This window comes from Nelumbo lutea, chromosome 2, assembly GCF_056320005.1.
Source record: "Nelumbo lutea isolate HS-2025 chromosome 2, American lotus-T2T, whole genome shotgun sequence".
Classification (NCBI taxonomy): Eukaryota; Viridiplantae; Streptophyta; class Magnoliopsida; order Proteales; family Nelumbonaceae; genus Nelumbo; species Nelumbo lutea.
In genome coordinates, this window is record NC_142685.1 from 85336426 (window position 1) to 85408514 (window position 72089).

Sequence of the window (72089 nt, forward strand, 5' to 3'; positions counted from 1 at the left end):
GCTTTGGATGAGTCTGCTCATAGAAGGTGGTGTTTCTAGACTACAAACAGTAAACTAACAAAGGCGACCAGGGATGAAACATAGAAGGGTGAAAAGGATAGGTCGGGAACATTGAAGGATGAGGTGTTTTGTGTTGTCTCAAGTGTACCAAAAGTCCTATTTGCAGGGAAGGTTGATGACTGGAGGAATAGAAAAGTGGTAATAGCAAACAAGGTGGAAGATTGGAAAGGATTGTTGGTTGATATTTTAGAGGCTCTCTTAGGTTCTACCATAACCAAATTGATTCCTTTTGACAATAAAAAAGCATTATTGGAGTTGGGTAAACTAAAAACTAAAATAGTTAGACTGAACACTAGATGAGTCTTCATGTTGATCAAGAGCTGGAGTCCTTGTAATGAGAAAGAGATGAAGGAAGGGGGTGTTGAATTGAGAGTATTTTGTCTTTTGTTCAATTTGTGGAAGAACTAGGTGTTGGAAAAAAAAATAGATGTAGTTTGTAGAGGAGTGTTAGAAGCAGTTAACATTTATGTTCTTCATGCCATGAGGATGATGATTATTGGAACGAAATTGGAGGCCATTCCACGAGCACTTGAGTTATTCTCTGATGGTCGGTAGAGGAAACTATGGATTGTTTCAGGAGCCAAAGGGTTGCTGTGGGGAATAGGGAGGGAGGTTGAAGATGAATTTAACGTGGCAAGTTAGAGGCTACGTGACAGTAAAGGAGTTGAGGACGATACGAAGCATGTTGAGTATTCGACAAGTTTGCCTGTTATGGAAAGGGAACAGATAGAAGGAATGACCAAGATTAATAACTATTTATTGGGATGGAAAGAAAATTAAAAAAAAATTGAAAAAGAGGAGAGAAGTCTTGATAGACCCTCTTATGCTAAGGTTCTAATATCAAGCACTATGCCAAACATGATTAAATGTTGTGTTAAAACAATAAAATGTTGTGGGTCGGGTAACAGGGGTGGGTACTTTGAACTAGGTGAGATTCATAGTGCATTTATCAACTTGCTGCATAATCCCAACGGGCCTCTAATGTCTTTATTCAAGAATCCTTTGGCCCCCAACTAAAAATTTCTAAATCGGGTTTGATGGTAAACCAACCGTGTGGTCTATCATCGTCCTAAACCATTGGAAATGGTGTGTCACAGCAGAACAGGGGTCAGGACTTTGATTTCCAATGGCATCCCGGATAGGTGTCATAGGGGACCTGGACACAATTGATTATCGAGTGTCATAATCCAAGATATTCAAGAAGGAACTCTAATGATGAGGAGTCTGTAGATGACAGATGGGAGGATTGTGAGTAGACAGATGATGAGTTAGGCGATTCAGAGTCAAAGGAAAACTTATTAGAAGGATTTGAAATTGGAAAAAAAAATGATGGAAGAGTTGAAGGATTCCCTACAGATAAACATTCTATTCATTAATGAAGAAAAAAGTTGAAATGAAATTTCTTCTTTAGAATCAATGGTGATCTGCATGAGTGAAAATGTGGTAGAGTACAATAAGGATGTTGAGGTGGGAAATCAAAGATCAACAAAGAGGGGATTGGACCCAAATTTAATTTTTAAGCAATACGGTTGTAAAGGGTTAGACGAGGATCATTAGAAATTTGGCAAGGAAAGCCCATGAAAGGATAGGAGAAAGAGTCTTTGTGGTAAACAGAGAAGTATTTCCTTGACAAATGATCTCCCATCTCAAACCTCAACTAGGGAAGAGGATGAACACCAACTTTGTGATATTGGAACCTATCATGTGCTTGTGCCCCCAATATCCAGAATCCAGGTATTGGTGTTAGTTCAGTTTTGAATACAAACCTGAGCTCTTTTCTTATGTCTAATGTTCTAGATCAAAAGTCCTATCCATTTCCGCAACAAAAGAGTAGGGTTAGAGAAGAAGGGTCAAATAATAAGAGAGGGGAGGATGAGGTGAGGGGTAGGAAAATTTCAGAGATGATTGAGGAATTTTTTACAGAGAGAGAATAGGAGACCAATTTAGGAGGTGAGAAGGAAATGAGGGGGACACAAGAAAAAGGAGAAGGGGACAAGTAGAATCGATCCAATGGCAAAATTTGTGGAAAAGTTGGGGTGTAAGGTGCAAAACTCTAATGACATGAAGGTGTATTTAAAGAAAACTAAGGAGCTAAGGCAAATTCCTAGATTGGGGTTTGAAGAGGTTAGGAATGATGATAGTAAGATGGAATGTTAGAGATTTAGGGGAGCAAGGAAAAGATATATAATAAAAGAAGTTTCGAGGAAGGAAAAGCCAGATATTATCCTAATTCAAGAATCTAAGGTGACAAATTTTGATAAAAAATGGGATAGGAGTATCTAGAAAGCTAGGGGTTGGAGTTAGGACATCTATCCCACATGGGGAGCCTCTAGTAGCATTGTAACTTTGTGAAGACTACCATCGGACTGGAGGAGCTGGTTAGGATTATTTTTGTATCAATTAAGTTTTATCAAATCTCAAATGGAATCCATGGGTGTTGACAAATGATTTTAGACCAACTGGGTATAGGGAAAGAAATAATTTTTGGGAAGAGTTGGAAGATATTAGGGGACTATAGGATGGATCGTGGTGTCTAGGAAGGGGACTTCGATGTGATATGATTCCTAGAAGAGACTAACAATTAGAGTCAAATGATCAATTTAAGCATGAGGGGGTTTAATCAGGTTATTGATGCTTTTGAGCTGAAAGAGCTTCATTTGGCTCATACTAACTTTACTTAGTCTCACCTATAACCCAATCCAATTTTCTCTAAACTAGACAAATTTTTATTCACATTTGATTGGGCAGAGCATTGGAGAGGTCTAGTTTCTAGAGCCTTGCCAAGAGTAACCTTGGATCCTTAACCAATATCCATTCCTGAGGAAAATTTGGAGGGTAGAGGTCTAGGCCCATTCAGATTTAAGAATATGTGGTCACGAGTTAATGGTTTCAGGAAGAGAGTTAAAGTATGGTAGGAGGAAAGTAATCCAAGTGTATAGTGGGAAGGCATAAGGTTTCAAAAGAAGTTAAAAGAGCTTAGAGGCAAAATTAAGGAGTGGAACTTACAATAATTTGGTAGGATTGAAGAGCATAAGCAAGCTTTGGTTTCCCTATTCGAAGCAATAGATGGAAAGGAAGTGGCTGGTTTGCTAAAGTAAAGTGATTGAAATGAAATATGGAGGATGAAGAAGGAGATGGAGGAGTTATTATTCAAGGAGGAGATCAGTTGGAGACAAAGTTCAATAAGCAATGGTAAGGAAGGGGATAGAAACACTAAATTCTTTCACGCATTAGCAAACAAAGGAAAATGAAGAATTTAGTGTCAAAGTTGGAGGTTAATGGAGTGAGCATTAACCAACAGAATGAGATTTTTGAATCTTTGTGGAATATTTCAGATCAATCTTTAGGAAGCCTTTGGATGACAGAATTTGGATAAATGGATTAGAGTGGCCTAACCTTCTAGAGGAAACTAAAAAATGGTTGAAAAGAAAATTTGATAGTGAAAAAATAATGGATGCAATTTTTTCTATGAATAGGAATAAAGCATAGGTCTTGATGGATTCACTATGGCTTTTTACCAAGATTGTTGGAAGGTATTAAAAGATGATATTCCAAAGGTATTTGAATAATTCTTTGATAGGGGTGTGATTAATTTGGGGTTAAACTCAGCCTTTATTGCTTTCATACCAAAGAAGTACGAGGCATTGCATCCTAAGGATTTTAAACCAATTAGCTTGGTACATGGCCTCTACAAGATCATTGCTAAGGTGCTATTTTGAAGGATTATAGTTGTTCTCTATTTAATTATCTCACAAAATCAAGGGGCTTTTGTAAGGGAGAGTCAAATAATTGATCAAATCTTGATTGCTAATGAAAGTGTGAAGGATTTGAAGAGAAATGGAAATGAAGGGTTTGTTTGTAAATTGAATCTGGAGAAGGCATCTAATTTAGTAGATTGGGGTTTTGTGAAAGATGTTATGGTGAGCTTTGGTTTTGATGATAGATGGTGTAGATGGATTTTGGGTTGTGTTAAGATCTGCCATTACTTAATATTAATTAACGGTGGAGATGGACCCACTCTCCCCCTTCTTCTTTACGTTGATTGTTGATGTGCTAGGGAGACTTATAAAGAGGGAAAATTCAAGAAGTTTAATTAAGGGTTGGAGAGTGGGTATAGAATAGGTTTTAATTACTCACATATAGTTTGTTGATGATACTATTCTATTTTGTGCAAATGATGAAAATAACCGAGTGAGGAACTTAAGATTGGTGGTGGAAACATTTAAAAGAATGTCCAATTTAAAGATTAACTTGGAAAAAAGTTGTTTGGTGGGAGTGAATATGGAGGAAAGGGAGATTTTAGATAGTACACAAATTTTAGGGTGTATTGTCTCCCAATGGTCTGTCACTTATTTGGGTTTACCTTTAGGGGATAATCCAAAAAGAAAGGGGTTTTGGGATCTTGTGGTAGAGAGGATTACTAAATTGTTGGCTGTGTGGAAGTGCAATTATTTATCCATTGGAGGAAGAATCACACTAATCAAATATATTTTGGCCAATTTACCGATGTACTGCCTTTCACTATTTAGAATTCCGAGTGAGGTAAGTAGAATTTTAGAGAAGTTGATGATGTATTTTTTATGGAAACCAGGGAAGGAAAAGAAAGATCACAAAGTAAACTAGGAGTTAATCTGCAGAAGCAAGAAATATGGTGAATTAGGGCTAGGGAACTGACAAAAAGGATCTTGGTTTTCCTAGGGAAATGGTTATGTTGGGCAAGGGTAATAGTTAGCATTCATGGTCTTGCAGTGGATGGTTGGGATTCTAGAAGGGCTATAAGGGCTTCACCCTAGAAGTCCATTTATGATATCCTACCCCTTTTTCTACGGCATATTAGGTATAGTCTAGGAATTAGAAGCCTTGATAAATTTTGGGAGTATGCTTGGGTGGGAAGTGAATCACTAAGAACACAGTTTCCTTCACACTATACCATTTATAACCATAGGGAGGAACCTATTTCTTGCTTTTTGCCCTTGATTAATTCAAATGGTGAATGCAATTGGGACTTGGGTTTTAGAAAAAGATTATATGATCATGAAACGAACGTTGTTATTGACCTTTAGAACTTGAAAGGGGTGTGTTTGGAAGATATTAAGAGGGATAGGAGAATTTGGATCCCTTCACCCTCGGGTTCCTTTTCTTGTGGTTCCTTTTTCTCAACCCTTATTTAACCAAGTGAAAGCTAAGTGCCTTCCTTTCCTTTAAAAGTGATTTGGTGTAAACCTGTTCCTCTTAGGGTGGGTGGTTTGTTTTGGAAAACATATTTGGAAAGAATTAATGCTTGTGAGTTACTACAAAGAAAAAGACCCAATTGGTTTCTTTCCCTTCACTAGTGCTCCCTTCGCAAAGTTAATGGTGGGAATTGCTATCACTTATTAATTTCCTGCACATTTTTTCCTCAATTTGGGAATGGTCCTTTTCTTTGTTTGGGTGCAAGTGGAACCCTCCTCTTAGTGTACAAAGCTTATTTACTTCCAATTTCCTAAGATGGTCAAAGAAGAGGGGAAGAATATTATGGCGATGTACAAGAGCTATGGTGTGTTGGACAATTTGGGAGGAGAGGAATCAAAGACTCTTCCATGAAAAAATAAGAAGTAAAGAAGTTATCATCAAAGCTATCACTACAGGTCGAATTCAAATCGGATAAGGCAATATCCGAATTCAAATCCGATTAAAAAATTCGATATCTAAATTTGACCTCGATATTTGACGAATATTGAAAATTAATATTCGAATTCAAATCCGGTTAAATATTTGAATATTCAATTCGATTCGAATACGACTAATTAATTATTTTAGGTAATTAATAAATATATAAAATAAATATTTTATTTATATAATGTATATAAATATATAATTTTTTTATATAATTTAATTATTATATATGTATAAATTATAAAACATTTTAAAATTTTATATATTATATATAAGAATTAAATAATCAGTCGAATTCAGATATTTATCGAATCGAATCAAGTCATATCCGAATTCAACTGATTAGATATTTGAATTATCCGAATTCGATTCGATAATGTTGAATCTCAAATTCGAAATCAGATTTTCGAATACCATTGACACCCCTACCTATCACTATAAAGGTAGTCCATTGGGTAAAGTCATTAGAGATTTTTAGAGATGTTTTCGACATTAAGGTGATGAGAAAGTGGAGGGTGGTGGCTGATTCTACTCAAGTTAAGGAGGTGGTTAGGCCTTTGTAGTCCCCACTTTCTAGTGATTTCATTAAACTTAATTTTGATGGTAGCAGGGAAGGTAATCCAGACCCTTTTGGTATAAGAGGAGTTTTTAGGAATGAAGAAGGAAACAACATTGCACTATTCTCAGGCCTAATTGGTGATGGGGATCCCTTAAGAGTTGAAATTATGGTTATTATGGAAGGGATTCATAAGGCTAATGAGCTGAATATTAGGAAGCTAGTAATAGAAGGTGATTTTTTAGATTGTAATTAGATGGCTCCAAAAAATGGAGGAAGAGGAAAGATGTTAAATTGTTGCAAGGGGTAGAGGTGTTTTGTAATTGGGTCAAAAGAGAAGCAAATTCTGTAGCTTATACACTTGCTAAACAAGGGTGGGAAGGAATGCTTTATTTTGGTCTATACTGTAGTCTTTCTCTTGGGGAGGGCTAGGAGTGTTTATCCCTTCCCCTTCTTCGTACTAAATTTTTTATTTTAATACATTTAGTTCTGTTATTGATAAAAAAGAGACATCTGCCCCACATTGTTAGAAGTAGTAGGCTATCAAACAACAAAAAAAAAAAAAAACAAAAATACATAGAGATTTTTGCAAGGGATAAGAAGATTGAAAATGAATTTTGGTATTAGAATTTTAGTTAAGACCAAGATTGATGTAGTGTAATCCCTTTGCTTGGAATGTGAAGTAGAATCCCAAAGGGAAATGCAACCTATTAAGCAAACATATGAAAAGCATAGAGGTGCCATTGTCCTAGAAATAACTCTAGTATTAACTAAGTTTTGTTATTATTATTGTTTTGATTGATGTTTGCATTGTAGATTGATGTGTTGATTTGATGCTTTTGGATGCTCTAATTAGGTAAAAAAATTGTCATTTGATGAAGCTTGATGGGTTTTCATGGATTTTTATTTTGATAGAAGTTGATGTTGAATAAATTTTTATGGGTTTTTGGTTTGAAAGAATTTTAGAAAACCATTTTGAAAATTTGATAGAGGTCCTATGATTGATATAGTGCCTACTGTCATCTTGATACGTAAATAGAGCCCTTTAAATGGGAGCAACTTGTGCATTGAAACCTCGATAATTTGGACTCTAATAAATTGGCAAACTCAAGTTTTAAAAGTGTTAACCAGGTGGTTGGGCCATTTATCTTAGGATTTATCACCCAATCTGATTTATACCCAAAAAAATGTTGATTTGGATAGAAAACCATTGACCCAAATGGTTGAACTACTAAATGATTTAACCTAAACAATGGTTCATGGGTTCACAACAATGAAACAATTTATATTTTTAACATTTCATCATTTTGAAAAATTTAAACTCTCTCTCTCTCTCCATAACTGGTACTATTGTCTTTTCACTTTTCAAGATGTCTCTCTTTCTTTCTTTTGTAGGCTTAGTCCCTATTATATTTATTTCATAAATTCATAGCATACAAATTCTCAAGATTGTAGGATCCAATACCATTAAAATGAATACAAATTTGGAAGGGGTGGTTTGTGGTTAAAATCAAATGCTATACATTATTTTTAGGTATATTTTTAAACAAATATATTTATTAGATAAATTACAGATAGGTACCCTGTACTTTGGGGGTAGTGATAGATAGGTACTATGAACTTTCAATTGCAACACTTGAGTACCCTAAACTCTCAAAAATAGAAAGTTGGATCCATCTGTTAGTATTCCATTAGTTAAAACATTACATAATTTCAAAAGTACTCTTCCATCAATTAAATTTATATGGTCTGATTATACCATTCAAGTTGTTAAGTTAGTCAATGAACCAACCACTTCTCCCATGATGACGTTGCCAGAAAAAGTAGTGTTGAAACACCAACATAGTCCCTTTTATCCGTCCATGTGAGAACGTCATCCTAGAAGAAGTGGCTAGTCCCTTGACTGACTTAATAACTTGATGAAATGGTAGTTTTGGCATTACATAATGTTTAACTGAAAGAATGCTAATGGATGGATCCAATTATCTATTTTGGAGAGTTTAGGGTACGAAGTGTTGCAATTGAAAGTTCAGGGTACCTATCTGTCACTACCCCCAAAATGTTCTATTTTAGGTCTATTTTTTAAATATTGGGTAGGGTGGAAATGGACCAGATCATGATTGATTCGATTTGAAGTCCAATCCTATTTTGTTGGATTCGGATATCCTTATTTTTGAATCTTCAAATCGGATCGGATCAAATAATAGGATCCAATTAAAAATCAAATTGAATTCAGATCACCCTTTATCTGACCCGAGAGGGTCCAATCCAATATATATATATATATATGTTTTTAATTTATATATATATGATGAGAATAGTTGAAATTTCTTTATTTAATTTGTTATATTTTAAATTTCTTTTAAAAAATTAAATAAGATCAGATCCGAATATCAAATTAATGTTTGCGAGATGAGATCCGATCGAAACAACTGTTGATAGTATCGGATGGGATTCGAATATACCCTCATTCGAATCCGATCCGATACGTTTGCATCCCTATTATGGGCAAATTTACTAGCAAGCATTGGCCTTAGATGCTGGATTTTCTCTCTTCCTAGGATTGAAAGATGCATACGGGTTGCCTATGTTAGTGTTATTTCAATTGCGTTTAAAAAAAAAAAAAAAGAAAAACCTAGCCACAATCTGAACCCATTTTAAGACTCATTTAAGGGTGACCCGAACCAAACCCGATAACATTAGGTCAATGCGGGTTTATTACGTAACCCGACCCATTGGTTAGCACAAGTTCTATGTTTATTATTGTTTATTACGTAACCCGACCCATTGACGAAATCCGACAGTTCGACTATAATACCGCAAATGCATAATATTGACAAAGCTTACCGCCAATCAGTTGTTATCATAAAAAAACGACAAATCAGGTGGTATTAATCATAATTCATGGAGTGCTTTGATTCGCCAAAGCTCTTCCGGTACCATGTCTTGGCTGTATTATAGATTTTCCTATTTTTTTATTTATTTTCTCATTGCGCAATTTCTCTTAGCTATATATCAGGGTAATTTGGGGATGTCGTTTGTTTCGATTGTTTTTTAGGATGAAAAATGGCTGGGCCGAGAATTAGATGATACCCTTTTGAGAGTTTTCGCCCATATAAAAAGCCTGATAGTCCGGAGGAGAGACGGACGAGCCAACGATTTGGTCTTCCCTCGTTTTGGTTTTCTAGATCTCTCTTCTATCTCTTGCTCTGTTTGATCTACTGTCTCTCGGTTCTGGAAAGAGAATCATGGCTGATCAGCTCACCGACGATCAGATCTCCGAGTTCAAGGAGGCTTTTAGCTTGTTCGACAAGGATGGAGATGGTTTGATTCATTTGATCTTTGCTGTTTATTCTTTTCCATGTTTCGTTTCCCTTGTCTTGATTCCTATGTGGGTATTCTTTGTCGTGGTTCTAGATTTTCTCGTATGATTTGAATTGCTGATTGGTTTCGTCAGATCTGGTTGTCGATTTGAATTCCGTTAACAGGTTCACGGTTCCTTTGCTGTTCGTGACATCGGAAGCCTGGATTTCTAAGGGTTTCAAGGCTTATCTTGATTGTTTTCTTTTGTTGTATTCTATTTGGAATTGCACCTGTCTTCTCTGTGTGAACTGTGAAATGCTTTTTTTTTGAAAAAATTCCAGCTTATTCCGGGTCATTCCGACATATATCTACGATGTGTTGGAATCACGTTGGAATCTGGATCGCGATCCGATATATCATTGATTTTGATTGATTGTGATAGTTCTGTCTGCTTTATCTGTTGGTGCACTAGGTTCCAAATAATTTGATTGTTAACGAAGTGGTTTCTAGGTTTCTTTTTCCTTTTTTTTTTCGTGATTTCATGTGAATTTTGATGTTTCAACCTCTGCTGGAAGTATAATAATTATTTCAAGTCTGTTCATGCTTTTCTTCGGTCCATGAGACACGAGTCGATTCTGGATTTGCCGATTAGGTTAACTTGAAACTATGTAGAAACATGTTAAAAATGTATGTAGATTTCGGTTGGGCATTTACTTCCTTCAAAAGCATACTGCATTGGTCACCGAGCTTCTGTAAGGATATTATTAAATATGTAATGGTTGGGACGCATTTTTTTGTATGGAAACATTTTGCCCAGAATGGTTGCCTCGCCAGTGATCCAGAACTCACTCTAAATAACGCCGGAACCACCTCTTACTGTGTGGATTCAAGATGCGTTGCATATTCTTCAAGATTGTTTTGAAGTGGTTGTCACTTTTCAGGGTTTGCATATTCTTCAAGTGGAATATTTTTTTGATAGTCAAAGAAACAAAATTATTTTCTACATGTCAAACTATCCAAATGGCAGATTCCAGCCAGAATGGATAAGCTAAGACACATAAACAGTTAGATTGAGCTTCCTTCATTTTCTGAGAAAACTTCGTGAGCTTCTTTGTTAACAAAACCAAATCTAATGGAGAAGTGGACAGCCTTCTATGGAGGGAGAAAAGCTTGCCACCATCTTCCCAATTTGTCCTTGTTTCGTTTTGTATCATCTTTGTTACACATGGGTAAAAAATGGCACATGGTAGGGTGGCATCATTTATGTTTTTTTTTTCCATTTCTGGTTACTATTGGTTCTTTTTTTTTTTTTTTTCAATTTGGCATCATTCATTCTATTTCTCAGTGTGCTGGGATTTTATGCAGATACCTACATGAATCTGGGGGATTATTTTTGAGCATAATATGGTCCCAAGGGAATTAGAGTGGTAGAACAGGGCTTATTTTTAAAATTTCAAATAATTTAAGGGTCAAAGGACCTGCATTATGTATCGTCAATATTTTCTTCCACATGCAAGGATATGGTTGAAAATTATGGCCATCCATATTGGCAGACAGTCATGTGGTTTGGTAATGTATTTGATGCCCAATTTTCAGCACTTTTGGCATTAAGGTGTAAACTAAATTCTTCCTCTAGTAGTAGGCTAGTAACTGCTGTTGTAGTTTTTGCTTTTCCCCTTGGATAAAATGGCTAGGAAATAGGAACTTTTGCCTTGTAGTGGCCTGTCTGCATGGATAACCTTGCAGTTGTCTCATTGAGGAAGGTTTTGTTTTTGTTTAGTGATAAACTATCATAAACTATGAAATGCAATATTAATTTTGTTTTTTAATACTTCACTTTTGAAGGTGTTGTTTTCTTTAAAAGCATAAAGAAACAATACTTATGAACTTTTGAGCAATACAGATCTTTTTCTTATTTTGTAGTAAAGACTAGATACAGAGATGCAATTACTTGATGTGCTTGTGGCATTTCCATGAAAGGAACAAAGAACAAAGTAATGATTTAAAAGGCGGGCCTCAGGCCTGCCTAGGTGCATAGGCGAGGCTCATTTCAAGGTATGTGCCTTGCCTAGGCCCTAGCACAGCCCCTTTATAAAGGTGTGCACTTGGTGTGTGCCTAGGCATGTGCTTGGTGTGCCTTGTGCCTCAACCTACGCTTGCACCTTTCTTAAACTTTGCACTTTTTGTAATTTTTTAAGCATGGTGGCTGGGGCGGGTCCTCAAAGAACTCCCTTCTTGCTAATATTGTTCATTCATTCTTCCTAATACAAGATATTTATTAAAAGATATGAATTAAAATTAATTCATAAAACTAATTTCTTAAGTACCAATTAAGAATCTAAGACCCTAGCATGTACTTATTTGAGCTTACCTCAAGGGGTTTGGTATAAAGTGGCTTGTACTTATTTAAGACCCTAGTATGTACTTATTTAAGAGTGTGATTGAAAGTTTCGCATGGTTAAATTGTTGACTGCTTGAATATGTTTTATATGGTATGTTTAATTTTGTTTTTACATTTTCACTTTGCATGTGTTTTATATGTTATGTTTATGTATTTTAATGAGCTAATAGGCTTTTTAAAATACTTAGTTTAAAATTTTAGTATGCATTTTTAATTGATATTTGAGTAATGCAATTAGGAAAATAATAAAGTGATTGAAAGTTTCGCATGGTTAAATTGTTGACTGCTTGAATATGTTTTATATGGTATGTTTAATTTTGTTTTTACATTTTCACTTTGCATGTGTTTTATATGTTATGTTTATGTATTTTAATGAGCTAATAGGCTTTTTAAAATACCTAGTTTAAAATTTTAGTATGCATTTTTAATTGATATTATTTTTAATAATATTTCAATTTTTTATTTTTTTCATGTTTATGCATTTTTTGAAAATTTTAAAAAAATTGTGTCTCACTTCAAAAAGGTGCTTGCCTTACCTTGCAGTCTTGCACCTTGCGCCTCGGGCACAAAATGCCCCTTGCGCTTTTGTTGCGCTTTGCACTTTTAAGGTATTGGAACAATATGGTTCATTTTTCGATGATATAAGGTGGCTATTAAAGATATGTTTATCCCAATTTTGTATCTTTTTTGTTGTTTTCTCTTAATGTGGCTGTCAGTTATGCACAAATTTCACATGTTAAATTTGTTGGTACCCAAAATAGAAAATTCTGTGTTCATGTTAGGCTGGATTAAGGTTTTTCTTTGGTTGTCAAATGATGCAGGACAGCAAGCACTTTGAAGGAGAAAGAAAATTAGGAATCACTCCCAAATAGTTTAGGCCTCATACCCAAACCTTAGAAGTATCTCACATCTTCATAAAGAAAACAAACTTCTGTTTTTGATTCAATCTATTGCTGGAAAACAATCGATACACCCACATTTATAGCCTATGATAGTGGCAGTTTTGTTTCTAATTTGGATTCCTATTCCTTCATGGCTTAGGAATAGTAATTTGAACTAAAAGAATGACTTCTAATAAACTGTACAACCAAAATAACCTTGCTGTAAAACACTCTCCCATGGATTTATAAGCATGTCCTTAGGGAAGTAGGAAACCTGTCAAAAGATTTGAATGATACTTTTGTTTGGGTAAGAAGGGCTGCAAATTGATTGGTTGACACATTAGCAAAGCAAGAGGTCTATAGGCAGCACAGATATTTTGGGCATTATTGTAATCCTCTCCGACCTGGGCTTTGAATCATTTTTCACTGTCTATGGGTGGTTGGATACTCTGCTTTAATTTCTGTTTCACATAATAATACAATTTATAAAATTTTCTTGCTGATTAAAAAAAACTCTTAAAAAACACTCAAAATTTATTATCCTAGTTCCCAGCTAGAGTCTGAACCATCATTTGTGCCAAATAAGAACCAAAGCCTTGGAATTGCTGGGCACTTTTCCTCTCCTCTCCTCTCCTCTCTTATAAGTCTTTGAAGCTTGCTGTATGATCCCTATCACAAAATGCTGGGATTTTTGACAGTAGTATTTGATATCACATTCCAGGTTGCATTACAACCAAGGAATTGGGGACGGTTATGCGATCACTTGGGCAGAATCCAACAGAGGCAGAACTCCAGGACATGATCAACGAAGTTGATGCTGATGGAAATGGAACCATTGACTTCCCAGAGTTCCTGAACCTTATGGCCCGGAAGATGAAGGACACCGATTCTGAAGAGGAGCTCAAGGAGGCTTTCAGGGTGTTTGACAAAGATCAGAATGGCTTCATTTCCGCAGCTGAGCTGCGCCATGTTATGACTAACCTCGGTGAGAAGCTGACAGATGAGGAAGTTGATGAGATGATTCGTGAGGCTGATGTTGATGGTGATGGACAGATCAACTACGAGGAGTTTGTGAAGGTCATGATGGCCAAGTAAGGACCAACCCTACCATAACCTTAAGATCAAAAGGTGGGAAAAGAAAAAGAAATTTGAAAGAGGTAACCGGGTAGATAATTATAATTCCATTTCTATCTTCCCTAAGGCATTTCTTTTAAAGTTCAGAAAGGAAAAGAGTTCCAAAAGGGGTAGTGTGTCTATGGTACATGGGTTGGTTGTCTTTCACATCCTATCTCCCCGATTATATTTTGGTTGTGTAGTGTTTTCTCATGTCTGCCTGTTTTTGCATGTCGTAGTGATTTGGATTCTTAGTCCTTCTGAACTTTTGCTTTTGCGAATCATGAACAACAGTCGGAGTGTCCATTCTCTTTTTGTTTGACTCAATTTTATTACATCCTTAATTTTCTTTTTAAGTAATTACATTGGTCCATCTCTCTGTCTCTTATTGGTATTCCTCTAGCTTGTAACCGAGGGCATTCCCTCGATTGGTATGGGTTGGGTATGGGGCATATTTTCTCATATAGTGTTTGAGAATGCGGTGTTTTCTTGGTTTATGTTATGGTCCACAATCCTTGTGATAATTAAGTAGAAATAGTGCTGTCAATAGGTCGGGTCTTGTCTGGTTAGGGTACACCCGGGCCCAACCGTATCAAGGAAATGTGCAGAACCAGTTCAATACAAGGTTTGACCCGATGCCACCAGATTATAATTGACAAGCTATACTTTGAATTTTTAACCTGTAATTTGATGATAAAGCTAATTATTTTATTTGTTGACAACTTGGGCTTTTGGGTCAGGCCCATTCAAAATTTAACAAAATTTCAACCCGAGCCCGCCCAAGTTGCTGCAGTGAGTCTTGGCGCTGGCTTTGGATGCAAATACCAAATTGTTTGATTGCATACTTCGCAGTTTGTCATGATATTCTCGAGAGGCAAATATTTACACCCTCTCATATCTCTGAATCTCCTACACTTTGTGCCTTACACTAAAGGCCTGTGGTGTACTAACTAATGAAAAGAAAAAAACGTTTTGTCACTTGAACTGCAACTCTCAAAGAAAGGGCAAAAGTCCTCTGTTTCTCGGAGAGCAGTTTAATTGAACTTGATAGCTGTTTTATGGATGGGTCGTGCTGTCACATTTTGCTCTACATCTGACATTTTGGGTGCTGAACCGAATCGAGAAAATCGAATTGGAAAATGTGGTTAACTGAATTTATTAGTTCGGTTTCGGCGAGAAAATCGAATTGGAAAATGTGGTTAACTGAATTGATTAGTGGTATTTTTGAAAAACTGAAAAGACTGGTTTGGTTTTTGGTTAACTTACAAAAAAATTGGCGGTTATCACATATTATATATATATCTTATATATATATATATATATATATATATATAAATATATATATTTATTATATATAAATGTATATATATATTATATATTTTTATAATATATTATATAAAAAATCGAACAGGTCAAAAACCAAAACCAACAGACTGGCTGGTTAATTAGTAGAATCGGTTCGGTTTTGATTTGAAGAAATGGAAAAGCTGATGGTATTGGTTTAATTTGCAAAAAATTGTCCATGATTCAATTAACCGAACCGTGGACACCCCAACATATAAGCATATGGCCCACAATCACTTAATCTCTAACAATGTGCTAGTGGGGAGCAAAATGGTTGGTCACAGCCTGGAAAACAGCTATAGAGTTCAGCTGTTCCTTTTCTTTATCGCTGAATAACTGGTCAAATCACCAGCAATAATTTTCTTCTATTTTTGACCATGATGAGGGCCAGGGGTGAAAGAGTATTTGCAATTGCAATCACTATTCTTTAAGCCTAAAAGACAAGCAAGGAACTGAGTGAATAACGTGTCATGCGCAGGAAATTCTCAACAACCAGCTCACGCTATTTTTACAAAACAGCCAAGCGATTATCCTCGGTGAAAAATAAAGGTTCGCACCCCCCAGGTGTTACGGGTTCCTTTTCTGCCTGGTTTCATCGTAGCTTTGGTTCTTGCTTCAAATGTGTGGGCTAGATTGTACTCATGCTCTCTGCAAAAAGTCACTGGAGTTGAATCTGCAACTTGTTATCTTCTCCACATTTTGAATCTTCTGCAATCTGGTAAACGAAGACAACAGAAAAAATAGAAAAGGAAAAGAGCATTACATCGAAGGATGTAGAAGAGAAAAAAAAGTCAGAATGTAGAATCTTTTCTACAATCTGGTGGATTCAACGTCTTGTTCAGCTCTGGGCACGGCTGTGAGAGAAAGAGAATATCTAGCTAGTGAGGAGTGATATGGCTTTATATATAGGGGTATTATCCTTTTTTTTGTCTTTTTTTTTTTTGTTTAATTCAATATTTTTCAGTTTAAAGTAAAAGTAAAAGAATAAGGGTAAATTACAGAAAACCACCCTGTACCTAGGGGGTAGTAGTGCTCCCCCCCTCAGAACATTAACTCCATGAAATATCCCATTAAACATTTATAAATTCGCAAATTACCCTAACTCGTCTTTTTAAATCCGAACTCTTACATGTTTCTCTTAACTTTTCTTTCAAATAAAGTTCATCTTGAGAGCACCTTGAGAATAATCAATTCTTCAATGACTTGAAAATGATTTGTTATTTAGAATGGTTATTTTCATCATTTTGATCTTTTTTGCTGTCATCCTTAGAAACTTGAATGGGCAATTTAGTAATTTTATTTTCACACTCATCTTGTTAATGGGTCAAGGGGCAAAGTACTAGAATCTAGAAGTTCAAGCCTTTAAGGGGATCTTTGTCACAAAATATCATCCGCTCTCATATTTGACATTTTGAAATTTAAGAGGGTGTAATACAAAACAGGGATGCTTTTGTTTTCATTTGTTTTTGAAATTTCCACATCAACAAAAAGAGACAAAAGCATGTCCTTGAATTGTGTTGTTGTTTAATTGGTTTTGTTTCAAAAAACAATTCATGTTTGTTTTTTAAGCCATCAAAATGATAGTTTTCTAAAACAAAAGAAATATATATATATATATATATATATATATATATATATATATATATATGGAATATACTTATTGTATGATTTATAAAAGATGATGAGAGATGATTAGATGAAAGCATGTTTCTTACCAGAAATTTAAGAGAATGTTTCTTGTTTCAATTCTGAAAACAAAAAACTCATACAATGAATAACATATTTTCATGTTTTTGTTTTTAAGAAACAATTTATCAAACCAGATGATTTTAACTTGTTTTCTAAACTCACAAACATGAAAAACAATTCATTTTCAAGAAGATCCCTAAGCAACTAAATGAATCTTCTTTTCATTTGTTAGTGCATGCCTTAGTGTATGCAAAGTTCAAAACATCGATATGATATGTCCAATACGGGACATATTAGATCAGTTTTTAGGGTCAATGATACACTTAATATTAACATTTGAGTGATTTGGTGGTTTCACCTTATGACCTATCATGTCAATTAACAATAGGTCAGAACAAAAGAATAATAAAATGAATGAGTTTCGTCTATCAATACTTTGAACCACGAGTGTAAGGCATAAGAGTAGGTGATCCAAACTGCCATGTAGAGACTACTAATTCACCAAATTTTTTGAAAAGAATCTCTCCTTTTCTCGCACAATTCTTCATCCATTCAGTTTTTTTTTTCCACTCTTTTTTAATCCTTAAAATCATATTTCTCTGTTTCTTGCGAAGAGCCATAAATTTGAATTGTTGCTTAATTAGCCTAACCTAAGAAGGGTGGGGGGGGGGGGTGAATTGAGTATAAACTATTTCCCCCAAATAAAGCCTTTTAAGATGATTAATATAAGAATGGTGCAGTGGAAGGCTATCCGTGTGTTATGCTAATGCAATGGAAAGTAAAATAATCAGATTAACGCAGATAAAAGGTAAAGTAAAAGATCGCAAGAATGTAAAGCATACGAAGATGTTTATAAAGGTTTGGCAATACCTAGGCCAAGGTTCAAAGTATTAGAGTCAAGTATATCACAATGACAATTTTAAGAGACAGATCAAAATACACATTGGATATACATGCATATGAGAATTATGCATGGAAATACTATAAATACTTTAATAAAACATAAAAATACATTAATAACACTAAATATAAGTTTTCAATGAGGTATACATACATTAAATTAATATATTTTAATAACAATGTCTATTAGGGTTATAGCCATAAAATATCAATGCCTAATAATTTAATTCAACACATGTATCACTAAAATGATGAATGATGAATTAAGGATGACTACGCATCTAGCATTACATATTCGTAATTAAAAAAAGCATCTAGCAATTGAAGTATAGAATATACCTTGATGAACAATGATCTTCATTAATAACTTATATGATACTCAATTCAAATTTCAAAAATGATTAATAAATACACAATAAAAATTATACAAAAATATCAATCTATCTTTAGTTGGTAAGTTACATATTTATATACATGGAGTCAAAAGTTATGGCAGTCAATAGTTCAATACCATAAGGAGTTTTGTACAAGTTCAAAATTGTTTATGTCTACATTGTGTTGGTCTCTAATCAAAAAATAACATTCACCCCAAGCCATCTTATTGGAATATGACATTAATACAAATGTTTTCTTGAAATACTTAAATTGCTCCCTAGTACATGGAGTTGTACCATCCAACAAAAAACAAGGTTGAGGCTAATAATTTGATCCATACCTTTCACTAGAATCACCATTGAAATTCTAAAAACTCATTGCAGATCTAGGAATAATAGATATAACACCCGTATCATACCCATATTGAGAAGAGTTGTAGCTATAATTAAAACCTGAGCTTAAAATATTGCCACTTATGTCATGCATCATTTAATTATCATGCCTAGATCTATCATAAGTTTGTTCCACTCATCTTGTCTTCTATAAGAACCATAACTATAATTGTCCATTAATTACATATCCCTACAACTAGGATGATATTGCTCTTGACTAGGTGACATCGAATCATCTATGGGTGATATATATCTAACAAAAGCATCACCAACATCACTTTGATTGCAACCACCTTCTCTATCATAACCACCTCTATCATGATTATTACCAACATCAAAATCTACACCACCACCATTACCACCACCTTCACCACTTCCACCATCATCTCTATAATCATCATCCTCATTATCATTAAATTTATTTGAAGAATGGATTGTTCTTAGCCCAAAAAGGTCAAATCTTTTTAAGTGGAAAGGTGTGATTTTTAAAACTTGAATTATCCCAATAATATAGAAATCAAATTTTCATGAGAGAATAGCTTTTTCTCTTATGATTGGAGTAAGATAATCATCATATTTTAATTCAAAGATTGGATAGAACGTTATTTGATTTAGATGCCACAAATGTAGCTTCCAAGGTGGTGTAGCACACCTAATAATTTGGCCAAGATTGAACTGCAAGCTTAAGATGGCATAGCCCAAATTACAAGAATTCAATTTAGTCTATATGTACGAATCGATGTGCACTTCAATTCTTCTGTTGGATATAACTGTTAATCACTTAAGAAATCTATTTTTTGTTGGAATAACTTAGAGATAAAAGAGAGAAAAAGGTCTTCTTTCAGATTTGGTCCAACTAGGGTTTAGAGGAACAAATCTTAATGAGAAATTTGTTTCACATTTCTCCTACATTTAGAGCTAGACTCCTACAATCCTAGAAGGAGTTTCCTAATTAGATTTTCTAATCGGATTAGAAGTTTCTAATTAGGGGATAATCACATTTACATTAGAATTAAAAGAGAGCAAAAGTCTTTCCCAATTTGACATTTATTTTCCAATTATCCAACTTCCTAGCCAAATTAGATAAATAATTGGTCAAACTAGTCTTGTTGGAAACAAATCAAAACTCTTAAGTTAACCTTTTATTTCACACCTTTGAATTGTCAATTTGACCTAAACCTTGGTGTAGGACCCACTAATCTCTATATTCATGGTTTGATCAACACTTTCAGTCTTAGGGTAACGGAGAGAGAACTAGAAGAGAAACCCATCAGTTTATCTAGAGAGAATTCAAATCTCTCCTTAGGTAATCAAACATTGACCTTACAACTTTTATTCCCATAAAATACCTCGGTTTACTAAGATCTTTTGTTTGGAAGTGGTCATGTAGAAAGACTCTCAATCTGTCAATTTCCACACGTCATTGATAGTTATAACAATCTCATCTACCTATACCACCAACATAATCTTTCTAATTTTAGAGCCAACAGAATACTGAATGATCAATTTTATAATGCCTTATGCCAAAATCTTTTACCACCTCAATGAATCAACCAAACCAATAACACAAAGACTGTTTCATCTCATAAATTGCCTTCTTGAGTATGTACACCTTACCATCATCTCCCTGAGAAGCAAAACTTGGTCGTTGCTCCATATAAATATCTTTAAGAACATTACCATGTAAGAAGGCATTTTTATGTCAAATTAAAATAGAGGCCAATTATACATAGTTGCTAAAGATATCGAAACATGAATCGAACCAATCTTTGCCATAGGAGAGATTGCCTATGTATAATCTACTCCAATGAATTATGAGCAACCCTTGAAAACTAATCGAGCCTTTAACAACTCTACCTTGCCATTTGGTAAGTGTTTGATAGTGTACAACCACTTACAACCTATAACATGCTTACTAAGAGGGAAAAAGTGAGCTCTTACGTGTGGTTATAAGCAAGAGTAGAAAGTTCTTCCATTGCTTGACACTACCTTGGGGAGGTAAGAGATTTTTGGACATTCTTAGGAATAGATATAGAGAACAAAAGAGAGATAAATTGGTGATTAGTAGTAGAGAAATGAGAAATAGAAATATAATTAAAAATAGAATGATGAGTGCAACTACATTTACCTTTTCACAAAGCAATGAGAAGGTCAAGATCAGAAGGAGGAGGCAATACCGTTATAAAAACGACTACTAGATCTATCGATAGAGAATAAATCTAAGGAGGTAAGGAGGTGAGGTGGAAAAGTTTAGACCCTAAAAAGAAAGGATCATATTCAAAGAAAGTGACATTAGGACAAACAAATGAACACTAGGAAATGAGATTATAGCACTCATACCCTTTTAGTGTCCTAAAATAACAAAGAAAAATACACTTTGTAGAGAATGCATCCAACTTGTCCATTCTAGGCCCTAGATTATGAATAAAGCACACATAACCAAAAACTATAGGAGTAAAAGGAAATGAGAATAAAGTGAAAAACAAAATGAGAAGGGAGAATGACTTTCAATGATAGACATAGGCATTTGATTAATAAGAGAACTAGTTGTAATTACAAAATTACTCAAATATTGTTTAGGAACATTCATATGATGTAAAAGTGACAGAGCAGTATTAAGGAGATGGTAACTAGTCAACACTTGATTTTTACTTAGTTTCTTCTCCTATCCACTTTTTGCACTCTGAATGCCTAGTCAGACCCCACCATTTCCTTTAGAACATGTCAAACCCCTGGGAAACCAAATTTCAACCCAAATACCCTTATATGTATAGTTAAATTTTCAAGATTCCTTTCTGATAGTCACAATCATGCCATATCACAACACCACCATCATATGAAATAAAACCTTTGAACAACCAACCACCCCAAATCTTAGGCTTAAATTTCTTGATTTCACTATCCATCCAACAAAGATTTTATTTTGACAAACCATATATAATGACTAAAAACCATGATCCAAATATCCTTGAGATGATCAAAACCTCCATCAACCTCCTGATCGACCATCTATAAAATTTTAGATCTCAAAATAACCATTTTGCCCTTTATTTAAAAATATTCCAAATATACCATCATTTTTGGCTATCATTCTCCAAATTCAAGATTCTTGTTGTAATGCATCATCTAAAACTTACAAATCATATCATCAGTACCTCCAAAGCCATTAAAATCTCCATCAACCCCTAGACTGATGATCTATAAAATTTCAAACCTTAAAATAACCATTTTACCCTTTGTTTTATAAGATTCTGAATCAAACCATCCTTATTGAATATCCCTTTCTTATTTCAAGATCTTCATCGTGGCACACCATTCAAAACCTCTAAACATTACCAATACCCTCCTAAACCTCCCAACAACCCATTAAATATTAGCCTCCAAAATATCTGTTTTACCTCTCCATTAAACTAAGATTTCATTTCAAGCTTTCCCATTGGTTGGACTACCCGTACCCCAAATTCCCTTAATCTAAACATATTTGAATCAATCAAACCTTGCCAATTTGTCTATGCTCCTTAGAAACACCACCTTGTTAAGTTGTAACTGAAAATTCCTCCATTTGTTCATCTATCGGATGAAGATTCAATTTCAAGCTTTTTCATTGGTCGAATTGCTCGTACCCTTGACTTCCCCAATCAAAACACATATGAATTGATCAAGCCCTGCCAAATCATCTAGGACATTTAGAAATTCAATCCTATAAAATTTTAACTCAAAATTCCTCTATATATCCATCCATCAGACGAAGATTTTATTTTGGGCTTTATCGCATGTCGGATTGCTCATATATCAAATTCCCTCAATCTGAACACATTTGAAACAATCAAATCTCGCCAATTCACCCAGGACATTCAGAAATCCAATCCTACAAAATTTCAATTCAAAATTTCTTAACCTGCCCATTCATCGAATGAAGATTCCATTTTAGGCTTTCTCATGTGTCGGATTGCTCATACCACAAATTCCCTTGACCCAAACGCATTTGTACTAATCAAACCCCGTGAATTCGTCCAAACCCCTTAGAAATCCTATCATGTTAAATTTTAACTCAAAATTCCTTTGCTCATCCATTGGAAGAAAATTCTATTTGAGGCTTTTTTTGAGTCAGAATGATCATACCTCAAATTCCCTTAATCTAAGTAGTGTTGGACTAATCTAGCACCACCAATCGAGTTCCATTTGAAAAGCCTTACCTTATCAAGTTCCACCCAAAAACACCCCTATTTGGCCGTTCAATTTGAAAGATTCCATTTTTGCCAATCGTACTAACCTACACACACTTTAATCCAAACCCCCACCATTAAATCCGAATATTGGTTTTACCCCTCTCAACCCAGAATTACGAAAATTCCCCTGAATATCTTCTCATTCTGAAGATACAGAATGTTCACCTTCTTGTTCTCTCATTTCTCCTCCTCCTCCTCCTCTCTCTCTCTCTCTTATTTTCTCTCTTTCCTATTCTTCTTTTTCATTTTCTTATTTTCTTCTTCTCCTATGGTCTATCTCTGCTGAACAACTAAACTCGAGGCCACCCAGCACTTCAATGAACCACCCCTAAACGGAGGAATCAAAATTCCAATTATTGCATAATCCCTCCTCCATTCTTTCTCGTATCATCCTTTTCCCTTGGCTTATCTGTCTTTTCTATATATCTCAACCTCATCACGAGTTTCCTGATTTGGTTTGGAGTTCAAGAAACTACAACTACTCATTTAATCGATAGGCAACATAATAGTGGCTGTGTACAACCTCATTCTTCCTTTATCCTATCTATTAGTTGCTTCTTTTTATTTTTTTCTCTATCGTTTTCTTCACCCACGGCTGTAATGAGTGAAGAAACAGAGCATCACCGCATCCCCTATTCGTCCTTCTGTTGAACATTAATGGCCGCTATCGTATGATGCAGCACTCAATACGGAACCTCATCGCTTCAGTTAAAGAAAACTAAACGAAGCATCTGCATTGGCACGTTAGAGGAAGCTATACTCTGGGGTGAGATTCACTTCTTAATCGTGACTTGTTGCGGTACTCCTGGTCAGTTTCCAACCTCTTCTCCTCATTTCATATTTCTTGCATAACATTTGTATTGATTAAATGATATTTTTATTTGTTTTCACTCTCTCTCTCTCTGCTTCGGTTCATTTTTGTTTCTTTAATGATTCAATTAAGTACTGCTTATTTGTTAGGGTTGAAGGATTTGAACCTCTCAAGTAGTTTGATGGGTGTAACAAATTGGTTACCACAGTTATTGTTGGCATTAAGTTTTAAGCTTGGGTTATGCATAGTAGCTGGGTCATATAGTGGACTGCTCATATGAGAAAACCAAGACCAAGGAGCCTGTTTGAGTCCATAGAGAGCCTTGTGAAGTTTGCAGACATGATGGGGATGATTTCTATCCTTAAAACCTTTTGGTTGGCGCATAAAAATAGTTTCAGTGATGAACCTATTAAGAAAAGCATTATGGACGTCCAATTGTTGAATGTCCCATTAATGAGAAATGGAAAGCGAAATAACATGCGCAAAGTAGCAGGTTTGACCATAGGACTGAACGTCTCAGTGAAGTCAACCCTTAGAACTTGAGTGAAGCCTTGTGCGACAAGACGAGCTTTGTAACAATCAATTGAACCATCAGAGTGCTATTTGATTTTGAAAACCCACTTGGAGCCAACTACATTCGTAGAAGCATCATAGGAAACCAACTCCCAAGTACCATTCTAAATCAAGGCATGAAATTCGACAGCCATGGAACACCAATGAGGAAACTTGGAAGCCTGCCCATAAGAAGAAGGCTCTTCTTCATGAAGTAGCAACATCATGAAGTAAAGCAGATGGAAGAGGATGGCGTGTAAAAGTTACCCCTGGCTCGGGGAGTGGGGTTCAATTGATGACGGGTGATTTGGCCCGACCTAGTAAAGAGGGGACACGTGGACACGACCTGACCAAGAGATAATAGCTCAGCTTATCATGACCAGTCCGCAGCAGATCAAGCTTGGGTACCCAACCACCCCGGGCTAAAGTGACCTCGGGATAAGGCTACCTCGGAACGAGATCGCTTCGGTACTAGATCGCAACAAGAACACCTCGATGCCAAGGTACATCGACACTCAACCCAGTTTGGGACATAAAAACATCAGCTCGGGATACCAACATGCCACTACGTGGTGATCCCGAAAACCCCTCCAACGGATCTCGGGCCTCATAGGATCACTGTTAGACAGTTTTGTGTGCCCTTAGCTCCAATCAGTTTGATGTACTTTTGACATATATTGTAAATGAATAAAGTGCATATTTGATTCATGTTATGTGGTGTGTTTCTATGTAATACCCTTAAAATCGGACATTTATGAGACTTGTGTTGGTTTAGAATGTTCACAACCAGTGGGTCGGTCTGGGAAGACCTATCCTGATAAGTTTGACACTGATGACACTGATGTGCCGCCAAGTCGGTTGGGGTGGCCTGTCTCTGCCACCAGGGTGAGACCCGAGGTACATGCAGTGTGAGATCAGCTTGAGACCTTGAACCGGACCAGAATTCCAGTATTGCCTTGGACCTTGGCGATTAGTGGGCAAAACTGAAATGTTACACCTGACCCCTAGACTCAATTATGGTACCGCACTAGGTGGCGGATTAGGCCATCTTTGATATGCCAATCAGTGAGACCCTTAGAGGGGGTCAAAACCTGGGTATGTTGAGATGGTTCATGAACCCATCTGAGTGGGTAATCATAGTGACAGGATCAGCCCATTTGTCGGACAAAGGTAATGATCGGGGAAATGCACTCTCTGATGGAAACCAAAACTGCCGGCAATTGATTTCAATCGTTGAAATTTTGTTTTGCAAAATATATTTATGCGATATATATATATAGGTTTCCAAAATTGTTTGCAAAAGGTTTTAATCCCCGGGGTCCATGTAAGAGGAGAGTGCAGCACTATACCTTGTAGTCAGGGGAGAGGTCCTCCCTTGTCGGGTAGTGTTTGATCATTATGGGCGAAAGGTTAAGTGTAAAGCCATTGAGGGTTAAATCTGATGGGCTAATCTTGCATCTGCCCACAATCCTTTGGTGTTACAAGGTGGCTTGGCCCAAGGACCACTTAGTGTAAGTGTTGGGCCCATAGAGTCTATATGATGGGCTCAAGGGGTTCACTAGGCTTTCTAGTGAATTCGGCTAAGCCTTGTGATAGATGCTGGGCTGAACCCTTGTGGCTGATGTGTAGATCAACGTTTGAGTCCTATGCCATACAGAAAAAGCCCAACTAGGCAGCAATTTGGAAGGCTTAAGTGAACACATACATTTAATGGGCCAAAAGCCCAATATGATCTGGGCTAATTAGATTAGCTTAAATGGGGCAGATCTAAGACGTGGACCAGCCTTAAAGGATAAGGGAAAGTCCCTATCCACTCAGTAAGAGTCCATATTTAAATTGATTCAAAACTAGAAACTCTTAATCAGATTAGGAGGGCTGATCATGATCTGCAGATTAGATAAGGACTCTACCTTATCACTTAAGGGGATCAACATCTCCTAATAGGATTAGGAGCTTATCCCTTTAGGATTATAAAAGGAGGAGGGGGCGGCAGCCTCTAAATACACTCGTCTGAGATGGAGATACAACATAGAAGAGAGAAATCAACATATAGTGAGACTGTGCCAATTTCTCTCTGCCGCCATTAGCAATTCATCTCCACTCACGTGGGAGTCATCAAGAAGCGTTATTGATTTCAGTTCCTTGTGAAAGAACTGAAAAGAAGTTGTGCTCACTTGCCGTCCAGTGGGTTCTTGTGAAGGATTAAGTTCTTGTGAAGAACGTTGCTGATTCTATTCCGTCCTACACTGCGCCATCTTCAGTTGGAGTAGTCTTTGGTGACTTTTCTGGGCGTGAACACCTTCGTTGGGGGATACTAATTCTCCGTATCGGGTATTTCCCTCTCCTACTGTTTTGTTTCAGATCTGGTTTGCTTCTTGATTCAAGATTGATCATTGAAAATTAGTTTTGTAAAATAGGGAATGTGATTCCCAGTTGTAGGAAGGAAAGAAATTTTTAAAATTCGCCCATTCTATTATGCTTTATCCAGGCGTCCATACGATGGATCTTTCCATTCCTTCAATCACGTCGTGTAACAGCTAGCATTATCTCCTCGATCGATTTGGGCAGAAGTGATGAACATTATCGGTTGGTAGCACTATCTTCCAATTAACGCGGAAACGAATCCTATCGTGACGAAGATTCCGGAACCGATCTGCGAAACCCGCAAGGACTCGACTATATAAAGGCTCCACCCCTAGAGGTTCAAGGTATGCGTGATTATTTTGCTCTCTAGCTCTCTACACACAAAAACTTTCTAGCTCACAATAGTCTACTAACTTAAGCATCGGAGCGACCTCGTTGGGCTAGCAACCCCGGGTTCTCTGATCCTTCTCTTACAAATCAACTTTGTTCGACATCCACCTGTAAGCCAGATCACCTCTAGTAGGGAGCAGGAAGATCACACCACATCAAATAAAATAAGAGATCCATACTCACTTCCCAAACCAAATAAAATGATCTGGCACAATCAATACTCACTTCCCAAACCAAATAAAATATATAAAACCAGATCTTCTTTTGCTACTGGTTCTGAAACTATAGAAAGATTATATGCAATTATTTTGGCCTTTTGAACATAATCACTGATGGACATATTCCCTTTCTTGAGGTTCTGAAGTTGCCACCTAAGTTGTAGTACCCTGGATTGAGAATGCAAAGAGAATGATCTCTCCAGAGCACTCCAGACTTTGGCAGCTATAGAGAGTCCAACAACTTGTGCCAGAACTCCCTCAGCTAGAGAGGCTATAGGCTAGCTTGGGACCAGTTGATCCAATTGTACCCAAGTAGAAAACTCTGGATTCGGAATTCTCTTACTATTATCATTGGGGTCTGGAATCTCTTATGAAGGAGGCTTGGCCGATCCATCAATTAGCTCCATCAACTTGTGAGCTCGAAGTACTGGTAGTAGTTGAGCTTTCCAGAGAATAAAGTTGTCACCATTGAGATTGATTGTCAGATAATGAGAGATATTGGGAATTGAATTGATGCTCATTGGTAGAAAAGAAATTTGGGAAGAGGTCGAGCTTGAGCTCATTGCTTCAAATGCAATGGAGGTGTACCAAGTTAGAAAAAATGAAGACAATAGTCTTACAAGAATGGGTCGAATTTCATTAACAATTAAGTGTTTGTACAAGACTAATCATATACAAAAACAATAATGAATAAATTGAAAAATAATTACACGTATAGAAACAATAAATTAAGGAAATTGTTGTAGTAAGGAAACTTCCTACGAGGAGAGTTTCCTTTTTGCTCTGATTGGCCTCTCTATGGTAAGTACTCTTTGTATAGTAGCTATCCATCTTTTGTAGGAAGATTATAGCTCTCTTTGGTAAGGGATCTAGAGCTCTCTTTGGTAAGAAGACTAGGGCTGGTCGACTCCTCAATAGATTTGAAGGAATGGAAAGGTAGGGAAAGGAAGGGAAAGATAGGAAAACCAATACAAGGGTTGTAAAAGTTTCTCTATCTTTCCCTTCCTTTCCCTACGTTTTTCTTCAAACCAAACATAGCCTTAGTGTTTTTCTTTTTTGTTCTGTGTCATATTTAGCCTTTTTTTTTTACTGCAATAGTCTTGGGTGTTAGGCATTCATAGTAGTCATTATCTTTCCCCATCATTTCTTTTCTATTTAATTGGTAATTGGCTAATGTTACTACCCATATTGGAAGCATCTCCTTGGGTTCTTATCCTTTCTTTTAGGAGAATAAATTCTAATATAACTCAACATACATTGCTATATCAAAAAAAGATTTTCATTCCAGCTCTGCATGCATCTCTCTCATTTTAATATTCGAGGCATGTCTCTTCCCATATTAGTTTCATTAGATTCTTATAAGTTCTTCATCATTTTGAGCAATGTTAAATGATCTCCATTCTTAAGTCATTGAATTTTACGATAACATGTAGTAGTTCTCTTTTAGTAAGATTACTTTTACTTATGTCATTATGTAGTTTTCCACTCAATTGAATAACTCTTCTACATATAAATTATGATATTTGTTAAATCTTTTTGTGGATAAAATCTCCCCATGTAGGTCCCACCTACATAAACAGGAGAGGGGTGTCTAACCCTTCCCTCTTCCAGTCCAAACATATCCCTTACCGGTTGGACCATTACCTTAGGTTTGGAGTCATTACTTGGACCGATAATTTCTTCATGTAATGAATAACATGGGAAATTGTTTGAGGAGTTTTGAAATCATATGCACACACTCTACTTCAATGGGTTTCTGATGGATCATTTCATGTGAGGAGCATGGTCTTTACTTGGGAAAGCTTGGATTTCTTTTCTTAATGCTCATGGCTAATGTTTGAGACTTCCAATGTGGTAATTTCCACTCTCTTGATCATCTTATTTCTCTCTTTCTTGAACCTCATAGGCTGTCAATAATATTGAATCCTAGTCCAAAGTTGGTTTTGGCATAGATTGGGATGAGATTTCAATATGACATTTGCCTTTTGAAGCATGCCACACTAGCAAAACATGGGATTTGTTGTTTATTTGATGCTTCTACACGTGAGTATGATGTTGAAATGCGTTATTTTTGAAGATCAATGTATGTTGGAAATGATGATTTTGAATCCACGGTAGTGCTAAAACGTTAAAATCTAGGACAACATGTAATGACATGATGATTTAAGTCTAACTTATATGCTGAAATTATTGTCTCCATGGAAATCTAGGACCTAACATGTGAAAGGAAATAATGTTTTGAGATTTGGTTTGCTTGCTGAAATGGACATGTGAATTTTTGTTTGGATCATGAATTGCTTTCAATTCTTATGGAGGTTAAATCATTCATGTCATTAGGTTGAAATGGTATCCAATTGAAGAACTTGATCTTTGACAATAAGGTTGAAATGAATAAGATGAATGGATTAGAACATGGAGGAAATAGTGAATGAAGGAAGAGAGATGCAAAGAAAAATAACAAAAGGTGAAAACAAAGCAAAAATCAGAAAAAGAGAAAAGAAGCAACACATAAAAAAAATGGAAGAAAGAACATGTGTGTCCTTATGGGTTGGTAGTTAGGATTGGTAATTGGGTTTTTGTAATGCGATATTGGGTAGGATTAGTTAACCTAAGAGTAACACCATCTTAGTGAATGACATCTCAGTCATTAGGTTATTTGGTAAAATTTATTCAAACTAGGATTATTAGTTTTAACTTGCTTTCTTCTTGTTAAGAATAATGGATAATAATAAAAATTAATTTAGCTTAGGATAGTTAATCCCCTTACATTGGAACGTAGAGCTTAACTCCTTTTGATTTGAGAGGATATTAGGAGAATTTCAACACTTCTTTCTTTGGGGTTTGAAAGGAATTTAAGCTCTTTAATGAGGGTTTTGATTTTGGGAAGTCATGGGGAAATATTTCAACACTTCTTTCTTGAAGTTGGGTGATTTAAAATACTGAAATGAGAGGATTATTGAGGACTTCTAGTGGGTCAATCATTTAAGTGAGCATGAGAAGACCTTAGGGGTTTAAAATGATCAAGCATATAAGGTCTTGTTTGGGGGATAGAATAATGAAACATAAGTAGAAAGTATTTCAAGTCTTAACGTAACAAAGCAAAAAAAAAAAAAAAAGAAAAGAGAAAATTAAGGTGAAAATAAGAGGGAATTTACAAAAGCTTATTAGGATAATACATAGGTTGGGGCCTTGATTGGCCCATTTTGGGAAAGGTTAAGATTCAGCATTCCATGAATAATTTACCTTCAAAAGTAAAAAAGAAAAGAAAAATAAAAGATAACTCGGTTGATATCTTTTAGGTAGCTTTTACAATGCAAGGTTTGTTTGATTTCACCTGTATGAATGTTGTTTGAGTTAATATTTATGTAGTTAGCTTCTAACTTGGTTGATATTTTGCATGTTCTTGTTCACAATATGATTCATGCGTAGCATACTAGATTATTTAGTTACCTTTTGTCTTATAGGTGGGGGCCGGTACAAAAAGGCCATTAGAACTTGACACCTAGTGGCTCTTGTTAAAAGCTTCCAACCAATCACCAACTTAACAAGCCCATTTGTTTAATGGGTGGAGGTTTAAAGATTGACAATCTTGTTGGAACCTTCAGTCTAAGTGTTAAACCTAATCTCATGTATTGCATACTATGTGCCAGCTTAATCTTTTTTGATTGCTTATTTGAATGTCTTTTCTTTTTATAGGGGCCCAAATCAAAATAAAAGTTTAAAATAAAGAAAAAATAAAAAATATTGAAAATAAAGTTTCATCTTCTAGTCTCTCATGCACCCAACCTTAGTTGGCCTTAGGAACCACTAACAATCCATAACCTAACCTAGATCCATGATCTGAATATAGACATAAACTCAAACCCAGTCTTAGATCCAAATCCTAGATCCATGACCTAGGTATAGATGCAATCCCAAACCCAAACTTAGATCCATAACTCGAATCCTAATCCTAGGTCCATAGCCCATATCCTAGATCCATGACCTAGGTATAGACATAAACCCAAACCCAGCCCTAGATCCGTAGCCCAGATCATAGATTCATGGCCCAAGTATAGACACAAACCAAACCTAAATCCTAGATCCATGACCCAAGTATAGATGTAAACCCATACCTAAACCCAAATCAAGGCCAAGATCTAGATCCTCTAATGCCTATACAAACCCAAACCCAAACCAGATCCAAGCCTAAGCCTAGACCTAAATATAGTGCTTAGATATAGACACAAATCCAAGCCTAGTTCCATATCTAGATCCAAACCTAGATATAGATAAAAGCCCAAATCCAGATCATAGACCCAGACCCCAAATCCATAACCTATATATAGTCATAAATCCAAACTCAGACTTGGATGTAGATTTATCTTAGACCTAGACCCAAATCAAGATCCTAGATCCATCACCTAGATTCTACACCCATATCCTAGATCCATGATGTAGATATAGACATAGATCGAAACCTAAATCTAATTTTGGATCCTAGATATAGATCTAGATCCTAGATACAAACCCAAATACATCCCATGATCCAGATCCCAATCCATAACCCATCATGATTGGGCCATCCCCCTTTCACCTAATTTGAGTAGCTCAACACCTCATTAAAAACTTGCCTAGTTGTGTTACTTGGAAACATAATCAAAGCTGGCTTGTCAACATCACCAGTAGCCTCAAACTTAACTTGTCCTTCTTCATTCTTTAGAATTCAATCCAACTTAAACCACCCACATCCCCATAATCGAATATGACCCTGTGTAGGTAGGTCCAATAGAGCCTGAAACAGTCTGACCCAATTAGACCTATTGAAACCTAACATATTCAACCCTACTAAGCCCATTAGAATTCAACTGAACCAACCCAGTCCAACCAGATAGAACCCAAAACCAAGTTCATCCAATCTACTTGAACCCTTCAAAACAAACCACATTACGCCTATTCAACCCACTTAAAAAAAGCCCAATCTACTTACTCATAAACAACCCATTTAGGCATACCGTTTTAAATTAAGCCTAACTTGCCTAGACTAATTAAAACCAACTCCATATGAGTTTAACCTACTCTACCATACCTTACAGCCCAAATCAGCTAGAACCAAAATATTAGGTTCATCTTATCCACCTGAACCCTTTAGGACAAACTAGACCAACCCAAACTAGACTCTTTGACCCACTTACTCAACAACAACCCATTCGGAACCATCATTCTAAGCCAAGCCTAACTTGGCTAAACCAATTAAAACCAACTCCACATACGTTCAACCCACCCTCGCATACCTTAGAGCTCACCAATTAGGCCCATTCCATCTAAACTTTAAGTAGCTCAATTCACCCTCAACCTAAAGCCTACCTTCTAACCACCTTATCACACCTAGAGTTAAAATAAATGCAAGACCCATTTAAAAAATGTAAACAAAAATAAAAAAACAAAAAATCAAAAATAAAAGAAAGAAAGATGTTCGGGTCATGGCTAAACTGGTCCTGAGAGACACATGGCTGCCCAGTCATCGCCTAGCCACATCGACATAGCTCGGCCACGTCAACATAGCTCGGTTGAGCTACGCTATTATCGTGGCCCCCCATCTTATCCTTTCAGCCATGTCAACTACACAACACATGGATGAGCACAACTATGAATAAAGAGGAGTAAGGAAGATGACTCCGCTAGGGAATGGGACTATCCCGAATACCTCGGCGGCTAACCTCATCCCGACAACCTCGGAAGCCCAATCTGACCAGGACATGGATATTTGGCTATAAAAGGTACTTCATGCTCAAGGTAAGGGATCCAACTTCTAACACCCATACTGTTACTCTGCTTGGACCAGAACCTACGTAGCTCGGCCTAACCATTCACTACCTTCTATTGACTTAAGTGTCGGAGTACCTACCCGGGGATAACTGCTCGGGCATCTGACTTCTCCTTTCTTGATCACAGGTCTTGAAGTGCGGCCTCGTCCTTGTAGCTTGGCCCCGCCTTGTCAGCAAGGACTATTTGGCATCGTTCGTGCACCACCTCAGATTGAGTAGCATCAGATTGGCACCGTCTGTGGGATACACACAAAAATCTTTTCTTGAAAATCCTTCATTCCTCACCGCACAATCAAGAAAGTGATAAAGATGCCCAAGAACCAACCCGAACGATCAATAGGCCGACCCCCATCTCGGGAGTCTCAACATTGTAGCCCTCCACATCAAGAAATTCCACAACATCAAGCCGTGGTTGATCATATGCAGTTCCGAAAAATGCAAGAGAATGTCAACAGGATCTTCGAAATGATGCAGAACCTAGGATCTGTGGCACCGCCCAACAAGACCTTCCCCACTCATGCCCCGACGCATAAGAAGGATGATCCTCACCTTGAGGACCCCAAAACGCACCGAGCGGACAAGGGTGTAGTGTGATCCAACCAAGAAAAGCAAGATACAACAAGAAGGTCGGCCCCTTTTGTCCGCTCTCACAACAAGACGCACCAAACCATACAGATCCCCACCAAAGAAAGGCTCGGTAGAAGAACGCTGCCTTACATGGTCTCTGTTGACGAGTCCAGCTCCGTGAAAGACCGCACTACGCACCCTAAGAAGGAAAGGGTAATGCATACTGCGGCCTCGAGCCATAGGGATAATGAGATTCGGGAACTCCGGCGGTGCTTGGAAGAGCTGGAGCACAACCAAGGCCAGAGAAGCACGACGCTGGTTGTAGATCAGTCCATGCAACCAGTTGTGCCAACTTCCAAGGAACCACCTTTCACTCAAGAGATTGTGGACGAGGTACCTCCTACAGGATGACGGGCACTAAGGGCATACACTGTCTTACAATGCCAAGCACCGGAGTTGGGGTCCGAGCTTCAAAGTTGAGGCTGCTATGAGGCTCGACCATGATGTGTCGAGGAAAAGGCTTTTTGCTACCAATGGGAGGCCAAACTTCATAGTTGAGGTCATTGTGATGCTCGGCCATGGTGCATCGAGCTATGAAGTCAAAGACCTAAGAGATGCCGAGCTATGGAGTTGGGGCCATTATGAAGCTCGGCCATGGTATACCCAGTTCGATCTCCACTTGTGGGAGTGATCAAGAATTGTTCTTGATATTGCTTCTTGGTAGAAGAAGCAATCTAAAGTCATGCTCACTAGTCCTCTACTCCATTCTTGCTAAAGAATTCAGTTCTTGTTGAGAGCCGTCCTGTTGATCCTGTTTCACCACACACTGTGTCATCTTCAGTGGAAGCAGGTTTTGGCTTTCTCCTTGGGCGTGAACACCTTCATTGGGAGTTACTGCTACTTCATATCAGGTATATCCCTATCCTCCCTCTTGGTTTCATATCTGGTCCAGTTTGGTTCAAGATTGATCCTTGAAAATGCAATATTCTAAAATAGGGAATGCGATTCCAAGACGGGAGAGAGAGAAATTTTTGAAATTTCACCCTACCTTCCTGTAGGGTTCGACCATCCGTATGATGGATCTCTCATCCCTTCAGTGGTATCAGAGCCAGATCTAATCTAATTTGGTTTAAGACTTGAACCTGGCTCTGATACCATTGAAGGAATGAGAGATCCATCATACGGATGGCCGAACCCTGTAAGAAGGTAGGGTGAAATTTCAAAAATTTCTCTCTCTTCCATCTAGGAATCGCATTCTCTATTTTAGAAAAGTGCATTTTCAGGTTCAAATCTTGAACCAAACTGGACCAGATCTGAAACCAAGAGGGATGATAGGGATATACCTGATATGAAGTAGCAGTGACTCCCAATGAAGGTGTTCACACTCAAGGAGAAAACCAAAACCCACTTCCATTGAAGATGACACAGTGTGTGGTGTTCACGCCCAAGGGGTTCAAATCTTGAACCCAGTTTTGGGCGATTGATATGAAATTAAATGTATTATTTTCTATAATATATTTAGAACTATTCTATTTATATTTCTTGAAATTTAGGCTATTCATATGGTGGAGATCGAGTTCTTTTATTGGCGTAAGAAATCTACGCACCTACTGATTTATTCTATTCATTCTTGGTCTGTAAATAATTTTTTTTTATTTTTTAAACGGGATGTATAGGATTAGATTCAGATGTAATATTAATAGAAAAATTAGGTTTTTTCTATTTTATCTGATGGAAGACAAAGCTGGTTCGCGTGGAAGAGAATGAGCAGATAAGAAATTTGTGATCTGTGAATTGCAGTATTGGAAACTGCAATCTGCGAACTAATTTCTATTTTACAAGGTTGCAGCCTTTTGAATAGCCCCCTTTTTGTTTTATTGTTGATTCTTGAATGTCATCAATCAGTTGTTTAATTTTAGATCATCTTTTTGAATTGAATCTTGAATTAAACATCAAACCTTAGACCCATTCAAACCAGATTGGACCAAACTGGTTGGACCAAATCTGTGGCTCGATGGGGGCTGTTCTCAGCCCTAAAATTTCCGTCATGGGTCGAGGGATTGATGGTTTATTGCAAGATGCAATTCGGCCCGCATCTGTAAAATTCAGTTTTAATCTGTTAAAACTGCTTTAGCCCAACTCAACATAAATGCTATATGGGCTGAATTGAACTGCCTTTTGCAGTTCAACCCATATACCTAGATAATATTAATTGGTAATATTAAGGAATTAAATGGGCTCTATTTATGGGTTTTACAGTTATTTAATTGATTGGATCCATTATGAATTTCATGCATGTGATGTACGGATGTGTGATGTGCTATGAACATGGGCCATAAGCACTTGGCCCATGCTGATTCAATAGTGGGTCTTTTGAAGACTATGGCTGAATGCACATCATTGCCATGGTGCACTTAAGATCATTGGATGATCTCCCTTTCTCAGTGGGACCCACTTCAGTTTCTCCACAAGAGGAATAACCCAAAATCCTAGCTATTTAGGGCCCACTTTGAATCTGGCTTTACGAAAGCCAGTGGGAGCCACTTTGGTTTGACCTAAATCAGATCTAGGGGGTTTTCATTCCCTCCATTAAATATAAGTGCAAGTGATAGGGAATTTCATATGATGAATTCTCTAAAGGTCTTCCATCATTAGTATGAAGGTTGGTTGTATTGGTGGGTGGAGATGCACCATAAAATTGAGCTATCCATCTGTTAATGTAGTTGGCTGGATTGCTTTATGAGATGATAGGGGTGTCAAAGACCGATGTGGGAGGGGCCTATCCTAAAGTGGAAGACTCCCTATAGTACTTTGGCGTTAAAGAACATGATGGGTGAGCACTTACTGGACAAAAAGGTTTAACCTAAAATGGCTATGAACCTTATCTAACAGAGGCCAAAGGAAAAGTTCATAAGATGAGTGGATGAGATCCTTCATAGAAGGTGGTGGATTTTTGTAGCTGAAACAGTTGGCTCCATGCACCCCATGTGGTTTCCCACATTTTCAGAGATACAACTATCTCCGTCACTAAGATTGGAGGGAATCTCAAAGATGCCCAAAATAGAAATGGAACATAGATTAAAAGCCCTTTCTATGTGATGACACGAATCAATTAGGATGTGGACTTATAATTCTGCCTTGCCTTTACCAGAAATGTTAAATAAAAACTTCACCAAATTGTTGGATGGTAACAAACTCAAGGGTCCAAATTATGCTAACTGGTTCCGAAACCTTATGTGAGTTCTATCATTCAAGAAATTGGACAAAATTGCTAAGAATCCTACTTCGGATCGTCCGGGTGACAGGGATTCTTGGGCCCGAAGAAGAGAGTATCATGAATGGGAAGAAAAAAACTCTCTTTCCTAGTGTTATATTATAGCCTCTTTAGACAATCTGATACAGCGACAATTCGATATGATCAAAGTGTCCAAGGATATAGTGGATAGTCTGAAAACTATGTATGAAGAGTAGCACCGTTCTACTCGACAAAAGGTCTTAAAATTGTTTATGACTGCACAGATGACTGAGAACCAACAGGTTCATGACCATTGCCTAAAGATGATGGGTTATGTCGATGAATTGTAGGCTCTCGGGTCAGGGATAGATCATGACACCAAAATTGATGTTGTCAATTCCTTACCTCCATCATTTAATCAGTTTATCATGAATTACAACATGAATAAGCTAAACGTTAGTCTTTAGGAACTCAACAATATGTTGCAGAGGAGTGAAGAACTAATTAAGAAGGATAAGCGGATAGCCAAGCTTGTTGTCAAAGAATGGTATGATCCATCTTATGGATGCCAAAAAGGTTGTGAAATGGGTGGGCGAATTTCAAAAATTTTCTACCTTCTTTCAATTGGGAATCATATTCCCTAAATTTACAATACAATATTCAAGGATCCTACTTGAACCATAATCGAACCAAATCTGAACTAAAAGACACCAAGATTCACTCCCAAAGAGGACACCAAGATTCATTCCTGTTGAAGATGACACAGCAATATGTGGAACAAAACCAACAGAGTGCGTCCTACACACTGAATCCTTTGCAAGAATCCACTGGAAACTCTGAGCACCAAATCTTTTCAGTTCTTTCTGCAAAACTGATATCAAGAACTGATTTCTTGATTTCTTTTCTTCAAAGATCCAAACTTTTCAGAGAATGACAACGGTTGGAGGAGAACTCCTAAGATGAAGATGGCGAATATTGCTTCTCTTCTCTCTAGAGAGTTATGAGATCCTATCTCAATTCGCAGCAAACTGTCTTGCTAAAAACCCTAGGTTCGAATTCTATTGTATCTCTCTTAGGGTTTCTCCTCTTTTCTTCTTGATTAAGAAACCTCCTAATTAGGAGTTATCCCAATCCAAATCAGCATCTGGATAGGGGATAATCTTAATCCTATCTCAGATTAGATTAGATGACTCCTGATCTTATCAGGAGATTACCACATTTAAATCTGATTTGAATTTGGTCTTCTAGAGTGGATTAGGTTAAAGGCCCAATCATTTTTCTAACCTTAATCTCAGATCCGCCCCTTAAGTGAGTGATCATATCAGCTCAGTTCGAAATGGGCTTTTGGCCCATTAAATAATCAGTGCTCAATTAGTTCCCAATTTGCTGCCCAGTTGGACTTCTTTGTATGACGTGGGACCTAAGCATTGATTTACACACAAGCCACATGGGTTCAGTCCAGCCTTTATTACAAGGCCTAGCCGAATTCACTGAGAAGCCCAGTGAACCCCTAAGCCCATCACATGGACCTTATGGGCCAAACACTTACATTAAGTGGTCCCTGGGCCAAGCCATCTTATAAAAACCTAGGGACTATGGGCAGGTGCAAGATTAGCCCATCAGGTGATATCCTATATGACCTTACACTTAACCTCTCAGCCCATAATGATCAAGCACTGCCCGACAAGAGAGGACCTCTCACTCGGCTGCAAGGAACAGTGCTGCACTCTCCACTCACATGGATCTCGGGAATTAAAACCATTGGCAAACATTTTGAAACCGTATATATATATATATATATATATATATATATATATATATATATATATATACATATGATATATATAAATTTTGCGAAACAAAATTCCAATGATTGAAATCAACTACCGACAATTTGGTTTCCATTAGAGAGTGCATTCCCGATCATTACCTTTGTCCGACAAAGGGGCTGATCCTGTCACTATGATCACCCACTCAGATGAATTCTCAGACTACCCCAACATGGCCAGGTTTTGACCCCCGCTAAGGATTTCACTGATTGGAATATCAAAGACAGCCCGATCCAACACCTAGTGAAGTATCATAATCGAGTCTAGGGGTCAGGTGTAATTTTCCAGTTTTGCCCATCTATCTCCAAGGTCCAAGGCAATACTAGAAATCTGGTCCGATTCAAGGATTTGAGTAATCCCATACTACATGTGCCTTGGGTCTTACCCTGGTGGCCGAGACAGGCCATCCCAACACTTGGCGGCACACCAGTATTAGCCTTGGCAGGATAAATCTCCCTAGACTTATCCAATGGCTATGAACATTTAAAACTAACACGAGTCTCAATAAGTGTCTAGTTTTAGGGTCTTACTTAGAATTATACCAAACAACATGAATCAAACATGCACTTTATTTATTTACACTAAATATCAAAAGTACATCAAATCAGATTGAAGCTAAAGGCATACAAAACTGTCCAACAACTCCCACTTGCACTTAGGTCCAATCCGGTACAAGCCGGAGTCCCATACTTTCCATGTGTTTCTCAAACACCTTCTGTGTCAGTGGCTTAGTCAATGGGTCTGCCACATTATCCGCTGATGCTACCTTCTGAATTAGGATGTCCCCTCCACCAACAATCTCCCGTAGTACGTGGTACTTCCTCTTGATGTGCTTTGGCTTCAAGTGGGCCCAAGGCTCTTTAGCTTGGGCAATCGATCCATTGTTGTCACACAACAACGGGATGGGTGATGTGCTAGATGGAATCACTCCCAATTCGTGTATGAATTTCTTCATCCACACAACTTCCTTGGTAGCTTCACTTGCGGCAATGTACTCGGCCTTGGTTGTAGGATCTGCGGTGGACCCCTGTTTGCTACTTTTCCAGCAAACAACACATGATCCTATCGTGAAAACATACCCAGATGTAGACTTTCTATCATCTGGATCCGGCTGCAAATTGGCACAAGTATACCCTAGAACTTGTAGTGAACTACCATTGAATACCAGACAAAACTCTTTTGTCCTTCGAAGGTATTTGATTATGTTCTTTACAACAGTCAAATGCTCCTACCCTGGGTTGGCATGGAATTTGCTTACCACACTCACCACCTGAGCAATGTCCGGGCGAGTGCACAACATGGCATACATGATGCTCCCTACGGCTGAGGCATAGGGAACATCTCTCATGCCCTCAATCTCTTCAGAAGTCTTAGGAGACATCTTCTTGGAGAGAGTGACTCCATGCCTGAAAGGAACGTTTCCTTTCTTGGAGTTCGCCATACTGTATCTTTTGACAATTTTGTCAATGTAAGCAGCCTAGAATAATCCAATTATCTGCTTCGATCTATCTCTATAGAGTCGAAGACCCAGTATATAGGAAGCTTCTCCAAGATCTTCATGGAGAACTGCTATGATAGCCATACCTTGACCGAAGTCAACATTCTACATCATTCCCAATGAGTAGGATATCGTCCACATACAACACCAAAACGGCAGAATCAAAACGGATGTTCCAACTCCTAGAAACCTGCTTAAGTCCATATATGGATCTATTAAGTTTACATACCATGTGTTCTTGACCAGCAGCAATGAAGCCTTGCGGCTGCTGCATGTAGATATCTTCAGTAAGATCTCCATTCAGGAATGCATTTTTGACATCCATTTGCCAAATCTCATAGTCATGGTATGCTGCTACATCTAACAGAATCCTAATGGATTTAAGCATGGCCACAGGCAAAAAGGTTTCCTCATAATCGATGCCTTCTTTCTGAGTATACCCTTTTGCCACCAAACGAGCTTTGTAGGTCTCAATCCTACCATCGGGGCCCTTCTTCCTCTTGTAGATCCATTTGCAACTAATTGCTTTTACCCGGGAGGGCAGATCTACTAGAGTCCAGACCCCATTGGTCTCCATCTAGTCCTCCTCACTAGTCAAGGCTTCCACTAGGTAACTATCCTGGTCATAACCATATCGGACTGGTGGCCTGGATACCCGAGTGGATATTCTAGGTTGGTCACTACCTGGAACTTGTGAGGCATCTCCCACTGCTCCTGAGCTCTCCTCATCAAGAACTATTTCCTGACAATGGGTGTCCAGGATGTATTCGGTTTATAAGAATTGGGTGTTTCGACTGCAGAACACTTTCTGCTCACTTGGGTCATAGAATAGATAACCCATTGAATCTTTTGGGTAGCCTATAAATAGGCAACGACTAGTTTTGGATTCCAACTTGTCTGCATTCATTCTTTTAACGTGAGCAAGACAACCCCAAATCTTCAAGTGTCTTACACTTAGCTTCCTTCTAGTCCATAGTTCATATAGAGTTTTTGGAACCGATTTGGTTGGAACCCGATTCAGCACGTAGATAGCAGTCTCTAATGCATATCCCTAAAAGGATGTGGGTAATTATGAGCGTACGAGAAGTGACCAGACCATGTACAACAAGGTCCTATTCCTCCTCTCTGAAACACCATTGAGTTGAGGTGTAGCAGGAGCAGCTAATTGTGACACTATCCCGTTGACCTTCAAGTAGTCACTGAATTCGTCAGAGAGATACTTGTCACCTCGATCTGATCGAAGGGCCTTTATTTCTCTCCCTAACTATTTCTTGACTACCTGTCTGAACTCTTTGAACTTTTCAAATGATTCAAACTTGTGTCTCATTAGGTACACGTAAACATATCATGAAAATTCATCTATAAAGTTGATGAAATACACGTGTTGATTCCGTGTCCTAACACTCAAGGGACCACATACATCAGTATGTATTAGGTCAAGTGTGCCTACACATCTTTTAGGCTTACCGTCAAATGGCCGTTTAGTCATCTTACCTTGGAGGCAAGGCTCACAAGTGGGAAGATTTTCTACGGTTAGAAAATCCAAAAGACAATCATTTACCAGCCTTGTGATTCGATCAACACCGATATGGCCAAGTCGGTAATGCCAAAGGCATGTAGGATTTACTGTATCACAAGTCCTTTTCTTTGGATTTTTGATCGACATAGTTTCAGTTAGGTTATTTTTCAGAGAAGGATGTAGAACATAGAGACCGTTCTCCAGTTTCCCGCATGCGATGAATTTGTTATTTCGTTTAACAATAATCATATTACTAAAATAAATAGTATATCCATCAGCACACAGTTTAGAAATAGAAATCAAATTTCTTTTCAAGTTCTGTACATAAAGACAATCTTTAAGTATAAGCACTCCTTCTCTAAAGACTAATTCTATGGTTCCTATTGCCACAGCTGCAACACTTGCAGCCGTTCCCAAGAATAGTGTCACTTCTCCTTCACTCAATCTTCTACTAACTTTGAACCCCTGCAGTGAGTTACACACATGAGTTGAAGTCCCGGAGTCAACACACCAGGACATAGAAGTTACTAACATATTAGTTTCTATGACACAAGTTTCGACGTTACCTTTCTTAGATTCCAGTTAGGTAGGACAGTTTCTCTTCCAGTGGCCGGTCTGCTTATAGAAGTGACAGACATCAAATGCCATGTTCTTCTTTTGCTTCTTGGGCTTGGCAGCTTTTTTTTGGGCTTCTTTGCCTTTCTCTTTTTCTTGCTTGATTTGTTAGCTTCAGAAAGCATAACCACAGGCTCATCCTTCTTAAGTAAATCCTCGGCCCTCTGCAACATATTGCTGAGTTCCTAGATGCTGACATTCAACTTGTTCATGTTGTAGTTCATTGTGAATGCATTGAAGGAAGAGGGCAAAAATTCAGGATGGCATCTAATTGCGTGCCAAGATCTAGCCTGAATCCAAGGGCTTCGAGTTCATTAATGTAGCCCATCATCCGATGACAATGGTCATGAACTTTCTGCCCTTTGGACATCTTCGCGGTCATGAACAATTTCAAGACCTTCTGTTGAGTAGAACGGTTCTGCTCTTCATACATTGTCTTTAGACTGTCCAATATGTCATTAGCTAGTTTGATCTGATCGAACTGCCTCTGTACTGAGTTGTCTAGTGAGGCAGTGACATAGCAACGGGCTAGGGAGTTCTTATCCTCCCAATCTTAGTACTCCCTCCTTCGGGCCTCAGAAGCCCTATCACCCGGACGCTCCGGGGTAGGATTTTTCACTACCTTATCTAACTTTTCAAAAGTTAGGACCAACATAAGATTTCTGTACCAGTCGGCATAGTTTGGGCCCTTAAACTTGTTATCGTCTAGAAGCTTTGCGAATTGACCGCTTGCCATTTTCTAATAAAATAACAAAAACGTTAGTCCACAACCTTAGTTTGATTCATATTACCTACATAGATATGGTTTTTAATCTATGTTCCATTCCCATTTGTTCATCTCTGAGATTTTCCTTCTTTCTCAGTGACGGAGACGGAGAAATGTCTCTAGAAATGTGTGAAACCACATAGGGTGCCTGAAGCCAACTGTTTCAGCTGCAAAACCCCACCACCTTTCTGTGACGGATCATATCCACTCATCATATGAGTTTTCCCTTTGGCATCTGTCAGACAAGGTTCAGAGCCATTTTCAGGTAAACCTTTCTGTCCAGTGAGTGCTCACCCATCATATTCAGGTTACGCCAAGGTACCGTGAGAGAGTTCCCATTTTCTAGTGAAGCCCCTCCCACATCGGTCTATGACTCCCCTATCATCTTACAAAACACTCTAACAGATCCAACAACAACTGGATAGCCCAATTTTATTGTGCGTTTCCTCATTACTGAAGGACCCATCATTGTGCTAATGATGGAAGGCCTTTAGAGAGTCCATCATATGGATCTCCTTATCACATGCACTCATATTTGCTGGAGGAAACAAAATTATGCCATAGTTCTAATTTAGGTCAAACCAGATTGGCTCCCATTGACTTTCATAAAGTCAGATTTCTGGTGGGCCTTAATTAGCTAGGGTTTTCGCACGCATCCCTTTTCAGGATTATGGGGCCCACCAAGTAAGGAGGGGTCATCTAATGACCTTAAGGGACACCATGGCAATGATGTGCATTCAGCCATGGTGTGCGCAAGAGCCACTAACGAGTCATCATGGGCCAAGTCCTTATGGTCCATGGTCGCAGCACATCAAACATCCAAACATCACATGTAAAGGAAGAATTGATCCAATCAATTAACTGTTGTAAAGCCCATTGAACAGCCCATTGAAATCCATAACATTAACAATTAATGTCGACTAGGTATATGGGCTGAATCACAGTTAGCAGTTCGGCCCATACAACTTTTCTCACAAGAGTGGGCTTTTGTAGTTTTAACCTTTTAAAACTGGGCTTTACAGGTGGGCCGAAATAATCCCTGCAATTGAACATCAGATTTGGAACAACAAGTGTGAGAACATTGGACTAAAAATAGTCCCCTTCGAACCCTAGATTCGGTCCAAACAGTTTTGGTCCAATCTAGTCCTAAATTGTCCGAAACTGATTTTCAATTCAAGAGTTAATTCGTGAAAGATCTGAAATTAATAATTTGATTTTAGACAATCACAAATAAAATATGGATTGTTCGCACCACCTGAAAAACAGAGGTTAATTACTAGGGTTGCAGTTTCACAAACTGCAAATCATAGAAAACGATCTCTCCATCTGCAAATCTTCAGCGCCGCCTTCTTCTTCAATCAAGAAATTAAAAAAAAATACAGAAATCCTATTTCTATTAATTAATTACATTCTTGATCAAATCCTATACATTCAGTCTAGAAAAATAAAAAAATTATTTACAGACCAAATTGAATGAATAATAAATAAAAGGGTGCGTAGACCATCTGCGCCAAATCTGCAATGCGATCTCTAGGTTTGAATAGTCCATTAAATAAAAAATAAATAAAGAACAGTTCTAAATAAATTTTAGATTTAACGGAAATTAATTTTAGATCAATCACCCTTAACAAGAAACAATTTCTTGAAATAAAGAAAATAATCTGTGCAAATCTTGGCAGAACATCTTCTGTCCATCTGCGCAGGTTCAGATATGATTTTCTTTTGGTTCAAGATTCGAACCTGTGGCTCTGATACCACTGAAAGAATGGTAGGATCCATCGTATGGACGCCAAAAGGTTGTGGAATGGGTGGGTGAATTTCAAAAATTTTCTACCTTCTTCCAAATGGGAATCATATTCCCTGAATTTAGAATACAATATTCAAGGATCCTATTTGAACCATAATCGAACCAGATCTGAACCAAAAAACAAGGGAGGAATTATACCTGATCCAGAGAAGCAGTATCTCCCAAAGTTGATGTTCACGCCCAAAGAGGACACCAAGATTCACTCCTGTTGAAGATGACACAGCAATATGTGGAACAAAACCAACAGAGTGCGTCCTACACACTGAATCCTTTGCAAGAATCCACTGGAAACTCTGAGCACCAAATCTTTTCAGCTCTTTCTGCAAAACTGATATCAAGAACTGATTTCTTGATTTCTTTTCTTCAAAGATCCAATCTTTTTAGAGAATGGCAGTGGTTGGAGGAGAATTCCTAAGATGAAGATGGCGAATATTGCTTCTCTTCTCTCTAGAGAGTTATGAGATCCTATCTCAATTCACAACAAACTATCTTGCCAAAAACCCTAGGTTCGAATTCTGTTGTATCTCTCTTAGGGTTTCTCCTCATTTCTTCTTGATTAAGAAACCTCCTAATTAGGAGTTATCCCAATCCAAATCAGCATCTGGATAGGGGATAATCTTAATCCTATCTAAGATTAGGTTAGATGACTCCTGATCTTATCAGGAGATTACCTCATTTAAATCTAATTTGAATTTGGTCTTCTAGAGTGGATTAGGTTAAAGGCCCAATCAATTTTCTAACCTTAATCTCAGATCCGCCCCTTAAGTGGGTGATCATATCAGCTCAGTTCGAAATGGGCTTTTGGCCCATTAAATAATCAGTGCTCAATTAGTTCCCAATTTACTGCCTAGTTGGACTTCTTTGTATGGTGTGGGACTCAAGCATTGATCTACACACCAGCCACATGGGTTTAACCCAACCTTTATTACAAGGCCTAGCCAAATTCACTGAGAAGCCCAATGAACCCCTGAGCCCATCACATGGACCCTATGGGCCCAATACTTACATTAACTGGCCCCTGGGCCAAGCCATCTTATAAAAACCTAGGGACTATGGGCAGGTGAAAGATTAGCCCATCAGGTATTATTCTAAATGGCCTTACACTTAACCTCTCAGCCCATAATGATTAAGAACTACCCGACAAGAAATGACCTCTCCCTCAGCTGCAAGGAACAATGTTGTACTCTCCACTCACATGGATCCCGGGAATTAAAACCATTTGCAAACATTTTGAAACCATATATATATATATATATATATATATGATCCCGGGAATTAAAACCATTTGCAAACATTTTGAAACCATATATATATATATATTTTGCAAAAGAAAATTCCAACGATTGAAATCAATTGCCGGCATTTTGGTTTCCATCAGAGAGAGTGCATTCCCGATCATTACCTTTGTCCAACAAAGGGGCTGATCCTGTCACTATGATCACTCACTCAGATGAATTCTCAGACTGCCCCAACATGCCCAGGTTTTGACCCCCGCTAAGGATCTCACTAATTGACATATCAAAGATAGCCCGATCCGACACCTAGTGAAGTATCATAATCAAGTCTAGGGGTCAGGTGTAACTTTCTAGTTTTGCCCATCTGTCTCCAAGGTCTAGGGCAATACTGAAAATCTGGTCAGGCTCAAGGATTTGAGTAATCCCATACTACATGTGCCTTGGGTCTTACACTGGTGGCCGAGACAGGCCATCCCAACACTTGGCGGCACACCAGTATCAGCCTTGGCAAGATAAATCTCCCTAGACTTATCCAATGGCTGTGAACATTTAAAACTAACACGAGTCTCAATAAGTGTCCAGTTTTAGGGTTTTACATAGAATTATACCAAACAACATGAATCAAATATGCACTTTATTTATTTACACAAAATATCAAAAGTACATCAAATCATATTGAAGCTAAGGGCATACAAAACTGTCCAACATGTTGAAGGTGGCAAATCGGGCAACAAAAAGTGGAAGGCTAAAGAAAGGCTTAAAGAAGGGTAGCAAAACTAAAAAGCAGAAGAAAGATAAGGCATCGGATGCCTGTCACTTCTACAAGCAGACCGGCTATTAGAAGATGAATTGTCCTCAATATCTAGAGACTAAGAAAGAAGGTAATATCAAATCTTTTATCATAGAAACCAATTTTTTGGTTACTTTTGCTTCTTGGTGTATTGACTCTGGGGCTTCAACTCATGTGTGTAACTCACTGCAGGGATTCAAGATAAGTAGAAGACTAAGTGATGGAGAAGTGACACTCTACATGGGGACTTTTGCAACAGTTGCAGTTACAGCCATAGGAACTGTAGAACTAGTTTTTAGAGAATGAACAATTGTACTTAAAGATTGTCTTTTCATACCTAATTTAAGAAGAAATTTGATTTCTGTCTCAAAATTGTGCGTAGATGGTTATTGTATCTTATTTAGTAATGTGATTACTATTAAACGGAATAACAAATTCCTTACATATGGAGAACTTGAGAATGGTCTCTATGTTCTCCATCATTCTCTGGAAATAAGTATTACCGAAACTACATCGGAAATAATCCCCAAGAAGAGGATTCGTGATACAGTTAATCCCACGTGCTTGTGGCATTACTGACTTGGCCACATTAATATAGATCATATCATAAGGTTGGTAAATGATGGCCTTTTGGATTTTCTAACTACAGAAGATCTTCCAATCTGTGAACCTTGCATTTAGGGTAAGATGACGAAGCGACCATTTACCGGTAAGCTTGAAAGATCTACAGACATACTTGACCTGATACATACTGATGTATGTGGTCCCTTGAATATTAGGACATGAAACCAGTACATTTATTTTATAATATTTATCGATGATTACTCACAGTATGGTTACGTGTACTTAATGAAACATAAGTCTAAGTCTTTTGGAAAGTTCAAAGAATTCAGACAAGAAGTCGAGAAACAGTTAGGGAGAGAAATTAAGACCTTTCGATCAAATCGAGACGACGAGTATCTCTTTGATCAATTTAGGGACTACTTAAAGGACAATGGGATAGTATCACAACTAACTCCTCCTGTTACACCACAATTAAATGGTGTCACAGAAAGGGGAAATCGGACTCTATTAGATATGGTTTAATCACTTCTTGTCCACTAAGAGTTATCCACATCCTTTTCGGGTTTTGCATTAGAGACTACGATTTACATGCTGAACTGGGTTCCAACCAAATCCGTTCCTAAGACTCCATACGAGATATGCACTGGTAAGAAACCAAGTGTAAGACACTTGAAAATTTGGGGTTGTTCAGCACATGTTAAAAGAACTAGTGGTGACAAATTGAAATCCAGGACCTATCGTTGCCTATTTGTAGGCTGCCCCAAAGGCTCTATAGGTTACTTGTTCTACGATCCAAAAGAGCAAAAGGTGTTTTGCAGTAGAAATGCCCACTTCGTAGAAGAAGATTACATCTTGGATGATCATCACCAGGAAGTTGTTCTTGATGAGGAGAGCCCAAGGGTAGTGGGAGATGTCCCACCAGCTCGAGAAAATAACCAACCTAGAAGATCTACCCGAGTTTCCAGGCCTCCAGTTCATTTTGGCTATGACCAAGAAAGTTACTTGGTGGAAGCTACGGCTAGTGAAGAGGATCCCATGACTTATTTGGTAGCTATGTTGGACATAGATTCCTAGAAGTGGATACATGCCATGAGAGTTGAGATGGACTCAATGGAGACCAATGGAGTCTGGACTCTAGTAGATCCGCCCCCTGGGGTAAAGGCAATTGGTTGAAAATGGATATATAATAGGAAGAACGACCCCAATGGTAAAGTTGAGACCTACAAGGTTCATCTTGTGGCGAAAGGGCACTCTCAGTAAGAAGGAATCGATAATGAGGAAAGCTTTTCACCTGTGGCCATGCTTAAATCCATTATGATTCTGCTTGTTGTAGCAGCGTACCATGGCTACGAGATTTAGCAAATGGATGTCAAAACCACGTTCCTAAATGGAGATCTTACTGAAGATATCTATATGCAGCAACCGTAAGGATTCATAGTTATAGGTCAAAAACACATGGTATGTAAACTCAACCGATCCATATATGGACTTAAGCAAACTTCTAGGAGTTGCAACATTCGGTTTGACTCCGCCGTCGAATAGTTTGACTTTGAGCAAAATCTGGGTGAGCCCTATGTTTATAGGAAGACTAGTGGGGATAAGTTTATGTTCTTGGTTCTGTATGTAGATGACATTCTATTCACTAGGAATGATGTAGGAATATTAACTACTGTGAAAGTGTGGCTTTCACAACAATTCTCCTTGAAAGATCTTGGAGAAGCCTCCTATATATTGGGTCTTCGACTCTACAGAGATAGATCGAAGAGGATAATAGGATTATCACAGTCTGCTTACATTGACAAGATTGTCAAAAGATACATTATGGAGAAGTCCAAGAAAGGAAATGTTCCTTTCAAACATGGGATCACTGTCTCCAAGGGTATGTCTCCCAAGACTCCTAAAGATATTGAGAGCATGAAAGAGATTCCCTATGCCTCAGCCATAGGGAGCATTATGTATGCCATGTTGTGCACTCGTCCTAACATTTCTCAGGCAATGAGTGTGGTAAGTAGATACCAATCTAACCAAGGGCAAGAGCATTGGACTGCTATGAAAAACTTACAAAAATACCTTCGAAGGACAAAAGAGTTTTGTCTGGTATTCGATGATAGTTCTCTATAGATCCTAGGGTATAATGATACTGATTTCTAGTTGGATCTAGATGATAGAAAGTCTACATCTGGTTATATCTTCATGATAGGATTGTATGCTATTAGCTGGAAAAGCAGCAAACAGGGGTCCACCACAGATTCCACAACCGAGGCCGAGTACATTGCCGCAAGTGAAGCTGCCAAGGAAGTCATTTGGATGAAGTTCTTTAAGGAATTAAGAGTAGTTCCATCCAGCACATCACCTATTCCATTTTTGTGTGACAACACTGGAGCCATTACTCAGGCAAAGGAGCCACAAGCCCACTCGAAGTCGAAGCACATTGAGAGGAAGTACCATATACTGTGGGAGATAGTAAGAATAGGGGATTCCTGATTTAGAAGGTAGCATTAGCGGAAAATGTAGCAGACCCATTAACTAAGCCACTAACACAGATAGTGTTTAAGAAACACGTGGAAAGTATGGGACTCCGGCTTATACCCGATTGGACCTAAGTGCAAGTGGGAGCTGTTGGACAGTGTATGCCCTGAGCTCCAATCAGATTGATGTATCTTTTGACATTTATTGTAAATAAATAAAGTACATAATTGATTCTTGTCATTGTGATGTGTTTCTATGTACCCTTGGACACTTATGAGACTCGTATTAGTTTAGAATCTTCATAGTCGTTGGATAGATCTGGGGAGATTTATCTTGCCAAGGCTAACACTGATGTGCTACCAAGTTGGTTGGGGTGGCTTGTCTCAGCTACCAAGGTGAGCCCTGAGGTACATATAGTGTGTGTTTTCTTGAAACCCTGAACCGGACCCAAACTCCAGTGTTGCCCTTGACCTTGGAGATAGATGGGCAAAACTAGAATGTAACACATGACCCATAGACTCGATTATGGTACTGTTCTAGGTATCAGATTGGGCTGTCTTTGATATGCTAATCAGTGAGATCCTTAGAGGGGTGAAAACCTGGGTATGTTGGGACAGTCTGAGAATTCACCTGAGTGGGTGATCATAGTGATATGATTAGCTCCTTTATCGGACAAAGTGAATGATCGGGGAATGCGCTCTCTCTGATGGAAACCTAAACTGCCGACAGTTGATTTCAACTGTTGAAATTTGTTTTGCAAAATATATTTATATAGAGATATACATACATATATATTATGGTTTCAAAATGTTTGGAAAATGTTTTCATTCCTGGGATCCATGTGAGTAGAGAGTACAACACTGTTCCTTGCAGCCGAGGGAGAGGTCCTCTCTTGCCAAGCAGTGTTTGATCATTATGGGCTGAGAGATTAAGTGTAAGACCATTGAGGGTAATGCCTGATGGGATAATCTTGTATTTGCCCATAGTCCTTGGGTTTTCATAAGGTGGTTGGACCCAATGAACATTTAGTGTAAATGTTGTGCCCATTAAGAACCCATGGTGATGGACTCAGGGGTTCATTGTCTCCTACAGTGAATTTGGCCAGGCCTTGTAACAAAGACTAGGATGAACCCATGTGGCTGATGTGTAGATCAATGTTTGGGTTCCACGCCATACAAAGAGAGCTAAGTGGGTAACAGGTTAAGAGGTTAAGTGAGCACATAAACTTAATGGGCCTAAAGCCCAATTCGAACTGGCTTTAAGTCAATTAATTAAAAGGAGGCAAGATAGGATTTATAATCTGATTAGGATTAGCTAAAGGATACGATAAGACTTATCCGTTCGAGAGTCCAGATCCAAATATCAAATTTGGATTAACTCTCTCCTAATTGGATTAGAAGGCTGATACTGAGAAGGCTATAAATAAAGGGGGCGAATTACTTAGTTATAACACACAACAATCTATAGAGTTCTTCCCTATTCTTGCCACCCCTACCCTGGTCGATCTCCACTTGTGTGAGTGATCAAGAATTGTTCTTGACTCCATTGGTTTTCATCGAGTCCATCTCGACTTTCATGGCATCCATCTACTTCAGGGAGTCTATGTCAAATATAGCTTTTGTATAAGTCACAGGATATTTCTCACTATCCGTAGCTTTCATCAAGTAACTTTCTTTATCATAGTTGTAACGTACTAGATGTCTAGAAATCTGGGTAGATCTTCTAAGTTGAATTTTATTATTTGGAATCCGTGGATTATCTCCCACTACTCTTGAACTCTGTTCATCAAGAACAACTTCCTAATGGTGATTGTTTAGGATGTAGTCCCCCTCCAAGAAGTAGGCATTTTGACTAACAAACACTTGATTTCTCGTTTAACCCTCCATCGAGCTAAGATTTCATTTTAGAAAATCCCATTGATTTGACCATACCAGCCATAGATCTCCATCATCCAAGCTTTGTTTGACCAATCAAACCTCATCATCATCTTCAAAGACTCAAGAAACCCATGTCTATCGATTTCATGACTTAACTCTTCGTTTAACCATTGAATAAACAAAATTTCATTTTGGGCCTTCTTGTTACTGTTAATCTGAATCAAATCCTTCAATCCACACCCCTAACCAAAGATCCATCATTTCTATTAGATTTAGGACATCCAAAAATGCCTACACATCAAATTTCATCCCCAAATTCCATCTTTTGACCCCCCCCCATCAAGCTAAAATTCTATTTCAACAAAGCTTATTGATTAAAGCATACCAGCCATAGTTCTACAAAATCCAAGCTTAATTTGACCAATCAGACCACACCACCTTGTTAAAAGGCTCAAAAAAAAACCCTTGTACATCAAATTTCACTACCTAATTCACCTGTTTGGCCATTAAACTAAAAAGATTCTATTTTGATGCATCAGATTAAATTACTACTTTATTTGTCCTAACCTAAAACCTCAAAAGGGTAATGGATGATAAAATTAGGACAGGTAGTTGTTGTGGGTGATTCAAAAACACATGGGTGATTTAATTTTGTCCTAGTCCATGCTTGACCTATTCAAACACATGGACCAATAAAATTAGGCCTGGTGGTTGTCATGGGTGATTTAAAAAACACAAAGATACTCTCACTTAGAACCAAGAAAAGACAAAATAGTTGTCATGGGTGATACAAATTTACATTTTATGCCACTGACAACCCTAAATACCAGACTACAATGTCAAACATGCCCAGAACCTCATTGAACACACAAAACCTATAAAAAACAACCCCAAATCGAGAAAAATCTTTCACCAGAAGAGAAAAAACATGACTGAACACCTCTTCTCTTTGAAAATCTTTGCTCATTTTCTTGAAAAAGTTATCTTGAAGCCCAGGCGCCTAGATTAGAAAAGATTTATGTTATGGACACACCACCCGGTAGCGCAGTCATAGGCAGCAGCACGCACAGAGGGCCGCCCAATAGCACGCACCGCCCGACAGCGCCGCACAGCAGCCCCGCAGCGCGTAGCACACACCGCACGACAGCAGCACTAGGCAGCAGCACGCACCACATGGCAGTAGCACTACGAGCCGCGCGCACCGCCCGTGCAGCAGCAGTAGGGCGGTGCCCACATGCTAGCTCATCAGGGTAGGCCCACACTTATCTTACCACATCAGCTCTGCTCGCCAACTCACCGCCAGCTACACCATTCCTCATCCCTTATCCTTATCCTTATTTTATCTTAAGTAAGAGTTGTGTTACCATTAGGAGTAGGTAATTAGGAGTTTGAGTTTAATTAGGAATTTCCTTCTGTAATCTCCTATTTAAGGAGCCACAAATTGAAATAAAGGCATTCAGTTTTCTAGCCAAGAAAGAGAGTGAGGAGAGTTCGGGTGGTCTCTTGGACAAATCACCCATTAGGAGAGTTCGGGTGATCTCTTGGACAAATCACCCACGTGATTGCCACAATAGGGTCTATATGCAAGGGCAAGGGCAAGGGAAGATAGGAGTCTCTTCCGGTGGACCGACCCATGATGAGATCCTACGCGCAGGCCCATAACATTTTGGTATCAGAGCCTACCATCATGGGGGAACAAGAGATGCTGTCTTCCAAGGTTCACGAACTAGAACACAAACTTGTAGAGACCAGCATGGAGGTACATGAGGTCAAGGATGATGTCCAGGAGCTTCGACGCTTGCTGGAGACATTCTTAGCCAATAGGGAAAGAAACTTAGAAGGAACTACCACCAACAACAGCCACAAACTGGACTGGGCAGAAACGCCTGGCGAACATCAAACGGCCACCCCGACTGCCGCTGTTATCCCCAAATATAGTCGGCTAGAATTTCCGTCCTACAATGGCACTGGAGACCCACTAGGATGATTGCACCGCTGCAAACAGTTCTTTCGCAACCAGCGCACCGATGACAGGGACAAGGTCAGCCTGGCTGCGTTCCACCTGACCGAAGAAGCGCAGCTCTGGTTCTACCGAGTGGAGCAAGAGGAACTAGGTCTTAGTTGGGATCAATTCAAGTCGTATTGCCTCCTTCGGTTCGGACTCTCATTAACAAGCAACCCCTTGGGGGAACTCATTAAACTCAAGCAGACCGAGACCATAGCAGAGTATCAGCAGCAGTTCCAGACCCTTCTCGCCAGGGCCTCTTCAGTATGCCCAGACCAGCAGGTGGATATGTTTACAGCTGGTCTAGCCAAACACCTGAGAGTGGATGTAGAGATGCAGAGCTCACCTAACCTGGTCACGGCAATGAATTTAGCCCCAGCCTTCAAGCGCAAACTGCAGATTGGCCGAGGGCCATTCAGCATGGGATGCCCAGCAGCGGCTTGGACAAACCCAAAGCCTATTGGAGGAGGGTCTTCGTTGACAGCCAACAGGGAACCACTCGAAATGGCTCCATATCTAGCAGCCATCCCAGAATGAAAGCCACAGACGAGCACCAATCCCAAATCAGCATCCAGTGTGGGGAGCAGTGGCGGTACACCACCTATTAAGCACTTGTCCAGGGCTGAGATGGCAGAACGCAGGGCGAGGGGGCAATGTTTTAATTGCGATGAACTCTACTCAACAGGGCACAGGTGCAAGAGACTTTTCTGCCTCCTGGTGAAACAAGAGGAAGATGAGGATGAACCCCCTCCATGGGAACCCAATCCAAGAGGGCAAAGCCATCCAGGATTCCTTTGAGGGTGTTTTTGACACCCAATTCGAGCTTGAGGACAAGCTCGTAGTCCGGGAGGGGTGTGATGTTATGGACACACCACCCGGCAGCGCACTGCGGCGCAGTCATAGGCAGTAAACATGCACAGCGGGCCACCCAGCAGCACACACCGCCTGGCAGCGCCGCACAGCAGCCCAGCAACGCGCCGCACGCACCACTTGGCAGCACGCAGCACACACCGCCCGGCAACGCACATCACGCACTGCACGGTAGCAGCACGCACCACACGGCAGCAGCACGCACCGCACGGTAGCAGCATGCACCACATGGCAGCAGCACTGCAAGACACGCGCACCGCCTAGGTAGCAGTAGTAGGGCGGGGCCCACATGATAGCTCATCAGGGTGGGCCCACACTTATCTTACCACATCAGCTCTACCCGCCAACTCGTCGCCAGCTACACCATTCCTCATCCCTTATCCTTATCCTTATCTTATCTTAAGTAAGAGTTGTGTTACCATTAGGAGTAGGTAATTAGGAGTTTGAATTCAAGTTGGAGTTTGAGTTTAATTAGGAATTTCCTTCTGTAATCTCCTATTTAAGGAGCCACGAATTGAAATAAAGGCATTCAATTTTCCAGCCAAGAAAGAGAGTGAGGAGAGTTCGGGTGGTCTCTTGGACAAATCACCCATTAGGAGAGTTCGGGTGATCTCTTGGATAAATCACTCACGCGATTGCCACAATAGGGTATGTACACAAGTGCAAGGGCAAGGGAAGACAGTAGTCTCTTCTAGTGGACCGACCCGTGACGAGATCCTACGCACGGGCCCATAACAATTTAGATATTTTTCCTTCTTTTGTCTACAACTTGAAACCCAATTCAACCTCTATAAGATATCTAGAGGAGGGAAAAGCAAAGGAGAGACCTAAGAAGCATCTCTTGGCTTTGTAGAACCTCTATTTGCCAGAAATCCCCAAGAGCTTGAGCCCCAAGACTTCAAATTTTCCTTCCCTATTTTCAAACTAAAGATTGGTAACTGAAAGCACTCTCCCACTCAGTTGCTCATCCAATCTTCATTCTAACCGATCTTATTTGTTTGAGCGCTCCTATCAAGGTCGTATATGAGAGGTAAGTCTTTCACTCTACTATTTAACTTAGATTCGTTGGCTTTGTTTTTTAGTGTAGTTTTGGGTTGCTTGAAGTCCTGAAACCATGGAGAATTCGCATTCCCAGCTTCCTCATCATTGAGAAAAAGAGATAGAGAGGTAAGGGTCTTAGGGAAATTAGTACCTAAGACCCTATAACATAACTTCAAATTAGTTATGGGAGAAGCTTAAGACATTTTCACCAGATTTCAAGAATTCTTAGCAATAATTCTTATTAGTTCTTTTGCTGGAAATTAGGCCAAAAGAATTTTTGTATTGGGCTACTACAATAGCTTGGAGAGAAGGGTGCCTAAAAACTTCCCTCGGCCAATCCTTAGAACACAAAATCTCTCGCTTAAGTGTCTATCCCTATGGAGAATGGAGTCACTATTTCAAAGTTAAATTGATCTTTCAAAGATAAAAACAAGGGACCATTTTCTCTGAAAAATTAGTGGCGGCTCCATCTTTTTGAGCTGGCCTTGAGCTTTCCAGAGCTCACAACACCTTCCCTCGACCTTAAAATATCTAATACACATCTTTCAAGTATAAACCATAGTAGTTAAGCCTCATTTTAAGTTTGATATCAATCCTTACACTTTTGATTTGTTTAGCATTAGGATTGGAATGAAATAGGCAACTTTATATTCCATAGTTAATAAATAGATTTCCATACATGATTTTATTTCTCCAAAAATGTGATTTCTAAATTTTTTTTATTATTTTCTTATACACTGAACATGCTAAAGGAGATGATTCACATGTACAGATGGAGACAAATCTGATCAGATTTTACACGTCAAGCTTTTTTTGGGATTGAGTTTCATATATTCAAGAACCTTGAAATGCAATTCATTTTTTATTATAGATATCTTTTATTGGAAATTTTGGTTTAAGTCCCATCTTATATTATTAAAGAAATAAGTTGTGCTTATGTTTGATACAATAAAAAAAGGCTTCAAAAAGGTAATGAAAAATATTCAAGACCTAGTCATCAACCATAGATTAACAATTTTAGCTACGTAGTATGGACAGTTAAAAACTGTAGCTATAGATTGGTGTTCTTTTGCTACAGACTACTTAAACCCTAGCTATAGGATTCCATTTTTAGCTACGACTAACCTAAATCCATAGCTATAGATTTATATTTTTTTTAGCTACGGTCAACTTAAACAATAGCCATAGATTCGTATTTTTAGCTACAGACATCTCAAAGTTGTAGCTATAGAGTGACATTTAGCCATGGTTGTGAAACTAACGCTATAAAGTCAATTTTACATCTACGAATAACTTATAAACCATAGGTAAAAATGTACATATAATTATTAAATTAGGCTTTAGCCACATGCATAAACTGTTCATTCCAATGAACACATTATCCTAAAGATTTAGTAAGAGATTATTTTTTGTTTGTTTAATTCTTTTTTTCTCTTTTTAAGTTATTGTTGTTTTTTTAGTGAGCACTATGTCCACCAATTATTGTTAAAATGTTGGTTTACCACTATTAATATTAATTTGTTTCTTTGCCAAAGTGCCCATTTGGGTTATTATCAAATTAATGACCCATGTATCCTACTGAGAAAATGCCAATGACCAAGTTGATGGATAAGTTTATGGACTGAATTAAGACAAGAAGGAGCCAAGATTTGATGGTTTTGGGTGAGATGGCAGGTTGGGTCTAGAGTTGGCACCCCTACCCTAATCAAGAGAATAAGAAGTTTAGGTTCTTCATGAATACAGTAGGCATCAACTGAAACCGCTCTTGGCTTCAACATTGGTGACACCAATACACCTTTACCAATTAGAAACTGTGGGCTGATGCCATAGGTCTTGATGTCCTCAATGGGGGTTACCCTTCTACACCTCCCTAGGTTCCATGTTGTTTCTATAATCAAGGAACAAACTTGTGCAACTAAGAAGCTTGGGTAGTGTTAATAGATCTCACGTATTAACACCACTATATGAGCTTACAACACTCTTTCAGATAGGATGGATGAGATGAATAGGCACAGACACACATGCAACCATGTATTTAAAGATAAGAGCTCGGTGTTCTAGCTCATATAATTGAAGAAAGGTGAACCCAGACTTTCCATGGCTAAGCCTAGACCAAGCCCAACCAAAGTTGACCCAAGCCCATTGACCCAATTCCATTTTTAGTAGTACAAGCAATCTTACAATGTGGGATTTGGGCTTCCAGGCTTAGATGGTTTCCTCACTTGACAAATAGAGAAGATAACGAAAAGAAACCTAGTAGGAGTTATGTTTTATCTTTCAATGTGAACAAAGTAGTGCAAATTGGGCGACCATTAGTAGGAGGTAAGCTTATACCTATAGGAATGCAAGTAGAGGGATTAGATGAGATGGATAGAAGAATAGAAACCATTTACTATAGTTATTATGATCATTGAAAAATGGCTCGCTTGGGTTGAAACTGAATTGGAGTCACCACCCATTAGAATAATAGAAAGGGAGGTGATGGGACCTCCGAGATTTACATTAGAAAGCATTTTTATTTAATAATGACTCCAAACCTAAGGCACACCAGCTACACCAATCTGAGTAAGAGTTAGATGGGATGGAGAAGGGGTTAAGCACCCCTCTCCCAGGTCCAATAGGTAAGCTAATATGATGATCTCAAAGAACCATAAGCAAAAATACACAATTATTTAAACAATCAAGAGCATGCTAATAAACAATGAAAATTACAAGAACCACTTAACTCAAAGAAAATCCTCCCAATTTTTATTTTTTATCATTTTTATTTTTTAATTTTTGATATATATTTTATTTTTTGTTTATTTTATATATATATATATATATATATATATATATATATATATATTTATGTACTTTTATAATTTTTTTGTTTAAATCAGTTATTTATTTATTTGTCATTTTCTTGTCAAACATTATTTGTCTATTTGTTGTATGGAATTACCTCATTTTTATTTTATTTTTGTTTTATATCGATTCTTTTAATCTTATATATATATATATATATATATATATATATATATATATATATATTCTCCTTTTTATTTTTATATTTTTTACTTCATTTTTTATTACTGTACAATGGAATGTATAATTCATTACTTCCCTTATTTGAACTAGACAGGAACAGAGAAACACACGTACAACCAATTAAACATCAACATCGTCGACAACAAGAACAAATACGTAAAATCACAAAAATGTAGCTAATATTCCTTCTGAATAATTAAACGAGTTCTCATTATATTGAGGGTCGAGGAAACTACTCTAGTGGATTTTGGTAGGCTTCAAGGATCCCATAGGAGATGCTTTGGCAGGTGCTTCATTACTAGCCCCAACAACCTCCTTTCAGTTCCATTATACCATGGTAGAAAGCAAGAGAAAAAAGGAAAAGTAGGAGAAGAAACAAATCAGACAAAAAAAACAACACAAATAAACTCACCTGACTGAATTTTAGTCTGCAAAAGATCAATCATGTAGGGAAAATTTTAGTTTATTAACAGGTTATGTTTAGGATGTTCCAAGCTTTACCAACTAGTTACAGAAGGAGCTCAGATGATGACTGTTGTGGTTGGTTCTATTCCATGGGTAGTGAATACTGAAAAACAAGGGAGACTTGGTAAATTTTAGCTTTAGATCATTCTCCCTCGAATATGGCCTCCATTAATGAGCTTCTCTAATCGACAGAAATCTCTGTAGTAGTTGTATCAATCTACTTAACTGGCAAAGAAACTAGGACAAGAGAATCGGAGAATGGTTAAGAGGGAGACAAAGAGGGAGAGTAAGAAGGAATAAGAGAGAAGATAGAAAGAGGAGAGAGAGGGAGCTATGGGGGTTTAAATCTATGTTGAAATGATGGGGAAGATAGTGGTAAAAAGAAGGTTGGTGGATCGATATGGTGAGAGAAGTAAGGGAATAAGAGAGACAACTAGAGAGTTGATCGGGGAAGTAAGGGTTCGATAAAGAAGAAGGTAAATAGTGAATTTTTGAATTAGGTTGAATGAAGAAATTTGCTTTGAATTTATAATAGGGCATAATGACATTTTCATAAATTTAGGGAAGTTTAGGGACAATTTGGTAATTTTAATAAATTAGCTCAAAATGAGTCTAAGGGATCAAACCAAGATTCTAAATGGATAGGTTAGATGGATAGCTAAGATTCTGGGTCAAAATGTGAAGGGTTGAGATGGGTCTAAGCATACACAGAGGTTTTGCGTGTTCAAGCCAATAAGATTGATAGAAATTATATCTTTTTTGATGAGTGGGTAAATGGGGGTATTTTTGGTTGAAATTTGGTAGGGTGGAGTTTTTGGACATTCTAGGTTTATTGGTAAGGTCAGATTGGCCAAATGGGCCAGATCTGGAGGGGAAGTGGCCCTGTCAATCTAGAACTTTAAAATGAAATCTTTGTGTGATAGAGGAGTAAACAAGGGTATTTAGGGCTACAATTTTACAAGTAGGTATTTTGGAGTATCTAGAATCTGGTGGTACTGCCTAATTGGTTAAGGAGTCAAGATCATGGGAATTTGGGTTCAAAATAGGGTTTAAAATGAAATGTTGACTTGATAGAGGAGTAAATGGGGGAATTTTTAAGTTGAAAAATTATTGGGATCTATTTTGGTGTGTCCAGAGTTTAATGATGTGGTTTGATTGATTCACAGGTGTTAGGATCAAGGGGAGTTGGGTTATAGGTGTTTAGGTGATCAAGATAGCTTGAAATAGAATCTTAGTTTGATCAAAAAAGTAAATGAAGGAATCTTGAGTTAAAATTTCAAGGGTAAACATTTTAAGAGGTCTTGGATTTGATGGTGATGTCTGATCTAAGGGCGAGGTGTAGATGGGTGTTGATCAGGGCCATCGGGTGGGTATTGGAAAGATTTAATAGTGGATTTGAGGGTTTTGGGTTAAAAGTTTGGTGTTTGGGATGTTTCAAAGAGATTGGAAAGATCTTATTGGGTGTTCGGGGTGAATTGGTGGTTCAGGCGACAAATTGAGTAAAAATCAGGTACTGACAGTTGCCCCACTTTGTTGTGAGGTAGTGGACTACAAAATAACAAAGACCCAAAATAAGCACACAAAGATTTTTGCAAAGATTAGGCTTAGAAGAAGAGCAAGGAAAGAAAGAAAATCTAAGGAAAAGAAGGGTTCCCGTACAACATCGTTCCATCGTGTATAGGCCATTTTATTTTTTTGAAAAGTGACATCTCCTAAGTATCAAGAACCTTCAAAATCATGGTACATTTGTCATAAAGAAAAATATATTTTCCTCCCATTATTTCACCCTTTTGTCCAACTCCATCTTAAACCTCCTGAATTCTTCTGCATTCATCACCCTATTAGGCCTTCTAGAGGATAGATTAGAATTGCCAATACTCTCTTGATCATCTTAAAAGTTCATTTTATTCCCAATATCATCTTTTGTCAAATTATCTTAGCTCCTTCCAATTTTCCTTCTAACAATCATTCCCAGCACCTCCCCAACTTCTAAGCATTAGGATTCAATTGGCCCAATTGGATTGCCCACTTGTTCCATAGCTTGTTCATTTGTTTCCCCCCTTCTCTTCTATAGTTGAAACAATCTTCCTAACCATATGGTATATTTGTTTAACCACCATTTTTTCCTTTCTCACCACAATGGCTCCAAGATCTCCTTTGGCTTCCTCATTGGGCTTAAAATTTGTAGCCTTGGAAGTTTCCCCTTCCCCCTTCAAATTCTTCTTTTGTTTCTGCTTACAATCTTCCTCTCAATGCCAATGCTTAAAGCAAAAGGTGCAGTATTTGGGAAGGTTTTCATATTCTATCTTCTACCAAAAACCCTCCTTCCCAAAACCCATCTAGACTAAACTAAGATTTTCCTTCAGTAGATCCACCTCCACGCAAACCCTAGCCCCACCTCCATGCAAACCCTAGCCGTTGTGGTTCTAGTTAGTCTTGTTGTAGCTTAATCTACTTTTAAAACTCATCCAACCACTTAGGTTATTGATTGAACAAACTTGTATTAAACAAGATGATAGGCAACTAAGGTAAAGATATCCAAAGAGGCACCATGGATGGTTCCCACCCTAACTCCATCCCTAAAGTCTATTCAAGGTATCTAAATAAAAAAACCGTTGATGAAAATCGCTTCTTGAAGCCACACTCAAAGATATTCTCTTTCATCTTCAAACCTGATTAAAATGTACCTTGGATCTAAAGCTATAACAATCAAAGCACCCTTCAAACAAAAGGATACTACCAAGAATTATTGAACCTCAACCAAATAAGCCCTACCATATGAGCACTTACCAACCAAAGCAAACCAAAGAAGAAGAGATTTTTCAATCGCTTCATTAGAGAAAATGATGATAGGTACCCCTCACTTGATCGAGGGAACTTTCAGGGGAATATCAACCACCAATGGATCTAAAATAGTAGGATTCAAACTTGACACTAAGACCAAGGCAAAGGTAGGGTTCCTTGAGAGTCTCTCGGTGGCTCCCCAATCTTAGCGAACCACCACGCTAACCTGTCATATTGGTAGTAGCCCCAAGGTACTATGAAAGGGTCTTCCATTTTATGATACCCCCCCCACTTGTTTATGATGCCCTATCATCATATGATATGATTTAACTAACTTTCACAATCAAATAGATAGCCCAATTTTATAGTGCATCTTTATTCACTATTTTATCCCATTTTCACACTAATGATGGAAAGCCTTTAGAGATGTAATCTAATGCTAATCCCTATCACTATGCACTTACATTATCCATGAGGGAACCAAAATTATAGTCCCTAATTTAGATTTTAGGTCTTACTAAAGTGTCTCTCTTTGACTTTCATAAAGTCAGATTGTATGGGTCCCATGGGTTAGGATTCCCCTCTTGGGAAAAGAAACAAGGGAGGGACCCATAAACACAAGAATTATTCAATGATCTATAAATCATCATGGTAATGATGTGCATTCAACCATGATGAAATCAAAGAACCACTAAAGTCTCAACATGGGCCAAGCACTTATATCCCAAATAAAAACCTGTAAAAATCAACCCCATTTATATTAATATACTATCAACCCATAAATTAAATGTATTTAACAAATAAACATGACTTAGTATACAGGACCAATTGCAAAAAGTAGTTCAGCCCATATACCAATCCAAAACCAAATGGGAAAATCTTGCTTTAATCTATCCAAAATTGTGTTTTCAAGCATGGGCCAAATTGGTTCATGCAATGTCTCACCAAACCATTGATCTAGATTAGAATTTTGATCATTAAACAGTGATCTTTGTGGGCTGTTAATGGTACCCAAACAACCATAGGATCAACCAAACTATTTGGACCCATCTTAGGTCAATTTGGCCTAGGGTTTGATATTCCAAAACATGCACCAATATTAGGTTTAAGATCTGAATATTATCAGTTCAGATTCAAATCAAAATATCAAAAACAAATCACATAAACATATGCAAATAAAAAGAAATCAGTTGGGAGTGTAATGGTCTGAATCCGATACAAAACACTACTTCTAGCTATTAAACTACTCTTTGTGCGTCATCCTTGAACTCCTTCGAAGTCTACGATCTCCATACTTTTATCTGATGTAAATAAAAAGAAAGACCATAATTTTTCTAGTGCTTACATCAGAAAATTCCTAATACAAATTATATATAAAGATATAATATCCATATCAAAGGCCCAAAACTGAGAATTGAATTCTTAGTACAAATGATTTTGGGTCAAATTGATTAGACTAGTTTTGATCAATTTGATTCTTGATTAAATTTTCTTGAGTCCAATTCTAGAACTAGAACTAATGCTCTAATACCAACGTTGAAAGGACTGAAATCGTCAGTATGATGTCGGAACCAGCTGGGTTTTATGGCCAAATTAAAAAAAAAAAAATCGGTCTGAACCCGAGAACTAAATTCTCTAAACTTGGAGAGTCTGATTCTCCTAGGATCAATCTAGCATTGGATCGAACCAGGTTTGAATCACAAAATAAACATGAGCATACCTGATATGAAGCCCACAAATTGCAACTCTAGAGTGGTGATTCAAGCCCAATACTCAGATCCAAATTGGCCTCTTAACTGAAGATGGCATAGTTGGTGTTAGTGGTTGGTCCTACAATAAGTCTTTAGTCGAATTGCTTTTCCAACAATCTTTCATTTGTGTAGCTATGAAGCCACTTCAATTCTGATATTTTATAGTGAAAAACACAACATAAACAATGTGAGAACAAAGGCTCTCAGTGTTGGTTCAAATTAGGGTTTATGGGAAGCAAGAGAAAAGAGAAAGAGTGCAAGAGAAAAGCAAGACTAGTAGTGGTCAAACTCTCCCTCTTGTGTCTTTAAATAGACTTCAATCCCAATTGAACTGATTTGGTATATCTCTAATTATATTAGATAATATGGAGATCCATACCCATATTCAATCCAAAGCACATGACAACTTGACTAGTCTAAATAGTCTTGCTAGTTAATAGGCTAAAGCCCATATCTTTAAGTGATTCATTAACATAATTGTTGCAAGCCTTATTGGTCTTCAATAATGCATAGAATGGGACCAACAATGGTCTTATATCAGTCCATATGGGTTCAGCCCATGTCAGGAAACACATGGGTCGAATTCACTAAACAAAGCCAGTGAACCCTTGAGCCAATCGAATTGGACTAGGTCTAGGCCCAACACTCAAAATCTAAGTGACCTTTGGTCTTACCCACCCTATGAAGCCCAAGAATAATGGATTGATCAAAACACTACTCATAGAGAAAGACATCTTCCTTGACTACTAAATATAGTGCCACACCCTATACTCAGATGGAACACGAGATTAAAACCTTTTATGAACCTTTTTCATAAAATAATCTATATCTATATATTAAAATGCAATGTGCCAAGCTGGCACTTTCCTGCTTTATGATTTATTCTCAAAGCCACTTATCTTTTTTTTGGTTTCTTCTCAAAAGTACCTATCTTTTTTTCTGGTTTTCCTAAATTTTCTAATTTTAAAATTGAATAAAATAACTCAAGTGACCAATCACCTTTAATACTTTTAACACTCTTCATTAAAACATTGTTAACAGATCATTCTCTCTCTTACACACACATTAGCTCTTTTAATAATCTCTCCTCATTAATTATGCCATTAACTCTCTCCTTCAATAACTCATGCCACTAATTCTCTCTCATCTCCATTACTCATAAAGTTCATTAACATTCTCTATATATAGTTGCATTAAATTGTAATTACTAGTAAAGATTACTTATGTTGAAATTGAGATAATGATATATTATTGTGCTAAATAATATGCTTCCATTTAAAATTATAATCCATTTATATTCCATTTGAAAATAATAAAAATTAATTAACCATAATAAAAATAATTTAGTAACTTAAATAAAATAAAAATAATTATTAATTATTATTATTGATAAAACATTTTTATTAATATAAGAAAAAAATATTTAATAAAGGGAATAAGATAAATTAAAAATAATTTTAAAACTAATACAAAATTATCTAACAATTATTAGCTTTATAATTAAAGTTTATTAATTCAATACTAACTTAAGTTCCACTAAAAATAAAAGCTTATATAGTTAATTAAATTTCACAAGGAATTTAAATTTAATAAAAACTTAATATACTTAAATAAATTCAATTTTTACTAATTTCAAAAATTATTAAAAATATTAGTTGTAAACAGAGTTTAATTAGTTTAAAATCAATTTAAATTCCATTTAAAAATAAGGAAAATTATAAAAAGCTCCTTAGGTTTTCTAACAATCTTATGAAACTCCCTAGTGTTTTGGCCCTAACAAAAACCTCCTTTATTGTTTTAAGAAAATGTGCAAATACCTTCCTTTAGTCAACATTCCAAATAAAAAAAAATGTTGATGTAATGCATTAATTTTACTTCACTTTAGCCTTTTTACATTTGTCCAAGAAGATTAACAAGAATTATTCTTTGAAAGTTGTCTAGCAAAAGAAATTAGTGGAGAGTAAAGTTGAAACTTTAAGTTATGTATGATAATACATTAACAATGATAAGGGTATTTTGGTGACTTTAATATCTTTGTTACTGAAGGCCCAAGAGAAAGGAGGTATTTGCACTCCTTTTCTCAAAACTATAGGGAAGGCCTTCGTTAGGTCAAAACAAAAAGGTGGCTTATGCAATTGCTATAAGAGGATCTTTTTTATAATTTTACGTAAAATATAATACAAAATAATAATAAATCAATAAAAATTAGCATTAAGATACAAAAAAAATAATAATACAAATTTATCTAGAGAATAAGAAACTGGCCACTTTCACTAAAGTGCAACTTAGATTGTGATAATAATACTTGAGTTGAACTTAGATGGACACCATTTAATTAGAAATGTCATAGAGCTCCATCTTTAATTTTTCTGACAAATAAAGCTCGTGCATGGCATGGGTCCTAACTAGTATATCATAATACATTTTGCAAAGAGATTTCGGAAATAGGTGAAATCAACTACTGATAGTTTTAGGTTTCTATCAGAAAGTGTTAACCTTCATATTCACTTTGTCTAACAAAGGAGATGATCCTATCACAATGATACCCACTCATGTAATATTCTTAACTGCTCCAATATAGCTACTTATTTGACCCTTGAGAGGATCTCACTGGTTAGTCTAGAGCAACTTTTCAATTTTCCCCATTTGTCTCCAAGGTCTAGGGCAAAACTATAAACACCCACTAACTGTATTTAGGATCTAAACTCCCAAAATTTATTCAATGGTTGAGAACTTTTTAAACTAACACAAGTCTCATAAGTGTCCATCTTGAGGGGTAATTTACAGAAACACACCAATCAAAGCATAAAACAATAATGAACTAATTTTATTCATTCATAAAACCCAACATACATCAATTTGATTGGAGCTAAGGGCATATACTATCTAACAACAAGTCTCTACTGTCAAGGGTAGTCGACTATAGCTTCATGGGTAGTCGATTACTAACAGCTCTCAACCTTAGAAATTAATATTTTGATTCTAGATGTCTAGAAATCACTTCCTTAGGGTTCCAAAATTAGAATTTTACTTTTTAAGTCCCTTCTTTCAGTAACACCTAAGAACCAAACCTGTCAACTGAGTTTAATTAGTGAGAGGCCATAGTGTGAAACCTTTTGAAAATGTTTACATCAAGTCCTAAGAAAATTACATAATAAAACACTGAAGCTTGATGCTCCTTCCTTTTTCTTATTTTCTTCTTGGTAGCATTCATCTTCTTTGAAGAGTGATCGGTTGATAGATAGTTGCCAAAAATCATTTCATCCCAAGTTGATTCTTCATAATGAATTGTCAAACATTTTAGCTCATTGAGAAGTTATCTTAATGAGTTTGTTATCATTAAAATATAGGATCAATAAACCAAATCTTTCCAACTCCTATTGTTGCCCATAAAAGTAAGTTCCCTCTCTTTGGTTGTGCATGGGACCCACTAGAATCTAGCTCTAATCCAATGTAAAAGGATCTCCAACATGGTTTGATTGAATCCAACTCATTGAGGACACAGTAGGAATCAATTTGATACTTTAATAGTGTAATCAATCCCAGTTGTATGGGCTTTACTTAAGCCCATTAATAGCATTAATATTACCTGGGTTTTTCCATCCTCAAATCCCAAATCGATTGGTCCAAAGATGAATGTATACAGCAAGTTATTAGGCCCGAATAGATACTTGCAATTTGTAGTATCCATAAATTCAATATGGAAGGACTTATTCAATAATTTTTTGTGTATAGTGACATGTCCTCTTTCTAGATTAGAATCCTGAGAAATAAAATTGAATTTTCAAAAATAAATTATTTATCTAAATAGTATGATTTTGCAAAACTCTTCCAAACATCATATGAAACCATTAGTGCCAATTTCTTATCTCTCATCAAAGAGGACATCTACTTAGATATTCACTTTGTCTAACAAAGAGATAGGCTCCTTCACAATGGTCATTTGTTTAGATTCCTTCATTATTGTTCCAACATACCCAAGTATTGATTCTAAAATGATCTCACTACTTGGCACATCAAAAATAAATAATTCTTGAAACTAGTTAATGGGTAATATCAGGCCCAAGGATTACATGCAAAAACCTAGATTCCCTACCAATCACAAAGTCCAAGGGTTATCTAGAAATGGTTTAGTTTGATGTTTCTCAAGCACCCATATATACTTCGTACTTTGTACCTTGGGTCTAACCTTGATAGTTAAGACAGACTATCTCCTTAGGCAATACAAGTACGTTAGTCTCGTTAGAATTTTATAAGAACATATTTGGTTTGTATGCTGAAGATGATGTCTTAGGTCTTAATCCTAAAATACACAACAATGGCTTTTGCATAGAAACATATCCAATGATATAAGTAACAAAACATAAATTGACATTTTATTTATAATAAATACAAGATACATCTCATGTTAGATATTGAGGGCATACATTGTCCAATAGGGTTAGACATTAATTCTCTTATTCTCTAATTCATCTATCACATTTTCATTTCCATCACTAATAAAAAGCTTTTATTTATCACATGTATTATTTAATATGATAAATATATAATATTAGAGATGTGCCTATATTTTCTACAAAATTTCAGTGCTCTTTTACAAGTTATTATTTCTACCTATATTAAAACAATTATTACTTAATTGTGACATCATGTATTTACCCATTTAACCTAGACCATTGGATCAATAACCCACCACTTAGATGGAAAAACTATTATGCTTTTGGATCAATTTTAAATTTTGTATTCTATTTTCATCACTAACAAAAAGAGTTTTTATTTAGCAAACTTACTTTTGTTTAGGTTAAAATACAATGAATTATCCTATTCTTTGGGGATAGCGACACTTAGGTTCCCCAAACTTTCCATTGTGACATAGAGGTACCCAATACTTTCATATTCCAATGTTCTATTATGATCATTAGCATTCGATTAATTTTGAACTTTTATGAAACCATTTTGCCCTCTGCTTAATACATCTTTAAAACTTAGGTTTTAAACTTTATGGTGGGTGTTTTACCTCTTTAAACTCTTTTTCATCTCTATATTTAATGAAAACAAAAGTAGATAAAAAGATAGAAAGTTTTAAATCTTGGGTTCTGAAGAAGTAATAAAGGAGAGAGTAAAATGGTCTCATCAAAGTTCAAAATCGATGGAGTGCTAACACTAGAATGAAAGTGTTAGAATTTGAAAGTACAAAGTAGTTCTTTGTCACAAATGAAAGTTTGAGGACCTAAGTGTTATTACCCCTAAAGTACGTACAAGGTAGTTCTCTATATTTTACCATTTTGTTTAATATATATGAAGTTGCAAGTTGAGAGGACAAAAGGGGCAAACGTAGACCAAAAAAGGACTTGGTTTGAAGTAGCAAGAGGTGATGATTTAAGTGCTAATAATTTAACAATTGATATGGCGTTAAACAAAAGGAAATGGCAAAACAGGTTTGTGTAGCCAACCCATATAGTTGTGATAAGACTTGGATGATGATGATGAATAATATATGATATTAGAGATGTCTCTAAATTTTTATATATTATCGTAATTCTTTGTATTGTTTGCTATTCTTTTAAAATTATTATTTAACTACAATATCATTGGTTGACCCATTTGACCTGAATAGTTGAACTATTGACCCACCACTCAAATAGGAAAATTGTTTCAATTTTGTGTTAGTTTTAAATATTGTTTGTTCCATAACCATCATTAATAATAGTACCTTTTATTTACCACACTTATATGTGTTTAATAAGATGAATATAGAATATTAGATATTTGACTCAAATGGTTGAATTGTTTTCCTACCACTTAAAAAGATTAGTTTCATTTTTAAGTTAGTTAAAAAAAAACTAGGTTTTTATACTATTAAATTTATTGTTTATGGATTTAATTTTTGGAATTTAAGAAAGAAAAAAATATCTTAAATATAGCATTGAGCGAGAGAGAATGGGAGTAAATACATTAAACATGGGACCTAATGAGAGAGAATAAAATAAACTAAAAGGTGGTTTTCAAATTACAATTTTTGCACTCACAACAAAAAGTAAAAAAAAAAAACAAAAACAAATTGAAAAAGAGGGGTATTTCCATTTTTTATAGTAGTATAGATTAATATGAACTCTCGTTTCCAATGTTTAACAAAAATTTATTAATATTTCTCTTTAATTTAGTACATGGTAGCAAAGATGAAGCTCCACATAATATTTTTTCCATTTCCATTCCAATATACAACCTTAATTTTACAATCCTTTGAATGCAGAAATTCAGTTCAAATGGAAATCAATTTTAAATGCCTATGTCAAACCCTAAATCTCAAATGAGCTTTAAATTCAATATTATAAGGGAAACAAAACAGTTAATCAAACTTAAGCATGTTTACGATGAAGAGTCATTTACCAAGACACCCCTCTACTTTGCAATTGCTGACTGACTGCTGATCTAAAACAGCTATTCCAATTTAAGGTACCCCTTATGGTTTGTGTGTTACTAAGGCACCTCCTCTACTTCGCAACTACTTCACTTATTGTTGGTTCTCTTAGACCATATTTTTTATCCCAACGTCTGATCAACCAAAATAATTAAAAGAAATGAAAAAACCAAAATGTCAATTGAAATAACAGAAATAAAAATAAAAGGTAAAAGGTAAAAGAATACAAAATAACGAATTAGAATAGACAACAAAGGAATAAAGCAGAAAATGAAAAATATAAATAAGATAAACAAAGAAAACATTGTCTATTTTACCTAACTTTTTTATGTTATATCTTTCTTTACTTTTGCTTTAATTGTTGTTTCTCTATCAATTTTTGTTTATCTTTTTTATTAAAATAATGTGAGGGGAGGGTTTCTTTCCAAATATTTTCGGAATAAAAAAGCCATTGCATAAGATGCATTAAATAAAGTGGTTGCAAAGTAGTGGGGATGTCTTTGTTATACCCAACCTATAGGGTATTACATCACCACCACACATGGGGAACATCTCATCCTCCTACATAGATATTCTCAATGCACAGAGATAGTGTGTTTTGGATAGCCGTGGGCAGAGTTCTTGTGGGCAGGAGATCTGGAGTCAAATATAAGAATTACATGAATGAATCTGAATCTATAGGGGTTTTGATTCATGGAAATATCAAAATTTTCAAAACCATTTTGGCTTTGCATAAACAAATCCCAATAGTTAAAATATACAAACAAATGAAACACAAAAATATATTGATTTGAAATAACACAAGAAACCAAAACATGTCTTAGAAACTTATTTGGATAGAAACTTGCTACAGTCTTCGGGTCTTTCATCTACCTTGTGATATTCGTTCCTCAACTTTCTGTTTCTTTCTTATTTTCTACTAAACCAAACACAGCCACGAAGTTGGACTATAGCAGGAGTCCCATAACAAACGTTCAGAAATTGGTAACAATTAGCCTCTCCTGAGGCTCCCTACCATCCCAAGGACTTCACTACTCTTCTCTGGCTTAGAAAAACCTAGAGGGCCATGGATGGTTTGCCAGTTATCAAACAACTACAATTATTTCCTAACACTGTAATATGGAAAACAAATTAATCATAGAGCTGCAGAGACCTTTATGCTTTTCTTAATGCATGTGGTCATGGTCAAGAAAATCCAGACCAGATTAGTTCACTGGATCCTCTAACCAGACTATAATTTGCAGTAAGGACTACTGGAGAAAGGTGGCAGTAAGGTGACAGTTTCATACTTTCATTAACTGGGTTGTTTTAACAGCATGAGAAAGAAAATCACAAACAAGGAGATGAATCCAAACAAGTGAGTCTGTAGGATAGTTAATGAAACATAACTACTTGAGCACTTTTTTTTTTCTTTTCATGAAGAAGATTTTTTTTCCATCTCCCCTCCCCCATCTGATATCCTCTTCTCTGCCTTTACTTCGTTTTCTTTTCCATTTTGGAACATCTGTACATTGAAACCGTAAAATTACCTCCCCAACCCTCTTCTTTCCAGCTCTATGGAGGAAATTAAGCCCAGCTGCTACAACCCAGGAAAAGTTTTGAGCCCCCAAAATCCACTCTATGAGTCTCCCACTCCAAGGAAATCAATGAAGGGCAAGCTAAAGTTCTCATTCCCGTAATCAATCTCTCCGGCACCTGTATGGTTATTGGCCACTGATTCAGTCGCTGAGATTTCAGAGTTGGAATCTGAATAACCAGATTGATCCACACTCATATTCATCCCCTTGGGCGTATAGTTACAGAAGCCATTAACAGAACCACCAACATTGACTTCAGATGGGCCTGAAAAGAGTGAAACAACGAAAGAAAACATGTAAGAAATAAATAAATCAAGACCTCAGGATACAGTGG

General features: G+C 37.3%; 2 protein-coding genes and 1 long non-coding RNA gene across 5 annotated transcripts in view; 2 read left to right on the forward strand and 1 right to left on the reverse strand.

The window, feature by feature from the left end:
• Positions 1-9193: 9193 nt before the first annotated feature.
• Positions 9194-14329, forward strand: LOC148871688 (calmodulin-7). The gene is made up of 2 exons (XM_088972235.1): positions 9194-9595; positions 13578-14329. Exons 1-2 carry the CDS (start codon positions 9520-9522, stop codon positions 13949-13951), a joined length of 450 nt encoding a protein of 149 aa, XP_088828361.1. The 5' UTR covers positions 9194-9519; the 3' UTR covers positions 13952-14329.
• An 8691-nt stretch (positions 14330-23020) lies between these two features.
• LOC148871689 (uncharacterized) lies at positions 23021-25013 on the forward strand. Its single transcript, XR_016106921.1, has 2 exons — positions 23021-23706; positions 23859-25013. It is a non-coding gene; the product is annotated as an uncharacterized LOC148871689 (long non-coding RNA).
• A 46429-nt stretch (positions 25014-71442) lies between these two features.
• The window catches only part of LOC148871690 (uncharacterized), a 2597-nt gene continuing 1950 nt past the window's right edge, over positions 71443-72089 (reverse strand). For all 3 annotated transcript variants that reach the window (XM_088973331.1, XM_088973329.1, XM_088973330.1), the window contains one exon: positions 71443-72020. In XM_088973331.1, coding sequence (XP_088829457.1) covers positions 71797-72020 — 224 coding nt within the window. In that variant the 3' untranslated portion in view covers positions 71443-71796. The remainder of the gene's footprint in view (positions 72021-72089) is intronic.

Coding starts and splice junctions, on each gene's coding strand:
- LOC148871688 (XM_088972235.1), top strand. CDS start 9,520: ATGGCTGATCAGCTCACCGACGATCAGATCTCCGAGTTCAAGGAGGCT. Junction 9,596..13,577: donor GTTCGACAAGGATGGAGATG/GTTTGATTCATT, acceptor ATCACATTCCAG/GTTGCATTACAACCAAGGAA.